Below are 70,731 nucleotides of genomic sequence, written 5' to 3'. Positions count from 1 at the left end.
AGCTGAGCTATAACGTACAGTGATTCCCAAATGAGGTCATGGGGTTGCTAAAAGGACAGGAAAAGGTTCTTCACATCTTTTGTCGCATTTAAAAAACACCTCTGTGGTTTGCTTTATTGCAAAGCTGTATAAATGTAAAAAGTGTCCAGTCCTTTTAAGAGACAAACACCAGCAGGGTTTTCCTCAGCCAAAGTATAAAGCAAAGGTCTAGAGCAGGGTTTGGCAACCTTTCAGAAGCAGTGTGCCGAGTCTTCATTTATTCACTTTAATTTAAGGTTTCACGTGCCAGTAATACATTTTAACGTTTATTAGAAGGTCTCTCTCTATGTCTATATATTATATAACTAAACTATTGTCGTATGTAAAGTAAACAAGGTTTTCAAAATGTTTAAGAATCTTCATTTAAAATTAAATTAAAATGCTGATCTTACGCCACCGGCCCGCTCAGCCCGCTGCCAGCCTGGGGTTCCGTTCACCTAGGCCGGCAGCAGGCTGAGCAGGGCCTGTGGCCGGGACCCTGGCTGGCAAGGGGCCGGCAGTGGGCTGAGCGGAGCCAGCAGCCGGGACCCCAGACCGGCAGTGGGCTGAGCGTCTCAGCCCGCTGCCACTCAGCCTGCTGCCGGTCTGGGGTTCCGTCCGCCGGCTCCTGACAGCCAGGGCCCCACTCAGCCCACTGCCGGTCTCGGATCCTGGCCCTGCCCACATAGAGTGGGTACCTACCTTCTTCCTGGTTCTAGCCCATTCTCTTCCTCTCTCTCTCTCTGCACTGAGCTGAGGCTGGGAATGCACTAAGCACAGGGCTGGGGGTGAAGGAATAGGTTGGAGGTTGTGGTGTAGGGTCTGGCCAGGAGCTAGAATGAGGGAGGGGGCTCAGGGTTGGGGCAGGAGGTTTGGGTGTGGAGTGCTTACCTGGGCAGCTCCCATTTGGTGCGAGGGGTGCAGGTGGGAATGTGGGGTGGGGGTAGGGGGGTGCAGGAGCTCCTATTTGGTGCTCAGGGTGGGAGTGGGAATGTGGGGGATGCAAGAGTCAAGACATCGGGTGTGAGGGGGCTGGGTATGTGAGGGGGGTGCAGGAGTCAGGGCATTGGGCGTGGGGGAGCTTGGTATGTGTGGGGGTACTGGAGTCAGGGCTGGGGTCATGGGGGGTGCAGGGGTCAGGGCAGGAGGCTGGGTGTGTGGGAGGGGGGTGCAGGGATCAGGACAGAGAGCTAAGGTGTGGGGGGGTGCAGGGATCAGGGCAGAGGGCTGGGTGTGTGTGAGGGGGTGAGGGGGGAGGAGAAGAGCGGGCCGGGGCGGGCAGGACTTTTAATGGCACGCTGCTGCTGCCTGCCGGGGTCCCGGCCTGGGTTCGGCAACAGGCTGAGCGGGGCCGGTGGCTGGGACTCGGCAGGCAGCAGCGTGCCATTAAAAATCGGCTTGTGTGCCGTCTTTGGCACGCGTGCCATAGATTGCCAACCCCTGGTCTAGAGCATGGCTAGGCAAGTTCCAGAGAGGGAAACCCCCCAGTTCTTCTCTCAGATCCTGTCCTCAACCTAGAGACCTTTCTTCCTGACCCTCCCTTGCATACTCGACTTCCAGCTGTACACTGCACATCCTTCTCTCAGGGCCCATCGACACTAGCAAAACTGTTGTCAGGCCTCCCATCCCCCAACCAGAGCTGGTTAACCCCTTTCCTTGCCAATGTCTGGATGGGGTTTATATATTCCCTCCCAGTAACGGGGCCATTGAATGTTTCATTGAACTCCCCTAAAGTCTCCTCCATTTCCAAATCACCAGTGTCAGCAGTTGATATGTAATCTATAATCAGTGCATGATGAGTAGAGCTGGTCAAAGAATGGAATTTCTGTTCTGTGGGAAATAACAAGATTTCCTTTCATTCTACTTTGGAACAATCCTGAGGCCTTTTGAAATTTTTTTATAACCACTCCCAGGAGGTGAAAGCAAGCAAGCACACCCTCTGCAAAAAGACAATGGCCTGGTGACTAGAGCACACCTGTGGAAGACCTAGGTTCAAGTCCCCACTCAGCATTAGACAGAGTAGGGACTTGGACCTCAGTCCGCTATATCCCAGGTGAATGCCCAAACCACCAGGCTATTGGCTATTCTAGAAGGGCATCCTCTCTCTGTCTTTCCCTCTTTAAATGACATTCTGGCCTTGAGAAAACCTTCCTGGCAAAAGCTTAATCATAATTGATATATTTCTCCAACACATTTTGGTTTTGATGAATCTGCATGTTCTGATGAAAAATGTTTAGTTGGAAAACTCCCAACCAGTACTAATGACTCCCTGTGACCATTAAGCGTGCCATGGAACTCCTTTCAACTCACCCTGGTTCTGAATGAGATTTGAAGCATGGTGATTGCATTTACAGTGAGTTCCTGCCATGTCCATTAAATCCCAGAGTGAGTCTAGAGTGCAAATGTTAAACTGCCAACCTCCCGAAAAGAAATTAACTTCAGCTCCCATTTTTCTCACCAGGACATTCCCTCTTGCTTAACAATTTCATCAGGTAGGAACCAGTCTCCAGTTTTCAGCCTACATGTAAATAAGAAACAGAAAAGAGCACTCGCATCAGCCAATCCCTATTAGCCGCCAGTATCCTGGCCTGGGCAGCCAGCCAGTCTCTGGAAGCCGTGAGTGTCTTGAACCAGCCATCAGCTGCTAAGCAACAGAAACCAGTTGACAGGAAACATCACCCACATTAAAACTCCAGAACTGGGGGAGGGGAAGAGGATGCAGCGAGGATGGGTGCAAGAGAGTGACTGTTTTGCGATCACAGCATGTTTTCTCAGTTGGTGGGTTGCTCTTGCATGAGCTGAAAGCCCATTAGAATGTTTAATCATTTCAATTTGATTTAGTTACTCGTAGCCATTTCCTTGCCATTGCTTCAGCTTGTAGCCTTTTGAAAAGTGAATCCTGTTTAAATGTGTAATGCTGTACAGGTTTCAGAGCGATAGCCGTGTTAGTCTGTATCCGCAAAAAGAACGAGAAGTAAATTTGTTAGTCTCTAAAGTGCCACCAGTACTCCTCGTTCCTAATTCTGCACAGTGACTGAGTCGTGTTAGCACCTTTGTACGTGTTTATTCCATCACAGCTAACACAAGAGTATCTTGCTTATTCTGCAGCCGATGCTGTTTCACCAAGGGAACATAAAACTATAAGATTTGCTTTGTGTAAGCAGTTTATAAGGAACTAACTCGTTATGCAATAACATATATAGAGATCTTAGAGAGGATTTATTTTCTGTGGTTATTTCTTTGAATTATGTTTCTCTTGTAGATTTCTAGATATTACTTTGTGTCATTTGTCAACATAACATTTGAATAAAATATCTATAAGGAAGCACTGCCTTTGTTTGTTTGTTTTTTTTACATTTTCAAAATGTAAATCATATGGTACTCCTTAATAATCTCTGGTCAGTGCTAACATAAGAATGGTCCAATGTATGGCATCACAGATTGTTCTAAGAGTTGATTAAGTGGTGGGGGCAGTTCTTTAAATGAATTGACATTCCAGAAATTGGCTTTACCAGTGTTTAAATTTTCCTCTAGGCTTTCCCGTGGTCCTCACACTCCATATATTGTGTTCCTTTGTGAGATCATGGAAGGCTGACCGCATCCTACAAATAAGAACTTCATATATATGCAGACATTAACATGTATTTACATAAAGAAGATATGGCAGTGTACAAGGACAGCAAATTGTTGCAGAGAATCTCTGCAGCTATTGTAATTGTAGCATCTCCCAGCAGACTGATGCTGGGGTTAGGGAGCTCCCAGTTATTCCATTCTTGGCCTCTCCCAGCGGAAGGTGATGTGGAGAAAAGAGCAGGAGACTCAGAGCAACTCTATTTCCTGCTCTTGCAGCTACAGGTGCTGTAGGGCCCAGTGTTTTGAAGTGGATTTGCCATGGAAGCTATGGCTGAAAAAACAAGCTACAAGTTTCAAGTGAAATTTTCCCCCTCTATATGTCTGTCTGTGTCTTTCTCCCCTCTCTGTCTCCTTTATCCGTCCTCCCTCTCTTTTCATTCCCTACAATATCTCTGTCTCTCACTCAGTTACACACCCATGAGAATTTTGGGAGATTCCCACATCCCTAACGAGAGATCATCAAGACTCTACAGTGTCCTCTGTGTGCCTAAGTTACCTCCGCAGGAGTCCCTATATAGAACTCTGATATATTTCTCATTTCACCTCCCTTACATTCCAGATGACACACTGGGCAGATATGAGGCAGTTCCCTTTGATCCCTGAAGTTTTAGTGACCAGGAATAGAAACAGAAAGAATAACATTTAATAAAATCATCCCACAGTTCCAAAGCCTGGCAAGATAGTGAGAGGAACTCATGACAACAGTGTCTGTGTGTGTGTGTTTGTGTGTGAGAGAGAGAGAGAGAGAGAGAGAATCACTCCCTTGGGAGTCAGCTAAATTGAAAAGCATTTGTAGTGGCTTTTACTGACCAAGTGATGTTTAATTTTTAAGAGTTAATTTTCTAGTGCTAAATTTATCAGTGAACATGAATTAATATTCAGTGTGCCCATAACTGAGAATTTCCATACTGTTTCACATTTCAATATAATGCTATTTTATAGTGTTTCTATAAGTGGGGAATAACATGTATTAAATAGTAATGATATCTGAATTTTTTTCTGGTCATAACTAGGGCTGTCGATTAATCGCAGTTCACTCAAACGATTAACTCAAAAAATTAATTGCAATTAAAAAAATCAATCACGATTAATCGCAGTTTTAATTGCACTGTTAACCATAGAATACCTATTGAAACGTATTAAATATTTTGGCTGTTTTTCTACATTTTTATATACATTGTATTCTGTGTTGTAATTGAAATCAAAGTGTATATTATTTTTGATTACAAATATTTGCACTGTAAAAATGATAAACAGAAGAAATAGTATTTTTCAATTCACCTCATAAAAGTACTGAAGTGCAATCTCTTTGTCATGAAAGTGCAGAACAGGCATTTGCACGGCACTTTTGTAGCTGGCATTGCAAGGTATTTACGTGCCAGATATGCTAAACAATTGTATGGCCCTTCATGCTTTGGCCACCATTCCAGAGGACATGCCTCCGGGCTGATGACACTCGTTAAAAAAATGCCTTAATTAAATTTGTGACTGAACTCCTTGGCGGAGAATTGTATGTCCCCCTACTCCGTTTTACCCACATTTTGCCATATATTTCATGTTATAGCAGTCTCAGATGATGACCCAGCACATGTTCAGTTTAAGAGCACTTTCAGTGTAGATTTCACAAAATGCAATGTGGGATTTTTAACCAACCCAAGGTTTAAGAATCTGAAGTACCTTCCAAAATCTGAGAAGTCTTAAAAGAGCAACAACTCCAATGCGGAAACTACAGAACCCAAAACCACCACAAAGAAAATCAACCTTCTGCTGGTGGCATCTGACTTAGATGATGGAAATGAACATACATTGGTCTGCACTGCTTTGGATTGTTATCGAGCAGAACCCATCATCAGCATGGATGCATGTCCACTGGAATGGTGGTTGAAGCATGAAGGGACATATGAATCTTTAGTGCATCTAGCACGTAAATATCTTGTGATGCCGGCTACACCAGGGCCATGCGAACACCTGTTCTCACTTTCAAATGACATTGTAAACAAGAAGCGGGCAGCATTATCTCCTGCACATGTAAAGAAACTTGTTTGTCTTAGCGATTGGCTGAATAAGAAGTACCACTGAGTAGACTGGCAAGCTCTAAAATTTTATATTGTTTTATTTTTGAATGCAGTTTTTTTGTACATAATTCTACATTTGTAAGTTCAACTTTCATGATAAAAAAATTGCACTACAGTACTTGTATAAGGTGAATTGAAAAATACATAAATACAAAGTGAGCACTGTACACTTTTTATTCTGTGTTGTAATTGAAATCAGTATATTTGAAAACATCCAAAAATATTTAAATAAATGATATTCTATTTTTGCTGAACAGTGCGATTAATCATACGATTAATTGTGATTTTTTTAATTGCTTGACAGCGCTAGTCATAACCAGCGGAACAGAGTTAAGTGTAGAGAGGTAACCTGTAAAATGTAAAAATAACATATATAAATTCAGTGTCAGCACAACGTAGGTACTATAAACCACATGCTACTGACATAAATGGGCCTTACATTTGGTATCTTCAAGAAACAGAATCATATGATAAGTGCATGTATTATTCACTGTAACAAATGTACAGTGTAATTAGGGCAGCGGATTTTATGGTAGGTGTATGTATTGTGATACAGCATGGCCAGAGGGCAAAAGGAGAATGTTAGAAGGGAACCTTATTCCCTGTAGAGGGAAGAAAGTTTGCTATAGATTAATTAAAGCACCTGAAGCCAATTGGAGCACCTGAAGCCAGTCACATGATAAACCCCCCGGCTTCAACTGGACAGGAGGAGGAGTTGAAGCAGAGTGGATTGGTGTTGGAGCAGAGAGGAGTTTGGAGGGAAGCAGAGGAGAGTTTGGAGAAGTGCTGTGGTGGGCTAAGAAGACCAAGACCCTAGGTAAAGGGACACCTGGTTTGTGCAGAAGGAGGGCAGGAAGCCCCACAAGCTGAAGGACAGGAGAGGGAAGTAGCCCATGGGAAGGAACTGCTAGTTTAAGCTGTTTACCGCTATCCCTAGGGCCCCTGGGCTGCGACCTGGAGTAGAGAGCGGGCCCCAGTCCCTCCCTCTCCACTCCCCTCTTCTAGGACACTAGTGGGGCAGTTAATACCCCAGTGCCCTGAACCCCCCCAAGAAGAGAAAGCGTGAGACTAATCAAAGTAGTGCCGGCAATTTGCCACATGTGGTGTTAGCAGTGGGATCTACGTGCTTGGGATTTAAACTAGGATTAGCCAAAACCCTCCTGTCCCTAAGATGGACGACGTGGTCAAGGCCCTAATACAAGCCACCACAGCCCAGCAGGAGGCTACCTGGGTCCAAGCAACCGCCCAACAGGAGGCGACTCGGATGCAGCAGGAGACTAATCATCTGTTGATGAGTCAGGCTGCCCAGGACCGAGCCCTGCTGCAAGAGCTGGTGAACCAGATGAAGACCTTTATGGAGCTGAACCACAACTGCGACAGGACCCGGACTATACGAGCCAGCCACTGCCTACAGAAAATGACATGGGAGGATGATGTGGAGGCATACCTCCTGGCTTTTGAAAGAACAGCCCTTCAGGAGGCCTGGTCTCGAGATCAGTGGCCTGGTATCCTCGCCCATTCCTGTGTGGGGAGGCCCAGAAGGTTTACTACGATGTGGCCGCGGAGACTGCAGCAGATTACCCGCAGCTGGAGTCAGAGATCCTGGCCAGAGCCGGAGTAACGACGGCGTTGCGAGCCAAGAGGTTCCATGAGTGGCAGTATACAGAGGACAAAACACCCCGATCACAATTGTTTGACCTGGTCCACCTGACCCGGAAATGGCTACGCCCTGAGACCCTAAGCTCTGAGAACATGATGGAGCTCCTGGTACTGGGCCAGTACATGAGGGGGCTACCACCAGGCCTCCGGGCTTGGGTTGGCCAGAATGATCCCTCCACCTCTGATGACAGCCCACAAATTGTTCCAGACCCCATGGGGTGAGACATGGCAAATCAGGAAGCCAGTCCCAAACCCAAGGCCCTGGACTATCTAGAACTCCAGGAGAAGCATAACTTGGAGGAAAGACACCGAGGAATGGCCCGAGGCCGAGAAGGGACCTGGGGGTTTGGGTAGAGAGGGCTGGGGGGCCAGCCAAATAGCCCCAGGCAGAGGGCGGCAACCAGAATAAGGGGGCAGTGTTACGAGGGTGGGGAATTGGGGCATATAGCAGCCCAATACCGCAACAGGGAAGAGCCTATGCAATGTAATCTGGGGGATCATGGGGAGTAATGTGGCCTAATCAGCCTGGTAGGGGTCACAATGACCTCGCATGGGTATACAAGATCAGTAAAAATGAATGGAATTGAAACTGTAGCATTAGTAGGTTCTGGGAGTGCTGTCACGCTGGTCTCGGGGAAGTTGGTGGGGCAAGAACAACTAACCCGGACCAAAAACACAGGGGTAACATGCGTTCATGGCACCGTAAATTTCTACCCCACAATCCCGGTATGGATTGAGATCCAGGGGAATACTACCGTGGTGACTGCAGGGGTGGTCCCCAGGCTCCCCTACCCTGTCTTAATTGGTAGGGACTTCTACGAGTTTGAGAGCTTACTCCCCCCAGTAGAGCCAGGGGAAGGTAGCAACCCCTGGGCTGAGACGGAGGCACCTACAGATAGCCTCACCCCAATGTTTGCCAAATTTGCCCCACAGTTATTCTCATCCCCCGGAAAACCCTGAAAGTCTAGGCTGGAAAGGAGGGCAGATAAAAGATTAGGGACCAAGATTCTAGCAGAGAACTAGAAAACCTCCCTTGTTGGTAAGTGAACCCATTCAGGAGGCCAGGAGATAATTCAGACCAGTGAGGACTCGGAGGTGGTTCCTAGCCCCAGTAGGGGCAACCAAGGGGGCGGAGTAGAAACAGGCCCCCTGGAATTAGGTCAGATGGGTACCGCATGTGAGAATTTTGGGCAGGACCAAGCCAATGACCCGCTATATGCGAATGTGAGGGAGGACGTAGTGAAAGTAAATGGTGTACCCGTGGAAGGAAAGACCAAAGGCCCAAGGCTATATTACATGCTCAAACGTGATCTGTTGTACAGGATAGCACAAATACGAGGGGAAGAAGGAGAGCAACTCTTAGTCCCACGGCAACACACAAGGGCAGTACTCGCGTTAGCTCACAGTTATCTATTTGGGGGACATCTAGGAGTAGACAAGACACTGGATAGAGTCCTAAGAAGGTTTTATTGGCCAGGAATACATGCAGAGGTCCAACGCTATTGTGCCTCCTGCCCTGAATGCCAGTTGCATAGCCCCCGACCTCACTTGCGGGCCCCATTAGTACCTTTGCCTATTATTGAGGTCCCTTTCGAGAGGATAGCCATGGACATAATGGGCCCACTGGAAAGATCGGCACGGGGCCACCAAAACGTACTAGTCATCCTTGATTATGCCACACGGTATCCAGAAGCCATTCCTTTAAGAAACCCCACATCCAAGGCAACAGCAAAAGAACTACTCCAGGTTTTTGCCAGAGTGGGTATCCCTAAGGAGATCCTGACAGACCAAGGAACACCTTTTATGTCAAAATTAATGAAAGACTTATGTACCCTACTCCACATCCAGGCCATACGGACCTCAGTCTACCATCCACAAACAGATGGACTGGTCGAGCGGTTTAACCATACCCTTAAAAGTATGATCCAGAAGGTGGTAGCACAGGATGGAAAAGACTGGGATACCCTTCTACCGTATCTAATGTTTGCTATACGGGAAGACCCCCAGGCATCCACTGGTTTCTCTCCCTTTGAACTACTATACGGATGCCACCCACGTGGAATATTAGATATTGCCAAGGAAGATTGGGAAGAACAACCCAACCCAGGAAAGAATGTCATTGAGCACGTGACACAGATGAGAGAGCGAATAACTTGAGTAACCCCTATAGTACAAGAACATTTGGAAAAAGCACAAGAGGCCCAGCGGACATATTACAATCGTCAGGCGAAAGTACGGAGATTTCAGTCAGGGGTGATGGTACTAGTGCCGACAGCAGAAAGCAAACTCCTAGCCAGCTGGCATGGACCAGATGAGATAGTGGAAGCCATTGGGGAGATGGACTATAAGGTCAGACAACCAGACCACCGAAGGCCAGAGCAAATCTACTACATCAACTTACTGAAGCCCTGGCATGACTGAGAGACGTGCCTGGTCATTCGGGGAGCTCCACCCAAGACAGATGACTCACAGGGGCAGGTGAAGATATCTCCTGAGTTAACTCCAGAACAACAAACAGAGGTCATTGATATGATCCAATGGAACCAGGACGTGTTCTGTACACAGCCGAGCCATACAACACTGGTCCAACATCATATTGTCACCAGTCCTGGAGTATGGGTGACGATAAGACCGTACCAAATACCGGAAGCTAAAAGGGAAGAAATTAGGACAGAAGTGAAGAAGATGCTGGAACTCAGGGTTATTGAAGAATCCGACAGCCAGTGGTCCAGCCCTATCGTCCTAGTCCCCAAGCCTGATGGCACCCTAAGATTTTGCAACGACTTCCAGAAGTTGAATGAACTATCCCAATTCGATGCCTATCCAATACCACACATTGACAAGCTAGTTGATCAGTTAGGCAAGGCCCAATACCTAACCACTCTGGACCTGGGGTCGGGAAGGAATTTTCCTCCAGGGCAAATTGGAAGAGGTCCTGGAGGTTTTTCACCTTCCTCTGTAGCATGGGGCATGGGTCACTTGCTGGAGGATTCTCTGCTCCTTGAAGTCTTTAAACCATGATTTGAGGACTTCAATAGCTCAGACATAGGTGAGAGGTTTATCGCAGGAGTGGCTGGGTGAGATTCTGTGGCCTGCATTGTGCAGGAGGTCAGACTAGATGATCATAATGGTCCCTTCTGACCTTAATATCTATGATATTGGCAAATTCCCCTGGCTGAGAATGCCAAGAAAAAGACTGCCTTCTCTACACCCGATGGCCTGTTCCAATACACTGTCCTCCCTTTCGGACTCCATGGGCCCCCTGCAACATTCCTACGACTTATGGACAAATTGCTGCGACCCCATGCCAGGTATGCCGCCGCCTATCTAGACAACATAGTCATCCATAGCCCTGACTGGGAAATGCACCTAGGAAAAGTATCGTTCCCCTCTATTCGACATTGGTGAGGCCTCATCTGGAGTACTGTGTCCAGTTTTGGGCCCCACACTTCAAGAAGGATGTGGATAAATTGGAGAGAGTCCAGCGAAGGGCAACAAAAATGATTAGGGGACTGGAACACATGAGTTATGAGGAGAGGCTGAGGGAGCTGGGATTGTTTAGCCTGCAGAAGAGAAGAATGAGGGGGGATTTGATAGCTGCTTTCAACCACCTGAAAGGGGGTTCCAAAGAGGATGGCTCTAGACTGTTCTCAATGGTAGCAGATGACAGAACGAGGAGTAATGGTCTCAAGTTGCAGTGGGGGAGGTTTAGATTGGATATTAGGAAAAACTTTTTCACTAAGAGGGTGGTGAAACACTGGAATGCGTTACCTAGGGAGGTGGTAGAATCTTAGAGGTTTTTAAGGTCAGGCTTGACAAAGCCCTGGCTGGGATGATTTAACTGGGAATTGGTCCTGCTTTGAGCAGGGGGTTGGACTAGATGACCTTCTGGGGTCCCTTCCAACCCTGATATTCTATGATTCTATGATTCTATGATAAGCGGTACTAGGCGCCCTGCAGAAGGCCGGCCTCACTGCCAACCCACTCAAGTGTGTGATAGCACTAGCTGAGGCCAGATACCTCAGGTATGTAGTAGGGAGAGGTTTGGTGAAACCCCAATGGAACAAAGTGGAGGCAATACAAGGTTGGCCTTGACCAGTCCGCAAAAGGCAGGTCAGAGCTTTTCTAGGGATAGTAGGATACTATCGGAGATTCATTCCTCATTTCGCCACAAGAGCAGGGCCATTGACGGATTTGGTAAAGGCTCGGGGCCCCGAGATAGTAAAGTGGACTGATGTGACAGAAGGAGCATTTGCAGATTTAAGGACAGCCCATTGCTGCCATCCAGTACTCATCGCCCCAGACTTCGAGAAGGAATTCATCCTACAAACAGATGCCTTGGAGGTAGGACTAGGAGTCGTCCTTTCGCAGATGGTAGGAGAAAAGGAACACCTGATCTTGTACCTCAGCCGGAAACTACTCCCCAGGGAACAAAAGTACGCCGTCGTTGAAAAGGAATGTCTGGCGGTAAAATGGCTATGGCAACTCTCCGCTACTACCTACTGGGGCGGCGGTTTACCCTTGTGACAGACCACACCCCACTCCAGTGGATGCACAGAAACAAGGAGAAGAATGCAAGAGTGACTAGGTGGCTCCTATCCCTGCAGCCCTTCCATTTCTGGGTACAGCATAGGGCTGGAAGCCAACAAGGCAATGCTGATGGCCTATCACGACAGCACTGCCTCTAGTCCCAAGTAGCCCAACCCCATGGTGTTGAGCAGTGGGGGGATATGTGATACAGCATGGCCAGAGGGCAGTAGGAGAGTGTTAGAAGGGAGCCTTATTATGATGGCCAGAAAAGTCTTAAACTGAACATGTGCTGGGTCATCATCTGAGACTGCTATAACATGAAATATATGGCAAAATGTGAGTAAAACGGAGTAGGGGGACATACAATTCTCCGCCAAGGAGTTCAGTCACAAATTTAATTAAGGCATTTTTTTAACGAGTGTCATCAGCCCGGAGGCATGTCCTCTGGAATGGTGGCCAAAGCATGAAGGGCCATACAATTGTTTAGAGGGGAGCCTTATTCCCTGTAGAGGCAAGAAAGTTTGCTATAGATTAAGTGAAGCACCTGAAGCCAATTAGAACACCTGAAGCCAGTCACATGATAACCCCCCTCCCTCCCCCCAGCTTCAATCAGACAGGAGGCGGAGCTGAAGCAGAGTAGATTGGTGTTGGAGCAGAGAGCAGTTTGCAGGAGTTAAAGCAGAGTGGATTGGCATTGGTATAGACACACACACAAACACATATGATAAAAAAAAAAATCCAAACAGGACACTCGTCTGGACACTCCATTTTCTGCTCAGGAGAGGATGAGAGAACAAACACATGACCGATGTTAGCTAAATTGCTTAATCATCCAAGGAGACCAGAGCTGTCTCTGTGCCAAGAGCCAGCCTGAAAGTGGTTCAGAAAAACAGAGGATTCCCGATAATCCTACAGTTATTTTCCCACATATTAAAGTGAAGAACTGGGAGTCAGTAGATATGAGTTGTATCCCTGGCTTTGCTACAGACTCACTGTGTGGCCTTGGGCAAGTCATTAAAGCTCTTTATGCCTTGTTTTCCATATCTGTAAAACAGGGATAATACTCCCCTACATTCTCTTTTATACAGTTTCTCCTACCATGCTCATCACTGCAATATCTAAGTGTCTCCCAGTAGTGCATTAAGCAATTTAACTAACATCGGTCATGTGTTTGTTCTCTCATCCTCTCTCCAGCAGAAAATGGAGTGTCCAGAGGAGTGTCTTATTTGGAATTTTTTTTATGATATGTGTGTGTGTGTGTGTCTATATATATATATATGTGTGTGTGTGTTCAACCATATTGTTATTTCTCTCTCTCTCTCATATACACACACACACTCACATACACACATTGCTATATGTTTATCTTAAGGCCAAAGAATTGCACCTTCCACTTAAAGTGGAAGGTGATGAGGTGTGAGACGGTCCGTAGTTCCTGGGATCCTTCATTCCACAGTCACAGACCAGCCCCTGAGAAAGTTCTGTCTCCTGCAGCTCCTCCAGGGGTTTCTGAGGATAGCTATATTCTTGTAAGGGAGGCACTCAGGTACTACGGTGATGGGGGGGGGGGGCATAGAAATGCCTATGAATACAGCACCCAGCACAATCAGGTTGTGGTCCATAACTGGAGCGCCTAGGCACTATGATATTATAAATAAGAAAGAACGATCAAAATGAATTCTCATTAATCTCCCAAAAATGGGCTGTTAGAAAGAGGGTGATAACTGAGGTGCAGATCAGCTACACAACCAAGGACCAAGAACTGATTTTTTAAGAGACACACAAAACTATAAAAGGAGTACTTGTGGCACCTTAGAGACTAACCAATTTATTTGAGCATAAGCTTTCATGAGCTACAGCTCACTTCATCGGATGCATACTATGGAAAGTGTAGAAGATCTTTTTATATACACACAAAGCATGAAAAAATACCTCCTCCCACTCCACTCTCCTGCTGGTAATAGCTTATCTAAAGTGATCATTCTTCTTACAATGTGTCTGATAATCAAGTTGGGCCATTTCCAGCACAAATCCAGGTTTTCTCACCCCCCACCCAACTTGATTATCATACACATTGTAAGAAGAATGATCACTTTAGATAAGCTATTACCAACAGGAGAGTGGAGTGGAAGGAGGTATTTTTTCATATGTACAACTTGCCCAATCCATGTCTCTCAGCTTGTCAGGGAGTCTCAAAATGTTCTTAGGTTTCTGTTCTGAGGAATAGAAACTGAAAGGGAGAAAATGCACCAGTAAAACAAACAGTCTCAGAGGCTGTAGTGAGAGAAAGCCATGGCTGCCGGTTGGAACAGAGGTAAAGGTGCAGGATTAGTGTATATGTGTGTGTATGTGTTTGCAAGTATACGTGTGTGTGTATACAGTATTTTAGTGCATTTACGTGTGCAAATGTCTATATCAATTTATGGGTGAATATATGTATGTGCAGCTCTATGGGCATCTATATGTATGCCTATCTGTGTGGCTATTATGGCTCTATGTATATGAGATATACATAGATGGTAAACAAGTTGGAGCTGTCTATCTCTGTGTTTTACATCTAAAATGTGTTTTTAGTTTCTAACTTAGCAAAGATAAACAAAATCACTGACAGTAAAATGATTTTCTTACATAAGTACTAAAAGAATACTTCTTACAAAGACAAATGGTGAGCTAAAGCTGTGGTAGATTGTACTGTGTTGTAGTGGAAACATATCCTGGTTTTATCAAAGTTATAACAAAGATTTGGTTTTTATTAGTACATCCCATTGGCCCCCTCTTTCTATAAACAGTTCAGATTTTTCTGTGTGTCTATGAATATGTGTTTGTGTGTGTCTGTATAGGCTTGTCTGTATTTGAAAACTTACCTCAGTGTAACTACGTAGTATACGTATGTGTATAATATATGCATATGTGTTCTTTATGGGACTGAACCAGTGCCTAATTTGTACTGGGGCTTGGCCCTGGCACCTCTAGACATGGCAGTTCATAGCCCTGGCACCTCTGGACTCCTGGTCATCAACCGCTGCTCTCTGGCCACCCAGCCAGTGCTTAATTTGTGCTGGGGCTTGCCGGTGTAATGATAGGGAGAAAATTGTGGATGTTTTCGACCACAAAACCCCATCCCTCCTAATTCGCAACCCCTGGACCAGGCGGTAGCAAGTCCTGAGAAGTAGCCAAGAAGGTCATGTTTGCCTGATGGAAACTGCAACTAGCAGCAAAACAGGAGGGTTTCTTTGTGTGACGCTACACCTGGCTGAGCCCCAGCATCTCATTCATTACAAATTAAACACTGGATTGAACCACATTCCATGGAAGTCAAGGGGAGTCTTTTCACTGATTTCAATAGACTTTGGTCCAGGCTGTAGTTGAGTATGTGTTTGTGCATGTCTTGAACTTCCCTGCGTGCCACTATCTTAGCTTTCAGGTTTGAGCTGAAAATGATTGTGGCATGAAAATGGTGGCAGAAAAAAGCGCTGATCTAGGAATTTCAAAGACATGGGGATTTGTTATTAAGTCCTGGCACATAGGTTGTAATGAAAATTTTAAATGTGTCCTACATTTTAAAAAGTTTGTTCTCAATGGTCTTGAGCCATATTTCTCTAGTTTTGTTTTCCAAGGTTCCTAAAGAAAATAACAAGGGACTGTTATTTTTTACCAAAACAGAAATAACATAACTATATCTCCTGGGAAATATCAAATTAAAAATTTAAATTAATAATGATTATTAAGTTTATTTTAAAATATTAATCAGAAAATCCACATTTAAAGTAAAATAAAATAAAAATAAATGAAAGAACAGTTCTTTGGACATTGGTAGGCTCTTACAGTTATACATAGAATTGAGAGCCTGAGTCTGATTGATTTTAATGAGCTTTTGAAAATGTCCTAGATATTTATTATTACTTATTAATATGATTATTTTTATTTTATTTATTTATTTCACTGTTACTTAACAAGTAATGGGCATTCTCCCTCATGTGCACATGGTAAAATTAATGGCCATATTTGGGACCAGGATGATCACTTATCACCTTCACTATCCTCAGGATACTGCACATTAGCAAGGAACTTCTTCAATATTCAGCAGTACTGAATAGGAATTGTCCATTGAGAAGGAACAATTGTAGGCCACATGGTCCCAGGGAGGATGCATTGAGAGGCCTCCCTTTCTCTGTCTTCCCCTATGTTTCTCTCAGTGCACCAGGTGACTCTATTCTCTTTCCCACAGATCATGTATGCAGAGGCATCACAGATGGGTGAGAATGAAAACTCCATACCCACATCCTCCACAAGATTTACAGAGAACGTGGGAGCTGGGAAGGTTCAGATCTCATTCCCCTCTCTTCAGTGTGATACTAGATTTAACTCTCCATCTTCCCCACTCTCTTTCTTTTCTCCCATCACTATCTCTAAGTCTCCCTCTATCCTTCTGGGAGTTCCCTTTCCATTTATCTGTGCCTCCTTCCCATCCCTCTCATTTTTAACTTTCGGTGACTGGCAAGCTCTTAGCGATAAAGCTGCAGTCAATTACTCTTTGGAATCTCTCTCATGTTTCAGGGGGAAGATACTCCAGGAGACATTTATAGACAGTTATGACCCAAGTGTCCTTCGAAGGGTGCAATACATGCTCTACGAAATCAAGTGGAGCACTAGCAAAAGGCTCTGGCAGAGATGTTGCCATAGCACTCGCACGGAGCATGCTGAAATCCACTTTATAGAAGATGTCTTTCAGGAGCAAAGATCTCATCCTTCTGTCCACTACTCCATCACCTGGTACATGTCCTGGAGTCCCTGTGGGGATTGCTGCAAGCAAATCAGGGATTTCCTGAAGGAACAGCCTAATGTGAATCTAGTTATTTATGTAGCACGGATCTATTGGCACAAAGAGGAAAACAATCGTCAGGGTCTACGGAGCCTGATGAACATTGGCGTATCCATCCAAGTCATGGACCTCCCAGGTAATGACTCATGGAGTTATGTGGACTAGATGGGATAGAAATGGGACATGGGGCATTTTTCTTCTAGGTCTCTGGTTCCAATTCAGCCCTGGTCAGTGGCCATGGATGACTCCATGGAAGTTGTAGAATGGATTATGGAATCTTTTCCCTTCTAGGTCTGTGGTTCCAGCCTGGCCCCAAGTCTTGGGGGATAGTGCAGTGGGATACAGAGCTTTTGTCCTTTAGGTCTCTGGTTTCAAACCTTCCCCTGAGTGTCAGTGACTGAAATGCAGTAGCTGACAGCCATTTTTTGACCTATGTGAAATGTGCTGGTGTTTGCAGTCCAGTTCCTAGCAGTACAGATAAAAATCACTAAAATCTCCATCCCTGCTGGCACTTGCTGATCCCTTTGTCCCAGCAGAGAGGCTGAGGCATAAATGAGCCATGAAGAATCAAGGCCCCTTTTCCTGCTAGGGGTGGAAACTCAGAGCTGAGGCACACTGGTGAGCCGTGTGTGTGGGTGAAGCTGGTATGATACTGCCACTGTCTCTAGGGTTCTAGTCAGGGAATAAACAGAGAACACCAGCCTCCTTCCCGGCGCAGTCCATCTCCCATCTTTCACTTTCATTTGAGAACACAGTATTGTATTTAAATGTAAAGGGGATGCCTTTGCAGCTTTTTTCTAATCTACCCCCAGAGTAAAATCAGCTCACGCACGGAGAGTGTCCTCCTGCTGCTACTAATCAAGAAGAAATAGATGATATTTTACTCTCCCCTCAATACATAAATGATTTGTCCCAGGTGAATAAGTGAATGAAATGTTGCAAGGCTGGTTTAATGCGACCTTCCCTGGACAGAAAGATGGACAAGGCCAGGAGAACATGAGGCCCAAATGCTGTAGTCTCCTCAGCTGGTCCTGTCTAGCAGAAGCATTCTGCATGGCTCAGATTAGTCTTGCTCCCTTGAGATTGACTGACCTTTGTGTATACTGAGTCCACTGATACCTCCTTCAGCACATGACTGATTTGCTCCATTTTCTCAGTTTATAGCTACTGTTGGAGAACATTTGTCAATGATGAGGACAAGGATGAATATGATTATTGGCCCAGGCACTTCGCTCCATGGATAATGCTATATTCTCTCGAACTCCAGTCCATCCTTCAGGTCAGTAGAACTTTAGGGATTAGGAAATTGCATGCAGAAATGATCCATAGTCACATGCAGAACCAGAGGAGGATTAAGATTTATTGGGGCCCTCCCCGACACCATAGGGCCCCATGCCCTGCTCCTCCCCTTCCCTCAAGGCCCTGCCCCGTGGCCTGGCCAGAAGTTGGGCCCTGGTAAGAGCTGCCATGGGAACCTGGACTGCTGTGGGGAGCCCCAGACCCTCCACCTGTCCTGGGTGGTGTACCTTGAGGAGCGCAGGGACATGGGCTGGGGGCTGCTCTCAGGCACACCCCCACCTGCCCAGGACAGGTGGCAGGCCCAGGACTCCACACAGCTGCCCAGGCTCCCTGGGAGGCTCTTACCACAGCTTAAGGCAGTGGTCCCGTAAGGGGGACACACAGGAACACTTGGGGAGATGTGGTGGGGCCTAGGGTCAGCCCCAAAGGGGGTGGGCAGGGAGCACCACCCAGCCCTGCTGTGCCCCCAGGTCCACTCTAGCCCTCCGCAGCCCTGCCTCCGGCCCCAGCTATTGCTCTGCTCCCAGCCATGGCTCTGCTCCTAGCTGTGGCCCCAGCTGTGCCTTCAGCCCCGATCCCAACTGCAGCCCCTGGTTCTACCTCGACCCAGGCTCCTGCACGCTTCTCTGGCTCTGTTCCTGGCCCCAGCTCCCAGGGGGACACAGACTGGGTAAAGGGGGGGTGACTGAAAAAGTTTGGGAACCCCTGGCCTAGGGTGACCATACATCCCCTTTTGGCCCTGGACATCATGACTTTTTTGGCAAAACTGGGCATTTGTCCCATTTGCTCTTGTCAATTGATCATCAGCTGGCAAGAGCAAACAGGACAAATGCCCAGTTTTGCCAAAGGAGGGGTCGGGGTGTGTGGCAGGGCTCAGGCCAGCCATGCACAGGGGAGGAGGGGGCTTAGATGAGTGGCTTGGGCCAGCTCCGTATGGGGTGAGGGAGAGGTTTGAGCCAGCTCCATGAGGGGCAGAGGACAGGAGCTTCAGCCAGCTCTGCGCAGGGACGCAGCAGGGGGAAGGGAGAGGGACTCTGGTGAGCAGCTTGCCTACCTCCGCATGGGGGACTCCCTACCTCATGCTCCGTCTTCTGGCCTGGCCAAGGGCAGGGGCTCAGGGAGAAGAAAAGCAGGGAGGGAAGGAGCATCAGGGGGTGGAACCAGAGTTCCAGTGTGCCTGTGGGGTCCCCCAAATTGGCCGGGGCTTCTGGGCACAGGCCCCATTGGCTTGTGCGGTAATCCGCCACTGTGCAGAACCCAGTGTCTGAGCGGGACAGTTCCTTGACCTCCTTGGAAAGCTCAGTGATTCCAAGAGCTGAGCTGTAACACACGGTGACTACCACATGAGCTCATGGGGACACTAAAAATGTGTTGGAAAACTCTCAGCACCTGAGGAGATCAAAGAGCTGGTTGGTTGGAGGAGAAAAATGGGTCTTCACACCTTGGTGGAGTTTAAACACCTCTGTGGTTTGCTTTACTGCAAAACAGCATACATGTAAACAGTGTCCTGTCCCTTTCAGGGACAAAAACAACAGGGTTTTTCCTCAGCCCAAGTACAAAGCGAGTTCTAGAGCATGGCTAGACAAGTTCCAGACAGAGAACCCCCCCAGTTCTTCTCTCCCCTTTCATCCCGTCCTCGATCTAGAGACCCTTCTTCCTGACCCTCCCTTGCAGACACAGCTTCCAACTCTACACTGCACATCCTTCTCTCAGAGCCCATTGACACTTGCAAAACTGTTGTCAGGCCTTCCATCCCCCCAACCAGAGCTGGTTAACCCCTTTCCTTGCCAACATCTGGATGGGGTTTATATATTCCCTCCCAGTAATGGGGCCATTGAATGTTTCATTGAACTCCCCTGAAATCTCCCCCATTTCCAAATCACCCGTGTCGCAGGGTGATCTGTAACACGCAGTCAGGGCGTGAAGGGAAGAGCTGGCCAGTAAATGATATTTCCGTCCCATGGGAAATTCCAAGATGTGTTTTCAGTCTGCATTGGAACAAACCCGAGACCTTTTCAGTTTTTGTGTGAAAACCACAAGGAGGTGGAAGAGAGTGAGTGAGAGCACCCTCCCGAGAGTAGCCACCAGCCCGGTGTGTAGGGCACTCACACACTCCTCTGGGACACCCAGGCTATGTCTACACTACAAGCGATGCAGCGGCGGTACTGCAAATACGTCGCTGTAGCTCTGTAGCATAGACACTATGGTGACGGAAGAAGGGTTTCTGTTGCTGTGGTAAATCCACTCCCTCAAGAGGCAGTAGCTATGGCAACAAGAGAGTTGGTTAACCCACTGCGCTGCATCTACAGTGGGGGATAGGTTGACCTGAGTACATCACGCATGTTATGACATTTTTCACAGTTTTCGATGTAGTCTAGGCCCCAGGTTCAAATCTCTGGTCCTGATTGAGACATAGCAGAAACTTGAACCTGAGTCTCACATATCCCAGGGGAATGGCTATTTTGAGGTGGGGTCGCTCGCTCTCTCTCTTTCCCTCTCCTTTTCTCCCCTCCCCTCCCCCCCCCTCCGCCATAGTGGACCTGAGAGATGTTCCCAGCAAAAGTTTCTTCACAACCGATATATTTCCACAAGACATTTTGGATCTGACGAATCAGCATTTTCTGATGAATAACCGTTTAGTTGGAATACTCCCAACCAGATCTAATGATGAGTCCCTGTGACCATTAAGCATGCTTGGGAACCCGTTTGTAATTTGCCCTGGTTCTGAATGAGATTTGAAGCAATGAATATTATAGGTGATTGCAGTTATAGGGAGTTCCTCCCCTGTCCATTAAATCCCAGAGTGAGTCTAGAGTGCAAATGTTAAGCTGCCAACCTCCCAAAAAGAAATTAACTTCAGCTGTTGCTTTTCTCACCAGAACATTCCCTCTTGCTTAGAGATTTCAACAGATGAGAACCAGACTCCAATTTTCAGCCTATGTGTAGAAGATGAGGAACAGAAAAGAGCACTCACATCAGCCAATCCCTGATAGCCGCCAGTATCCTAGCCTGGGCAGCCAACCAGTCTCTGGAAGCCATGAGTTTATTGAACCAGGCCATCATTGGGGAGGGATGTTGATAGGACACTAGAATGTTTAATCATTTCCATTTGATTTAGTTACTCATAGCCATTTCCTTCCCATTGGTTCAGCTTGTAGCCTTTTGAAAAGTGAATCATGTTTACATGTTTAATGCTGTACAGGGACTGGGTCATGTTAACACCTGTGACTCAGTGTACAGGTTTATTCCATCACAGTTAACACAAGAGTATCTTGCTTATTCTGCAGCCAATGCTGTTTCACCAAATAAACATAACGCTATACGGTTTGCTTTGTGTAAGCAGTTTATAAGGAATGAATTCATTATTCAATAACATATATAAAGACCTTAGAGAGGATTTATTCTCCAGGATTATTTTTCTGAATAGTTTTTTTCTTAATAGATTTCTAGGTTTTACTTTCTCTGTCTTTTGTCAACATAACATTTGAATAAAATATATATAATCTAAGGAAGCACTGCTTTTGTTTGTTTGTCTGTTCATTTTCAAAACATAATTCATGTGGCACTGCTTAATAAACCCTTGTCGGTGCTAATATAAGAATGGTCTAATGTATGACATCACAAACTGTTCTAAGAGTTCATTAAGTGGGAGGAGGAAGAGTCTGGTGATCACTCTTAAAATGAACTGACATTCCAAACTTTAGCTTTTCAAGCCCATAATTTTCCTCTAGGCCCTCACCTGGTCCTCATACTCCCTATATTGCCTTTCTTTGCAAGATCATAGAAGGCTGCTCTCATCCCACACACATCACATAAATGCAGACTTTAACATGCATTTATACAGAGAAGACACAGCACTGGGCAAGGACAGCAAATCTTTGCAGAGAATTTTCCCTGCTATTGTAAACCTAGGCTGTGGCGGTTCAATACAAGACAGGACACGGCTTTAGGCAAGCAAGCAGGCTGGTCTGCTGACAGGATTGCCCCTGTCAGCTTTTCCACCTCTCTTTTATTTCTCTCCTCCCTGCGCATTACATACTCCGACCACAAAAGGCATCAACAAAGGAAATAATATGACTTTGATTAATATTCTTATTTACCAGCCTCTATCTACTATAATCTTTGTTCTCAGGCCTTGAGCCCAGGCCAAGGAAGCTTCCCACGGTTGATGTCCTTTAATTGACTTCCCAATGGTCCATGTTCCCAAGGTCCATGTCCTTGGATAGAGCAATGTGTGCATCGCTCCTACACAACAGTCAGGGTGTGCCCTGACTGTTCCTAGGTGCATGAACGCTACATGAACCCTTCATCCCCCCTTTTTTTGTTATTTGTGCTCGGCCATCTCATGGTAGCCATCAATTTGCTTTTGCAAGCTATTTAACTCCCGGACAGACAAGGACATAACTCAGGGAGCCTGCCAGGGCGGGTCTCTACAAAGCCTTAGCAAAGAGGGAATACATTGTATACAGCAGCAGCAAAATATAAGCCCAACAATTACAAACACAGCATAACCAAAAAATTGTCGCAGCCATCCTAGAGAGGGCAGCCAACCTGTAAGCCAATTCCAAAAGCCCTCAAATCCCAAATCTTGGCGTATGTGTGCCGTAAGATTGGCCAATTCAGCCAGTCTAGTTTCTATGGAGCGACTATTATCAGTTAAATTAAAACAACACATATGCCGAAACGTGGAACAGCCTAGATGGTGTTTCAAGAGTAGAAAATCAATGGCTGCTCTGTTATCTAAAATTGCATCCCTTAATTCGTGTTGCTCTGTGTTAAGTAGGGCAATCGCCTGGGATGTTGTATTAATTGCCTTTGCCGCAAAACACGCCAGGGTATTCAAAGTTCTGGCTGTATAAGTGGCAAGCCCGGGACTCCAATAATAGAGGCCGCTAAGGCGCTATACTCAGTGCGGCTGAAAAGATCGACATCTGCAACACAGTCTTCTGAAAGGGGTACACCTCTTTTACTGCGCTTTTGGCCGGCAAAAGGTAGAATGAGTGTCATTCTACTGAGGCAGCAAAGGGTGCCATCGCTTAAATTTGCGGGAATATAACTAAAGGTGTGTGAGCCGCAGGTAAAAAACCACCCTGATGGTAGGATGATATGGCCATAATTGTACGAAACATTCACGACGTGGGAACAATTTAAAAAGGGTTGAGATATTTGCCGACAGCCCAAGGGCACCTTTGTACGAGTGCAGTTAACCACATGTGCACAGGTGACATTGTTGGCCCCGGCCGGATACAGTGTGTGGAGGGATATGGCCGTGTGAGGCAAAGTATAGTTGGCCGGGCCCCAATTAGCCATGCCAGAGTACTGGGAAGATAGATTCGCGTAAGCAGCGAGCATCGTCTCATTCCCTATTTCCTCAGGGTATGTCTACACTACGGAATAAGGTCGAATTTATAGAAGTCGGTTTTTTAGAAATCGGTTTTATATATTCGAGTGTGTGTGTCCCCACAGAAAATGCTCTAAGTGCATTAAGTGCATTAACTTGGCGGAGCGCTTCCACAGTACCGAGGCTAGAGTCGACTTCCGGAGCGTTGCACTGTGGGTAGCTATCCCACAGTTCCAGCAGTCTCCGCTGCCCATTGGAATTCTGGGTTGAGATCCCAATGCCTGATGGGGCTAAAACATTGTCGCGGGTGGTTCTGGGTACATATCGTCAGGCCCCCGTTCCCTCCCTCCCTCCGTGAAAGCAAGGGCAGACAATCATTTCGCGCCTTTTTTCCTGAGTTACCTGTGCAGACGCCATACCACTGCAAGCATGGAGCCCGCTCAGGTAACCGTCACCCTATGTCTCCTGGGTGCTGGCAGATGCGGTACGGCATTGCTACACAGTAGCAGCAACCCCTTGCCTTGTGGCAGCAGATGGTACAGTACGACTGGTAGCCTTCATTGTCATGTCCGAGGTGCTCCTGGCCTCGTCGGCTGGGAGCGCCTGGGCAGACATGGGCGCAGGGACTAAATTTGGAGTGACTTGACCAGGTCATTCTCTTTAGTCCTGCAGTCAGTCCTATTGAACCGTCTTATGGTGAGCGGGCAGGAGATACGGACTGCTAGCAGTTGTACTGTACCATCTTCTGCCAGGCAGGCAAGAGATGAGGATTGCTAGCAGTCGTATTGTACCATCTTCTGCCAGGCAGGCAAGAGATGAGGATGGCTAGCAGTCGTACTGTACCATCTTCTGCCGAGCAGCCATGAGATGTGGATGGCATGCAGTCCTTCTGCACCATCTGCTGCCAGCCAAAGATGTAAAAGATAGATGGAGTGGGTCAAAACAAGAAATAGACCAGATTTGTTTTGTACTCATTTGCCTCCTCCCCTGTCTAGGGGACTCATTCCTCTAGGTCACACTGCAGTCACTCACAGAGAAGGTGCAGCGAGGTAAATCTAGCCATGTATCAATCAGAGGCCAGGCTAACCTCCTTGTTCCAATAAGAACGATAACTTAGGTGCACCATTTCTTATTGGAACCCTCCGTGAAGTCCTGCCTGAAATACTCCTTGATGTACAGGCACACCCTTTGTTGATTTTAGCTCCCTGAAGCCAACCCTGTAAGCCATGTCGTCAGTCGCCCCTCCCTCCGTCAGAGCAACGGCAGACAATCGTTCCGCGCCTTTTTTCTGTGCGGACGCCATACCAAGGCAAGCATGGAGGCCGCTCAGCTCACTTTGGCAATTAGGAGCACATTAAACACCACACGCATTATCCAGCAGTATATGCAGCACCAGAACCTGGCAAAGCGATACCGGGCGAGGAGGCGACGTCAGCGCAGTCACGTGAGTGATCAGGACATGGACACAGATTTCTCTGAAAGCATGGGCCCTGACAATGCATGCATCATGGTGCTAATGGGGCAGGTTCATGCTGTGGAATGCCGATTCTGGGCTCGGGAAACAAGCACAGACTGGTGGGACCGCATAGTGTTGCAGGTCTGGGATGATTCCCAGTGGCTGCGAAACTTTCGCATGCGTAAGGGCACTTTCATGGAACTTTGTGACTTGCTTTCCCCTGCCCTGAGGCGCATGAATACCAAGATGAGAGCAGCCCTCACAGTTGAGAAGCGAGTGGCGATAGCCCTGTGGAAGCTTGCAACGCCAGACAGCTACCGGTCAGTTGGGAATCAATTTGGAGTGGGCAAATCTACTGTGGGGGCTGCTGTGATGCAAGTAGCCCACGCAATCAAAGATCTGCTGATATCAAAGGTAGTGACCCTGGGAAATGTGCAGGTCATAGTGGATGGCTTTGCTGCAATGGGATTCCCTAACTGTGGTGGGGCCATAGACGGAACCCATATCCCTATCTTGGCACCGGAGCACCAAGCCGCCGAGTACATAAACCGCAAGGGGTACTTTTCGATAGTGCTGCAAGCTCTGGTGGATCACAAGGGACGTTTCACCAACATCAACGTGGGATGGCCGGGAAAGGTGCATGATGCTCGCATCTTCAGGAACTCTGGTCTGTTTCAAAAGCTGCAGGAAGGGACTTTATTCCCAGACCAGAAAATAACTGTTGGGGATGTTGAAATGCCTATATGTATCCTTGGGGACCCAGCCTACCCCTTAATGCCATGGCTCATGAAGCCGTACACAGGCAGCCTGGACAGTAGTCAGGAGCTGTTCAACTACAGGCTGAGCAAGTGCAGAATGGTGGTAGAATGTGCATTTGGACGTTTAAAGGCGCGCTGGCGCAGTTTACTGACTCGCTTAGACCTCAGCGAAACCAATATTCCCACTGTTATTACTGCTTGCTGTGTGCTCCACAATACCTGTGAGAGTAAGGGGGAGACGTTTATGGCGGGGTGGGAGGTTGAGGCAAATCGCCTGGCTGCTGGTTATGCGCAGCCAGACACCAGGGCGGTTAGAAGAGCACAGGAGGGCGCGGTACGCATCAGAGAAGCTTTGAAAACCAGTTTCATGACTGGCCAGGCTACGGTGTGAAAGTTCTGTTTGTTTCTCCTTGATGAAACCCCCCGCCCCTTGGTTCACTCTACTTCCCTGTAAGCTAACCACCCGCCCCTCCTCCCTTCAATCACCGCTTGCAGAGGCAATAAAGTCATTGTTGCTTCACATTCATGCATTCTTTATTCAGTCATCACACAAATAGGGGGATGACTACCAAGGTAGCCCAGGAGGGGTGGTGGAGGAGGGAAGGAAAATGCCACACAGCACTTTAAGCACAGCACTTTAAAAGTTTACAACTTTAACATTTATTGAATGCCAGCCTTCTTTTTTTTGGGCAATCCTCTGTGGTGGAGTGGCTGGTTGGCCGGAGGCCCCCCCACCGCGTTCTTGGGCGTCTGGGTGTGGAGGCTATGGAACTTGGGGAGGAGGGCGGTTGGTTACAGAGGGGCTGCAGTGGCAGTCTGTGCTCCAGCTGCCTTTGCTGCAGCTCAACCATACACTGGAGCATACTGGTTTGGTCCTGCAGCAGCCTCAGCATTGAATCCTGCCTCCTCTCATCACGCTGCCACCACATTTGAGCTTCAGCCCTGTCTTCAGCCCGCCACTTACTCTCTTCAGCCCGCCACTTACTCTCTTCAGCCCGCCACCTCTCCTCCCGGTCATTTTGTGCTTTCCTGCACTCTGACATTATTTGCCTCCACGCATTCGTCTGTGCTCTGTCAGTGTGGGAGGACAGCATGAGCTCGGAGAACATTTCATCGCGAGTGCGTTTTTTTTTCTTTCTAAGCTTCACTAGCCTCTGGGAAGGAGAAGATCCTGTGATCATTGAAACACATGCAGCTGGTGGAGAAAAAAAAGGGACAGCGGTATTTAAAAAGACACATTTTATAAAACAGTGGCTACACTCTTTCAGGGTAAACCTTGCTGTTAACATTACATACATAGCACATGTGCTTTCGTTACAAGGTCGCATTTTGCCTCCTCCCACCGCGTGACTACCCCCTCAACCTTCCCCCCTCCCTGTGGCTAACAGCGGGGAACATTTCTGTTTAGCCACAGGCAAACAGCCCAGCAGGAATGGGCTCCTCTGAGTGTCCCCTGAAGAAAAGCACTCTATTTCAACCAGGTGACCATGAATTAGATCTCACTCTCCTGAGGATAACACAGAGAGATAAAGAACGGATGTTGTTTGAATGCCAGCAAACATACACTGCAATGCTTTGTTCTACAATGATTCCCGAGTACGTGTTACTGGCCTGGAGTGGTAAAGTGTCCTACCATGAAGGACGCAATAAGGCTGCCCTCCCCAGAAACCTTTTGCAAAGGCTTTAGGACTACATCTAGGAGAACCGCAAATGCCAGGGCAAAGTAATCCTTTCACATGCTTGCTTTTAAACCATGTATAGTATTTTAAAAGGTACACTCACCAGAGGTCCCTTCTCCGCCTGCTGGGTCCAGGAGTCAGCCTTGGGTGGGTTCGGGGGGTACTGGCTCCAGGTCTAGGGTGAGAAACAGTTCCTGGCTGTCGGGAAAACCGGTTTCTCCGCTTGCTTGCTGTGAGCTATCTACAACCTCCTCCTCCTCCTCATCTTCTTCGTCCCCAAAACCTGCTTCCGTATTGCCTCCATCTCCATTGAAGGAGTCAAACAACACGGCTGGGGTAGTGGTGGCTGAACCCCCTAAAATGGCATGCAGCTCATCATAGAAGCGGCATGTTTGGGGCTCTGACCCAGAGCGGCTGTTCACCTCTCTGGTTTTCTGGTAGGCTTGCCTCAGCTCCTTCAGTTTCACGCGGCACTGCTTCGGGTCCCTGTTATGGCCTCTGTCCTTCATGCCCTGGGAGATTTTCACAAAGGTTTTGGCATTTTGAAAACTGGAACGGAGTTCTGATAGCACGGATTCCTCTCCCCAAACAGCGATCAGATCCCGTACCTCCCGTTCAGTCCATGCTGGAGCTCTTTTGCGATTCTGGGACTCCATCATGGTCACCTGTGCTGATGAGCTCTGCATGGTCACCTGCAGCTTGCCACGCTGGCCAAACAGGAAATGAGATTCAAAAGTTCGAGGTTCTTTTCCTGTCTACCTGGCCAGTGCATCTGAGTTGAGAATGCTGTCCAGAGCGGTCATAATGGAGCACTCTGGGATAGCTCCCGGAGGCCAATACCATCGAATTGTGTCCACAGTACCCCAAATTCGAGCCGGCAACGTCGATTTAAGCGCTAATCCACTTGTCAGGGGTGGAGTAAGGAAATCGATTTTAAGAGCTCTTTAAGTCGAAATAAAGGGCTTCATTGTGTGGACGGGTGCAGGTTTACATCGATTTAACGCTGCTAAATTCGACCTAAAGTCCTAGTGTAGACCAGGGCTCAGGGTGATGACATACTAGAATAAAGCATGTACCTAACAATTCTCCGGCTGCTACAGAATCAGATAAGTAAAAGTGGGTAACATTTGCTATTGAAGCCAATCTTTCCCATAGGTTATACGTCATTCGGGCCCGTAACGGAGAAAGCACTTCCAAGCCAACCCCTACAGAAAATAGCAGGCACAAAAGGCATACAATCAATACAGAATTAGCAGTAATTTGGGCGAGAATTGCCACAAACAAAGTCTCAGGAGTCTCTGGCTGTTGGTTTGCTGCCAGTCGTCGTTGAGCCGCGGCGACCAATGCTTTTACTGCTCCCCATGTCATGGGCTGGCTTGGGACGCTACGCCTCTTCTGTTTCCGTCCCGTCGTTGTCGACCCGGGAGGCACTGCCCTCTCCTCCAGGGTCAGCTGAAACTCCGGTATGGGGTTCGATAGTCCCTGGAGCCACGCCATGCTGCTTCAGTGCCGGTCGCACACACCGGGCCGGAACCCACAACGGTCCTGCAGGGAGAGACACAGCAGCATATCCCCGACCCCAAGTGATTACAGGTACTGGGCCCAGCCATTGCGGATCGGGCAGCTGACGGTAATAGACACGTGGTCTTTCCAGTACCTCGGATTTATGAAAATGCCGATCCATGGGGGTCTGCTGATCTGCGTTCAGTGTTAAATTATTTAAAGTGAACAAAAGGATATGCAATTGTTGCTGAATGTCTCCTAAGGTTCGGAGACACAGCTCCCCTTGTTTTAATTGTTTGTCAAGTAAGGTTTTTAGCGTGCAATTTGCACGTTCAACAATGGCTTGGCCCGTGGAATTATAAGGGATCCCGTGTGTGAGACGGACGTCCCATTGGGCACAAAAGGTGGAAAGGGCTGTGGAGCAATAGCCTGGGGCATTATCTGTTTTTATCTGGCTCGAGCGACCCATAACAGCAAAACAGGCTAGCAAATGGTGAATAACTTTGGGAGTGGCTTCCCCACGCTGTGGGGTCGCCCAGAGGAATCCTGAATAGGTATCAATGGAAACATGTAAAAACGAATAGGGGCGAAATTGTGGCACGTGAGTGACATCCATTTGCCACAGCTGATTCGCTGCGGTAGCTCTGGGGTTAACGGCATAAGAAAAGGTGGGGGCAGCAGGGGCACAGTGGCGGCAGGAACGAACAATAGAACGTGCATGATCAGCAGGAATGTAAAACTGCCGGGCCAAAACAGAGGCAGACTGATGAAAAAAGGCATGGCTTTCAATGGGGTCAGAAAAAAGGGAATTTACCTCACCACGTAACGCGCGATCAGCGCGCGCATTGCCCTCAGTGAGTAGCCCAGACAGAGGGGTATGACTGCGAATATGAGCAACAAAATAAGGGAAATTACGAGTGGTGATGAGAAAAGGAGTACTTGTGGCACCTTAGAGACTAAGCAATTTATTTGAGCATGAGCTTTCGTGAGCTACAGTGGTGATGAGATACTGTAAGGACAAAAACAGGCGAAGGAGGTCTGCATCGACCTGAGGGGTAATGAGGGCTAGGGGTAAATGATCAATTACCTGATAAGCATAATGGGTGTCCACAATCAAATTAAAGGGACAATCAGCAAAAAGTTGAAAGGCCAAAACAACAGCAGCTAGTTCTGAGCGCTGCGTGGAACGCTGAGGCAGCGTAAAACGAGAATGCCAACGAGGGGGGTCACCTAATTGATAGGTGACCACACCTCGACGTGGAGAGCCATCAGTAAAAAGAGTGACAGCTGAAACAATGGGTTGAGAGTGGCTAAAACGATGTACGATTAGGGGCACCTGTTGGGTAATTACCAATCGGGGATCTTTTGAGGGATTATAAGAGATCTCTCCCACATAATCACAAAGTGCAACCTGCCAGACCAAAGAGGTGTGGCACAAGAAATCAAATTCACTACGGGACAAGGGGAACACAGTGGCAACTAAATCAGTGCCCGTGAGTTGTACTGCATGGTGGCGGGCTTTACAAACAAGATCGGATAAGGCTTCTAAATAAGGATAAATGTTCCGAGGAGGAGTGGATGACAAATATATCCACTCTATGATAGAGATGGCTGTGTCCGTACGAGGTACAAACAGAGCTGCAGTGGGCGTATGAGGGGTGGCGAGGAGAACCAACCCCAGGGGACGGACCTAGGTGAGTCTATCCACAAACTGCTGACTCAACACTGCATTGAGCTGTTGAATGCAGGCAATGTGCTCCTCAGTGATGGCAATAACTGCGCCTGGTGCCTGAGCTCCACGTAGGAGCTCGAACAACGGCTGCAGCATTGATGTGGGGAGACGGAAGTAGGGTCGAATCCAATTTAAATGACCCCAAATCTGTTGTAATTTAACAAGGGTTAGGGGTTGAGGTAGAACCAATTCTGGGCGAACAGGGGCAGCATAGGTTTGTAAAACCTTATGCCTGAGGTAGTGGTAGGGATAAGAGCATTGGATTTTTTCTGGTGCCACTAATAGGCCATTTTGGCTGAGAATCTGGGACAAAGATTCAAGCTGTTCTGCCGTGACCTGGGGACCACTAAGCAAAATGTCATCCATATAATGGTAGACCTTTAGTGTGGGGTACCGGGCACGAAAAGGGGCGAGGGCCCGATCCACAAAGAGCTGACACAAGGTCGGACTATTTTGCATTCCCTGGGGCAAGACTTTCCATTGATACCTATGAGAGGGTTGCTCATTATTATATTGTGGCACCGTAAACGCGAATTTTTCGCGATCTTGTGGGCAAAGGGGGATGGTGAAAAAACAATCCTTTAAATCTAACACACAAAGCTGATCGGTTTGAGGAATTAAATTTGGGTTCGGTAAGCCAAATTGTAAGGGGCCCATGGGTTGGATGCGTTTATTTATTTCCCTTAGATCATGTAACAGCCGCCATGCACCCGATTTTTTCTTAATAACGAACACCGGGGTGTTCCAGGGACTAGTGGAGCGTTCCAAGCGCTGTGCTTGCAAATGTTGCTGCACAAGCGACTGAAGCGCTTTCAGCTTCTCTAGAGGGAGGGGCCACTGGTCAATCCATACAGGCTCTAAGGATTGCCACACCAAGGGTAATGCGGAGGGCAAGGTGGGTGCGGGAGGGTTTTGGGCCATTAGATATTAATATCGAGGGTGGTGTCCAGCTTTGTAAGCAAGTCACGGCCCCAAATATTGAGGTGGACAGGGAGCACAAAAGGGCGGATTGTAGCAAGGGCACGGCCTCCTGGCTTGGAGACCGTGACCCAAGACAAAACTTTGGCACCCGGGTTTACTACCCCCGATCCCCCACAACTCTTTAGAAGGAACAGTTGGCCAACTGACCGGCCACTCCAGATAGCAAATCACCATAACGTCAGCTCCAGTGTCCACCAGCCCTGTAAAAGGAACATTATTTAAGAGAAGCGTTAACTGAGGTTTCGAGGGGCGGACCGACATTGTTAGAGCAACAAGTGGAGAGGACGTGTTGAGAGGCGGCGACTGAGCCAGCGTCGATCCAAAGCCGCCTCCGCCCCGGGCTCGAGCCTCTGCAGCTGGTACCTGATAGGGGACTAAAATCAATTGCGCAATTGACCGTCCACGTGGGAGCGACTGTGGAAGATGGGTCCATACCTGAACCTTAATAAGTAGTCGGCATCAATGACCCCTGGGATGACAAAAAAAACCTGTTTCCCAGCGTGTGAGCGAGGGAGAACCAGACCCACAAATCCGGCAGGGAGAGATCCCGTCACCTGGGTAGGTATGGCACAAACCTCCCCCGGCAACCGAAAGTCAGCGTCCTCCTGCATAATCAAATCAAGCCCTGCACTTCCGGCAGGCGCCGCCTTCATGGAGTCTATGGGTTTTAAAGCAGAGGAACAGTTGTCTGAGTGGGAAACACCCCCGTTTGGCCCTGGGTTCAGGGGGGACCCGTCGTGCGGTTTCCCGACCCGCTACGACACGGATTAGCCCAGTGATAGCCCTTCTGACACTTGGGGCACTTCTTTGAGGGGCGAGCTGGCGCCGCCGAGGAGCAGCACTCCCACTGAAAGTGACCCTCCTTACCATAGTGGTAACAACGCTTCCCCTCCTTCCTGCTTCTCCGCAGGGCGGCAGCCAGAACTCCAGCCTTATGGGCTTGGGTGCCGATGTTTTGGCATGCCCGCAGCATGTCTGACAGCTCTAGAATTCCAGAGGCTTGTGCCGCCTGGAGGGCACGGCGGCAATCCTCGTTCGCATTTTCAACTGCCATTTTTAACAGGATCTCCTGAGCTGCTGCAGGGCTATCCACCTGTCGCAGGATAGCCTCCTGCAATCTGTTGGTAAAATCCATAAAGGACTCTGATGCACCCTGACGGATACTGGCAAAGCTTTTGGTAGGCTTGCCTGAATCCGGGACCTTCCGGAAAGCATGCTGGGTACAGGCGGAAATAATGGGGAAGACGGCCTGAGGGAGTTGAGACTGCAGCTGGACAGTAGCAAACTGGCCCTCCCCTGCCAAGTGCTCATAAATGACACCTTGCTCTCTATACACCTGGGCTTGGCGTTCCGCCATCTGCTGAAATTCACTAAGCCAAATAACATACTGACTAGGTGTCAGCATCATGCGCAGCAGCGCCTTCCAGTCTTCAGGGACCAGGGAGTACCCAGAACCTAGCCCTTCAATGAGACCACGCACATACGTGCTAGTCAGGCCGAACTCGCGAATCGCTTTCTTTACCTCTCTGATCACCGAGTACGGCAAACTGACCCAGTTTGCAACCTGGTTGCCCTGGCCATCATCCTGCCAGGTCACCGGACAGACTGAGACCAGCTCAGCCAGCTCCTCTGCTGTAAGATCTGAGCGAGTCTTCGCTGTGTGAACCATTTGTTGCACCAGCGAAAGCCCCTGAGCAGACGCGGACGACCCCCCGGGGGGCCCCGGAGCATGGGGCCCCACGAGAGGACGGTAATCACACACTGGTTCCGGTGGGGAAGGCAAGGGAGGTGGTGGTAATAGAGGCACTGGGGGCGAAGCCGGGGGAGGGATGGTTGCAGGAGCGGACGGGGGTGGCGAGATCGGCAGCCCCTCTGTTGGTGCGGGAGAGGGCCTTTCCGAGGTGACACACTGTGTCACATCGCTAGGAGGGGGGACGGCTGCAGGAGCGGACGGGAGTGGCGAGAGCATCAGCTCCACGAGGGAGGGCCTGTCTGAAGCGACACGCTGTATCGCGTCGCGGCAGAGGTGCCGGGCATGTAAAGCCTGCACGGGCGCCCGAGGCTCCTTGTGCAATGTCTGGCCCAACCGCTCCCAGTCCGCCAGCTTAAGGGTTCCAGCTTCAGGGTACCACGGGCATTGGGCACTCACCTCCTGTAGTAGGAGAGTGAGTTCTCAAGTGGGGCAGTCATGCTGAGCCTTACGCAGCAAATACTGTAGCTCACAGCGGTGTTGCACTTGCAAAGCAGAGAGGGAGCTTCCCATAGCTCAGTGGTTTGAGCATTGGCCTGCTAAACCCAGGGTTGTGAGTTCAATCCTTGAAGGGGCCATTTAGGGATCTGGGGCAAAAATTGGGGATTGGTCCTGCTTCAAGCAGGGGGTTGGACTAGATGACCTCCTGCGGTCCCTTCCAACCCTAACCTTCTATGACTGAATTTCCATACTTACCACAATGAAAAATACTCACCGGGATCCACGAAGCGGATGAGTGACGCGTCTGAAACCCTTGCCGGGCGAGGTGAGTGCTGAGGGCCCCAAGTTTGGGTGCCAGCTGTGGCGGTTCAATACAAGACAGGACACGGCTTTAGGCAAGCAAGCAGGCTGGTCTGCTGACGGGATTGCCCCTGTCAGCTTTTCCACCTCTCTTTTATTTCTCTCCTCCCTGTGCATTACATAGTCCGACCGCAAAAGGCATCAACAAAGGAAATAATATGACTTTGATTAATATTCTTATTTACCAGCCTCTATCTACTACAATCTTTGTTCTCAGGCCTTGAGCCCAGGCCAAGGAAGCTTCCCACGGTCGATGTCCTTTAATTGACTTCCCAATGGTCCATGTTCCCAAGGTCCATGTCCTTGGACAGAGCAGTGTGTGCATCGCTCCTACACAACAGTCAGGGTGTGCCCTGACTGTTTCCAGGTGCATGAACGCTACATGAACCCTTCACTAGGCTCTTCGACCAGACAGATGCTGTGTTTAGGGAGCTCCCAGTTATTCCATTCCTGCCCCCACTCAGCAGAAGGTAAAGTGGAGAAAAGAGCAGGAGGCTCAGATCAACTCCATTTCCAGCTCTTGCAGCTACCGACACTATAGGGCGGGGTGGCCAACCTGAGCCTGAGAAGGAGCCAGAATTTACCAATGTACATTGCCAAAGAGCCACAGTAATACGTCAGCAGCCCCCCCCATCAGCTCCCGCCCCCGCTCCCAGTGCCTCCTGCCCACCAGGAGCCCTGCCGATCAGCGCCTCCCCGCACCTCCCCGCACCTCCTGATCAGCTGTTTCGTGATATGCAGGAGGCTTTGGTGGGAAGGGGGAGGAGCGAGGGCACGGCAGGCTCAGGGGAGGGGGCGGGAAGGGGTGGAGTGGGGGCAGGGCCTGTGGCAGAGCCAGGGGTTGAGCAGTGAGCACCCCCGGCCCATTGGAAAGTTAGCATCTATAGCTTCAGCCCCAGAGTCGGTGCCTCTACAAGGAGCCGCCTACTAAGTTCTGAAGAGCCGCATGCGGCTCTGGAGCCACCGGTTGGCCACCCCTGCTGTAGGCCCCAGTGTTTTGAAGTGGATTTGCCAAGGAAGCTATGGCTGAAAAACAAACTACAAGATCCAAGTGAAACTTTTCCTTTCTCTATATGTCTATGTGTTCCTTTCCTCCTATCCCCCGTCTCCCTTACCACTACACACACACACTTTTCTCTCTTTGGCTATCCCTCAATGTGAGGATGATGTCTGCCAAGGGGGTTCATTGGTGGGTTTTTAAGTAGCTGAGAAGCCCAATTTGTGCCTTGGAGATTTTCCCACAGAAGTGACAGGTGTAAACTTGGAGAAGACATAGTTAGTTGTTGGCTGGAGTGTTGTGCCCTTTCTTTCCTCCGTTGTCGCTTCTCTGTCTCAGGAGCACGTCTGTTCTCCTCAAAGTGAGCGGTGGCTTGGTGTATGGTGTGGTGCCACTGTGTTCTGTTCTGTGTCAAGTCCTCCCAGTTTGTTACGTTGATACCTCCCTTTTTAAGATGTTCTTTCAGTATGTCTTTGAAATGCTTCCGCTGCCATCCACAAGCCCTTCTTCGCTGACTTAACTGAGAGAAGAGTACTTGCTTTGGGAGGCGAGTGTCAGACGTACATACACAATGGCCAGGCCAGCGGAGTTGGTGTTTCATGACCTGCACTTCTATACTGCTGATTTTGGCTGTAGAGAGAACGCTGATGTTAGTGTGTCGGTCTTCCCAGCTGATCCTGAGAATCCTCCTGAGGCAGCGCTTTTGAGATGTTGTCTGTAGGTTACCCAGGTCTCACACCCATAGAAAAGGGTGGGGATGACAACTGCCTTGTAAACCAAGATCTTGGTGCCTGTTTGTAGATCCCTATAATTGAAGACTCGTTTGAGTAGTCTTTCAAAGGATGTGCTGGCATAGTGGATCCTGTATTCAATTTCTGAGTCAATGCTGGCTATTTGGGAGAGGTGGCTACCAAGATATGAAAAACGGTCCACATTTTCCAGGGGTTCTCCACTGATGGTGATTTGTGGTGAAGAATAGTTTGTGCAGATGAGGGTTGGTAGAATACCTTGCTTTTCCCGATGTTGAGAGAGAGACCCAGGTTGTGATAGGCATCTGCAAAAAGTTTTAGAGTACTTTACAGGTCGGCTTCTGTGTGTGCTATAATGACGCAGTCATCTGCATACTGAAGGTCAGAGTGATACCAATTCTTATGATCTTAGATTTTGTTTGGAGATGTCGGAGATTGAGGAGTTGACAATCCATACGATACTCAATCACGATTCCATCAGGAAGGTGGTCACAGATGAGAATCAGGATCAAGGCAAGGTAAATGGAGAAGAGTGCTGGAGCAAAGACACAGCCCTGCTTGACACCGGTGTGAATGGTGAATGGTTTGGTCTCTGAGCCGTTGCACAGAATGGTGGCAGTCATCCCATCATGGAGTAGTCAGATGATGGAAATGAATTTCTGTGGACAGCCAAACGTACACAGCACCTTCCACAGGGCATCATGATTGATAGAGTCAAAGGCCTTGGTTAGATAGATGAATGCTATGAACAGTTCTTGGTGTTGCTCTCTGCACTTCTTCTGAAACTGTCATGCCACAAAGATCACGTAAGTTGTGCCTCGGGATGGCCTGAAGACACACTGTGATTCGGGGAGGAGTTCCTCGACAAGGGGAGAAGATGGTTTAGTCGGATCCGGGCAAGGATCTTCCCCGCCATGGAGAGGAGAGCAGTACCTCCGTAGTTCCTGCACAAAGATTTGTCCCCTTTCTTGAATATTGTAACAATGTTGGTGTTGTTAAAGTCAGGTGGAATTTCTTCGCAGGTCCAGATTTTGTTGAGAAGTTGGCAAAGTTTGTGCTGGAGCATTGTTCCACCAGCTTTAAAAACCTTAGCTGGGATGCCATCTGGGCCTGGTGCCTTGTGATTTTTTGTCTGGGTGATGGCATGCCGGACTTCCTCAGAAGATGGGGGATCAGCAAGGTGTTCCATTGCTGAGTGTTGAGGAATAGACTCGATGGTGTCTTCAGAGACTGTGGATTCACGATTTAGTAGGCTCTCAAAGTGCTCCTTCCAGCATTGTTTAATTGCCCCATTGTCCATGAAGAGGGTGGAGCCATCCTGGGAACGTAAGGGGGTTGGACCTTTGGAGCTTGGCCCATATATAGCTTTTGTTGCTTGAAAGAAGCTTCTCATGTCATCCTGGTCTACGAAACCCTGGATCTCAGAGGACTTCTCTTGCCACCACTTATTTTTGATGTCACGTAGCCTCCTTCGGACTTCATCTCTGAGCAGGTGATAAGCCTCATGTTTTCATTGGTGAGAGGAATCATTTTGCCAGTTACAGAATGCAGTTCTTTTCTGTTGAAGATTTCCTTGTTGTTTTTGTCAAACCAGTCTTGGTGCCAATGAGTGGAATATCCTATAGTTTCAGCACATACACTGTTGTTGGATCATATTAAAGAAGTTCTGTATTAAAATCACAAATGAGTTTGATTCCCCATAGTTTAAATTCCAGGGTATTACTAATTAAGAGGTCTCTTGGTTTTTGGTACTGTTTCTCTCCCTCTATGTGTGAAACTTGCAAGTTGCTAATTGCGTTAGTACATTCTAAGACAGAGTCTGTTCTCAAAGCAATTCACACAGAAAGAGACTCAAAGCAATGCTCTGTAACAACAGAAACAGCACCCAGCATCCCCACCCTTTTGTTGTATTAACAATTGTGATTAAAATAGAGAGAGAGGATGTATGTGGATGGATGCTTGGTGTGGATAATAACTGAATGATCTGGGAGGTGCCAGCCTAAGAATCCAGTGTCCTTCGGCCGAAGAAGGCATCAAGTGGAAATAACCAGAGGACCCCCGGAGGACAGACTGGAATCCACCCAACAGCCTCAAGAATGGGAGAACCAAAGAACAAGATAACATCTAGCAGCACGGAGCAGTCAGGAATGTGCTCTCTGCTGATTGATTCAGCAACAACATGATGAAGCAATTCCCACAGACTGGCCTAGGAATAACTTCCTATAAAAACAGATTCTAGAAAGTGAGAACTTTGGGGGGGATCTGATTCTGCAAACCAACTTCCAGGAGCATCAGATGAGCATCTGACAAGGCCCTGCTCCCTCCTCATGTCCAGGCCACCTGGCCAGTGGCTTGGTATGAGCAACTCTAAGGCTGGTAACTATGATAACAACCTTGCAGAACCTCTGTGTGTGTGTGTGTGTGTGTAAGAATGAATGAATGTGTGAATAAATATGAGATTGAATGGAATGTTCTAACTATAACTAACCGCTTACTATGATTCTTTCTGTATTCACAATAAATGTGGTATTTTGCCTTTTCCCCTTTAATAAGATCCTGCTGGTTTTTATTTTATTGGTACAACATTTTGGTGGAGAATTGCAAAAGGGGGAATATTGGTAAAAAACTTCAGTTATTGTAAATATTGGTGTGCACACCGCCAGCTCTATTGAGCTAGGCATTTCTATTAGATTAAACCAGACCTCCTGGCCTCCAGGAAGGTAGCAGGGGACCTGCTGGCCTCTGAGAAGGTAGCAGGGAAAACAGATTAAACTAGACCTGCTGGCCTCCGAGAAGGTAGCAGGGAAGAACAGGTTAACCAGACCTGCTGGCCTCTGAGAAGGTAGCAGGGAGAAACAGGTTAACTGGACCTGCTGACCTCCGGGAAGGTAGCAGGGGACCTGCTGGCTCCAAGAAGGTAGCAGGGAAAACAGATTGAACCAGACCTGCTGGCCTCCAGGAAGGTAGCAGGGGATCTGCTGGCCTCCGAGAAGATAGTAGGGAAAACAGATTAAACCGGACCTGCTGGCCTCCAAGAAGGTAGCAGGGAGAAATAGGTTAATCGAACCTGCTGACCTCCGGGAAGGTAGCAGGGGAAAAATGCATAGATTAAGCTATGATTTCAGAACCTAGGCTGTGTCACTTGCTAAGTAATACCAGCAGTGACAAAGAGATTGAAATATCCATGTTAAGATGTTTAAAAGAAAACAGGGTAAGCCAGTACCAGAGGGAGGAATGGAGTCAGAAGGAACTCCAACCTCACATTTTGTTAAAGAAATTACACCTCTTAAACAAATCCTTCAAAAATTTGGGCACAGTCCTTGGACTAAACAAGCCCTAGCTGATGTCTGCACTATTTCGGACCTAGAGGATAGATTGGCTCAGTATATCCTCATATACAAACCTTCTAGTGCTGCCAAAAGAGATGCAGCAGCAATTTGGTTGTTGTGGGAGGCATGTAAGGATTCTTCCCTCCGCTTGTCCTCATGTAAAGAGGAAAAGGCACAAATGGAAAAGGGAGCAGACAATTGGAAGGTGCTGTCTACAAATACCAGAAGCCAGCTGAAAATAGTGAAAGAGGCACTCCAGGAATACAAAAAGAGTGAAAAAGTTAACTCTGCAGAGGCTGGAGGGAGGCAGGTAAAGGGGGAGAAGGTCCTATGTACGGCACCCCCAGGCATAATTACAAAGAGAAAAGAGAGTAAAAAAAAGGTAACTCTGCAGAGGCTGGAGGGAATTAAGCAGCTAACTTTGTGAAAATGTTAAAAAGGAAAAGTGTTAGAGGAAGAGCATTCTTGGTTTCTTTGCAGCCATTCTGAAGGAAGAATGAGCCCTTTTCCAAAGGAATGTCTGTAAATTAGCCAGGCAAAAATAAACTATCTGATTAAAATAATTTGACTGGACAATTTAGTCAAATTTGCTAAAAGAACATAAGGGAGTTCTATTGGAACTTAACTGCCTCAGATGTATAGAGGGAATGTAAGATGTAAAAAACAGAGCAGTTTGGAAGGGATGTTAAGGAAAAGAAAATGTGTATGTATCTATCTGTGTGTGTGTAAATATGTAAAGTTCTAAGGACCAGTTGGTTTTGTTTTTGTTTTAAATAATGCCACTAAAAATCCATTTGACTCTTTAATTCAAAGTTGCAAAACTGACAGACCTTTTTGCTAGACACAGGTAATTAGTGTTGTTTGGCTTTGGGATTTGGCATTTAACCCTTAAAAGGTAACTCAATGCTTTACAAAATTTAAAATGTTTTTAAGTTGTGGCTGCAGCAGGGCAGTCAAAATCAGGAGAATAGAAAAAAAAATTCTGGATTCTTTTTGTTTGTTTGTTTTTTGTTCGTTTTTGTAACAAAATAGCAGATGAGAGTTGTAGTAAAAAAAAAAAATTAAAAAAAGACAGTGCCCTTCTGAAGCAACAGCAGGGCTGAGGTGCACAAAACAAAAAGAAGCAATGTTAGAAACACTGAGTCTTAAAATGGCTCTGAGTAATCAGACTGTCACTTTGATAAAGGTACATGAAAACTCTGTAAGCAAAAAAAGAAATAGTGACACCTTATGTAAAAATTGATATGGATAATGTTATAGAAGTTAAACCTATGGAAGGAATGTGCATTTGCCCCAGAACATGTGCAGGGTATATTGTAGAAGGGGAAAAGAAATGCAAACATACCATGCTACTTAATTAAAGTGCTATTAGGGCTCCAAAGGGAGCCACAGTAGGTTGGGTTTTCTTTTTCAGATTGCTGTGTGTTTTGGAAGCAGAAGTTAAAAGTAATCAAAACTCTGGTGAAAGTTGATTGTGTCCCTTTTAAGATAGAGTCTCCGAGCTGCTGATGGCTTTAAATCCAAAAGCAGGAAGTGTCTGTGAAAATGCAAATGACCTAAATGATAAAGGAAGGAAAGAACTAGCAGCACAAAGGAGCTACAGATAAAGGACACACCTGGTCAGCAAACAAATTGTCTAAATAAAAGGCATGATATAACAAGATAATTTTAATAAATTTAATGTTAATAAGTACCCCTGTAGCAATGTATAGTGTGTATGATTTTTGGAAAAATCTTTTAAGGTCATATGGTAATGATGCTTCTCAGCTATTACCTGTAAATAAACTTAAAGCTTAACACAGCAGGAAAAACATTATAAACTTGGTCTGCTGTATAAGAAGGAAAACTGAGGTACCCCACCTCAGGGATTTAACGACTAAACAGTGGGATAATTTCCCCATAACCCTTGCATTTAGCCGTATGGAGTGGAAATCTATCTGCAGTTTCCACGATATGCATCTGAGGAAGTGAGCTGTAGCTCACGAAAGCTTATGCTCTAATAAATTGGTTAGTCTCTAAGGTGCCACAAGTCCTCCTTTTCTTTTTGCGAATACAGACTAACACGGCTGCTACTCTGAAACCTGTCATTATGCAAGGCACTGCATTTAGCCGTATGGAGTGGAAATCTATCTGCAGTTTCCACGATATGCATCTGAGGAAGTGAGCTGTAGCTCACGAAAGCTTATGCTCTAATAAATTGGTTAGTCTCTAAGGTGCCACAAGTCCTCCTTTTCTTTTTGCGAATACAGACTAACACGGCTGCTACTCTGAAACCTGTCATTATGCAAGGCACTGCATTTAGCCGTATGGAGTGGAAATCTATCTGCAGTTTCCACGATATGCATCTGAGGAAGTGAGCTGTAGCTCACGAAAGCTTATGCTCTAATAAATTGGTTAGTCTCTAAGGTGCCACAAGTCCTCCTTTTCTTTTTGCGAATACAGACTAACACGGCTGCTACTCTGAAACCTGTCATTATGCAAGGCACTGCATTTAGCCGTATGGAGTGGAAATCTATCTGCAGTTTCCACGATATGCATCTGAGGAAGTGAGCTGTAGCTCACGAAAGCTTATGCTCTAATAAATTGGTTAGTCTCTAAGGTGCCACAAGTCCTCCTTTTCTTTTTGCGAATACAGACTAACACGGCTGCTACTCTGAAACCTGTCATTATGCAAGGCACTGCATTTAGCCGTATGGAGTGGAAATCTATCTGCAGTTTCCACGATATGCATCTGAGGAAGTGAGCTGTAGCTCACGAAAGCTTATGCTCTAATAAATTGGTTAGTCTCTAAGGTGCCACAAGTCCTCCTTTTCTTTTTGCGAATACAGACTAACACGGCTGCTACTCTGAAACCTGTCATTATGCAAGGCACTGCATTTAGCCGTATGGAGTGGAAATCTATCTGCAGTTTCCACGATATGCATCTGAGGAAGTGAGCTGTAGCTCACGAAAGCTTATGCTCTAATAAATTGGTTAGTCTCTAAGGTGCCACAAGTCCTCCTTTTCTTTTTGCGAATACAGACTAACACGGCTGCTACTCTGAAACCTGTCATTATGCAAGGCACTGCATTTAGCCGTATGGAGTGGAAATCTATCTGCAGTTTCCACGATATGCATCTGAGGAAGTGAGCTGTAGCTCACGAAAGCTTATGCTCTAATAAATTGGTTAGTCTCTAAGGTGCCACAAGTCCTCCTTTTCTTTTTGCGAATACAGACTAACACGGCTGCTACTCTGAAACCTTAAAAGATAGAAACCATTGAAACCTGGCCTGCCTATAGAACAAAAACAGGAAAATGTGAGGGCAATTCCTCCGTTTTGCCTGCAATCAGCAAGGGTATTTGTAAAAGAAATATTTTAAGCAATAATCTGCCACCCCAAAGGGTTAGAAACATGTTCCTTTTGTCTTTAAGAAAATCAGGAAAAGCTGATGTCAGCTGAAGAGCAACCCAATACCATGAATCTACTGTCACAACAGAAATTGTGTTTTGTGTTCTATGTTTTGTCTTGTGTTTTGTCTTGTTGCTAGCACTGTTGTGTGTTTAAAAAAAAATACTGAAAACCTGCAGGTACTTAAAAATAAATTAAGCTCTCTGTCCCAGCTACAGGACGGCCTGATACAAAAACAAGTACATGCCAATGTAGACTTGGTCCAAATTGGTCTGGGTAACCTAAAAGGCCGATGGAATCTTTGGTAATGGCTTAATACGACCACATGGCTTATCCATAAGAAAAAAAAAATTAGAAATAGGAAACTACACAGCCATAGCTATGGGATGCACTGAAATGCAGATACTTGCACTAGCTACTTTGGAACACAAAATGTTCTGGGTCATATTGGGAAATATTAGGGGTTTGATGCATTTGTTAAAACAAAGAAACAGATCATTGTTTGACATTTATCAATATGAATGGATGCAATATGTTTCCAGTATTGTAAAACCAGACTTGTTAATCGGAGAAACTGTTGTCAAAATTGCACACCAACAGTCCCTGGAGGCAAAGGTATTAAAGGTTAGCCCACTCCCCATATTACACCTGGGATCCTTCTGGCTACCCTGGACCTCAAGCCAGCGGGCTGGGGAGGGAGGGAAGCTATTGGACACTAGAGGTTGTACTGAATGGACTCCTCAAAAGTAGGTGTGCCTCACCTTGCCTGTTGCCCCAGAACCTTGTAGTAAAGACACATCACTAGGATCATGTATGTGGGATAAATTGGAATCACAAACTCAAATTGCCTCACAGTACCTTCTCTTGAATAGGCTACATAGAAAGTGACACTGACGATTATAAATCTTAGTGTCAAAAGGGGGATTATGTTGGATCATATTAAAGAAGTTCTGTATTAAAATCACAAATGAGTTTGATTCCCCATAGTTTAAATTCCAGAGTATTACTAATTAAGAAGTCTCTTGGTTTTTGGTACTGTTTCTCTCCCTCTATGTGTGAAACTTGCAAGTTGCTAATTGCGTTAGTACATTCTAAGACAGAGTCTGTTCTCAAAGCAATTCACACAGAAAGAGACTCAAAGCAATGCTCTGTAACAACAGAAACAGCACCCAGCATCCCCACCCTTTTGTTGTATTAACAATTGTGATTAAAATAGAGAGAGAGGATGTATGTGGATGGATCCTTGGTGTGGATAATAACTGAATGATCAGGGAGGTGCCAGCCTAAGAATCCAGTGTCCATCGGCTGAAGAAGGCGTCAAGTGGAAATAACCAGAGGACGCCCGGCGGGCAGACTGGAATCCACCCAACAGCCTCAAGAATGGGAGAACCAAAGAACAAGATAACATCTAGCAGCACGGAGCCGTCAGGAATGTGCTATCTGCTGATTGATTCAGCAACAGCATGATGAAGCAATTCCCACAGACTGGCCTAGGAATAACTTCCTATAAAAATAGACTCTAGAAAGTGAGAACTTTGGGGGGGGGGGTCTGATTCTGCAAACCAACTTCCAGGAGCATCAGATGAGCATCTGACAAGGCCCTGCTCCCTCCTCATGTCCAGGCCACCTGCCCAGTGGCTTGGCATGAGCAACTCTAAGGCTGGTAACTATGATAACAACCTTGCAGAACCTGTGTGTGTGTGTGTGTGTGTGTGTGTATGAATGAATGTGTGAATAAATATGAGATTGAATGGAATGTTCTAACTATAACTAACTGCTTACTATGATTCTTTCTGTATTCACAATAAATGTGGTATTTTGCCTTTTCCCCTTTAATAAGATCCTGCTGGTTTTTATTTTATTGGTACAACACTGTGAATGGTATTTTCTCTCTCTTTCACACACACACACACACACGCACACACACACAAAACCTGCCTAGAGATTTCTGGAAGAGTCGTTCATCCCTAACTACAGATTATTAAAGCTCCATGCAGTTTGTAGAGCAGCTGACCAGTGCCCTTTGTGCATCCAAGGTGCCTCCTAAGGCTTCCCTGTATCGAAGTCTGATGTATTTCTCATTTCTCCTCCCTTACATCCCAGATAACACCCTGGGCAGAAAGGAAGCAGTGTCCTTTGAGCCCTGACATTTCAGTGACCAGGAATAGGAACTCAAAAAACAGCATTTAATAAACAGTCCAAGTTAGCCAAAGGAATTCATGGCTTCTGACACAGAGACAGATAACAATGCACTCATGCGCGTGCATGTATGTGAGAGAGAAAGAGAGAGAGAGAGACGTGTGTTACTGTGTTGGTGTGCTTTTGTGTGTGTCACCAGTCCTTGATGTGGTCTTTCAAAGGTTCCCTACTGCCCCCGACTGGCTTTTTCTGTTTGGCCCCTGGCCTTTCTTTAGGCCAGTTGGTCTGCTTCAGCCTCTTTGGGCTGTGTGTCTAGAGACAGCCTGGTACAGCGCTATTACCCCTTCACTCTCTCAGACCTTTCTGCCTCACATCCCTCGCTGAGCTCTCTCCTTTCATAGCAGGCCTTGTTTCCCCTATTGGTCGCAGCTGGAAAGAGTTTATTTCTAGCATAGGACAGATTGAGCATTTAAACTGAGATGAAGGATTTGCATATTCAAGGAAATAAGACTGAGTGGCAAGCCCTCTGCAATGCTTTGCTCTCCATTCCCTGCAAATCAAGTTACCAAGAAAATTATGATTAGTGGAGAGTAATCCTGCACTGCTCCAAGGAGATGAAATGGATAATCTATTAGGGCTTTCCCCTTTCTATTAGATGTGATCATATGATACATTTCATTATGACAGTATTGGGGAGATGCTTTCATTGGTGTTTCTGTGTGATGAGGTTAAAATGTCAACTGCAAAAACTGATATAATTTGTAAAGCAGAAAAAGAAATATTAAGCCATCAAAAAGCAGAATGCGGTAACATCAAATGATACAAGTCATGTCTGACAGAGTGCCCAGTCATGGGAGGTCCTCATTTTCCTCCATAAGATGGAAGGCACCAGCTCTGCCCCTTCTTTCAATTGTGTTTCCTCAGTGTTACAGTGGATAGAGCTTTGGCAACCACCTGGATGAGGATCATAGCCCATGGCAGTCAGAGCTAATCATTAATTACACAATTAGTATTCAGGTATATCTTTAACAGAATCCACTCTCCGGGGATTAAAGTAAAAATAAAAACAGATAGTTCCTTGGACAACAAGGCCCAAATTCTCAAAGGTATTTAGACAGCTAACTCCCACTGATTTCCATCAGAGTGAAGTGCCCAAATATCTTTGAGAAATTGAGCCTAACTGCATCCCTGGTTATAAAGAGGATTAGATACTTCACTAGAGGCTTAACATACAGGATTAAACTGATTACCAGAACTGGAGATAAGAATTATTTCCCCTTCCCTAAGGAGTATATCAGATTGTATGTCAGAGGTACATTCTATTTAGCAGCATTGAACATAGGTCATCCGTTAGAACCATGCAACTGATTTATCTGATCACAAAAAGGCAAAGTTGTGGGACCTTTGTTCTTCCTCTCTGTTTCTGCCATCACGCAATAGATGACTTTCTAAAGATCTTTTCTAATAGGTCACTTGGCTGAAGATGCCATGTAGAGGTAAGAATGACAATTCTATATCCCTAAATCTGACCAATCCCATTAAGGGTTCCAGAAAGAGTGGAGGATGGAATACTCCAGATAGCCTTCCTCATTCACTTTTATTCCAAATCTGTCTCTCTCTCTCTCAGTGTCTCTCTCTCTCTCTCTCTCTCTGTGGGTCTCCGTCTCTCTGTTTAGTCCCTGGATTTAGCTATGTGGGAAAGGGCTAGTGAAAATGCCATTGGTGGACAGAACATTTTCTCAGTGACTCACTAGACTATTTTTCATGTTTCAGGTGGAAGATATAACCAAAGGTGTATCAAGAAGGTTTATGACCTGAGTGCACGTTCCAGGGTGACTTATCTGCTCCATGAAAACAGCTGGGGCAGCAGCAGCAAGATACAGAGAAACTGTTGCCAAAACACCTGCATCCAGCATGCTGAAATCAACTTCCTGGAACCAGCCTTCAAGGGAAGATCTCTCAGTCCTTGCCCCACTGCTCCATCACCTGGCTCCTCTCCTGGAGGCCTTGCTGGGAATGCTCCCGATCTGTGGTAGAGTTCCTAAAGACATATTCTGAACTTAGAAATGCATGTTGTACGGCTCTTTAGGCATGAAGACAGAAACAACCGTCATGGTCTTTGTGACCTGGTGATGAATGGAACCACCATTAGAGTCATGGTCTTCTCAGGTAACTGTTCATTTAGTTTCCAAGGAGACTGAAAGAATGAAGTGGTTTGGGGGACTGCACTATGGAGCCTTTCACTTCTATGTCATTGGTTATAACAAGGACATGTCTTTGTAATGAGCAAACGCCATTTTCCTCAGAGAAACCAGCACTGCACTGGCATTAAGGGTCCCCTGTGTCAGCCTAGATTCACAGAGGTACTCTGAGCATCACAACAACTAACTTTTAGGTTCCTAGAAAATCACAGGAACACACTGTGATTCACCAAGCCTGAGTTAGGCACCTAGGTTTCCTATACAATGAAGAGAGACAGGCACCTTAGTCTGTGATTCCCAAAACCAGCATGTTATGGGGAGAGATGTCTAAGCTAGCCAATGGGGGATGCCAAAGAGGGGGGTCAAGGTGCTATGCCCTGCCCCTCTCTCGGAGATAGGTGCCTAAGTCTGGGCTGCAGGGAAGTGCCTCTCTCTGCTAGTGACTATCAGCTGTGAGCCCTCTCTCGGTGTCTGCGAGAGCTGGGGGAGGGAAGTGAGGAGGCGGAAGCCCACTCAGAACTTTGAGCCCAGTGGTAATACATTATACAATACATTAACTTCCTCCAGAGGGCCTAGCTCTGACCCAGGTATCTCGTGGTGCCAACTGGCAGAGGGCACAGGGGGGCATAAGGGTGCAAGGAATCCCCTGGGTCTGGTATTTACATCTCAGTTCACCAAAGAATGTCATGTAAGGGTCTCTACTGAGTCACACCGCTCATCATAATCCTTGTGAAATGTATGTGCGACTAATATGGAAGGAGCTGTGTACCGATATAGGAAGTTATGTTCTTAAAGTTATGTTCTTGAAGTTAAAGGCAGGTCACCCAGAAGAAGGGAAGTCCTTTGGCTTGGCTGTATCTTACTAGACAAGAGGGCATCTTGTTAGTTTGCTTTAGGCTCTTGAATGTGTGTTATGATTTTATTTGATCTGTAACCCTTTTGTTCCAATATTTCTGCTTCCTATCACTGCAATCTCTGGGCTTTGTTAAATACACGTACGCTTGCTTTCTCTATAACCAAAGTGAAGTGCTGTGTCTACGAGGAGCTGTAGTGGCCTATGGGGTAGCTGGTAAGCTGTGCAGCACTGTTCCTTTGGGAATGGCAGATCTGGGAATTCTGTGAGTGTCCAGTGGATCAGGGACTGGGCACTCCAGGGAGATGCTCGGAGGATTCAGCGGTTGGTGTGTACCAATTGCTGACCTGCAGAGGGACAGTGGAGCCTGTCTGAGCTGAGCTGGGAGCTGACCCCTGGCAGCCACAGAGTGGGCTTCCTCATGCTAAGGGACGGAGGTGGTGAGGTGCCTCACAAACCTGGGTACCTCTGGGCAGCATCACACTAGCTCATGTCACCTGCAGATCTCTCGGTGCTTTACAAAGGTAAGGGTCATTACTCTTATTTTACAGATGGGTAAACTGAGTCACAGAGTCATTCAGGACCCACAGTGTCACTCAGTTATAGTGGCACAACAGGGATTTCTGATTCCCAGAGTCATATCTTAACCACAACGCAGACTTCCCTTATAGGCTTCCCATCAGCCTTGAAAGAGTTATGCTCCACTGTATACTATGGAGACAAGTGACCTCTGCTGGTGTATAGAGCCATCTGAAGGGTTCCTATATGTACATTACACAGGTTACGATCTTTTTGGATGAAAGAGTCAAGAGAAATGTACAGTAGTTGTCTCACTGTAGTACAGCAGCTCAGTTTTGCAGACCATTTATGGATGTGCTGCCCAGCATTGGAGCTCCCTGAAAGCCATCCTCCAAGAAAACTGATAGATTAAATTCCTGGAGATGAAATGTGCTCTTGGTGACCAAAACCAAGTGTCATACAGAACCTGTTCTTCAGCATTGAGATTGGGTGTATTCCTCATTAAATGTCCCTATAAATGTCCCTAACTAGCCAGATGTGAATGAAAAAAAATATTTAGGGCACAACTGCTACTTGATTTTCCAAAATTAGCTGAGTATGCAACAGAACCCACAAATATACACCTTATTTACAGAAAATGGAAGCTAGCCTTCTCCACCAGAGGGGCAGATTCAGACATACTGTTTTCTCTTGATGCTTCCCCCGGCATCACTTCTGTCTTCTCGGGGCTGAGCTTTAGCCAGCTGGGCCTCATCCAGACCCCCGTCTCCACTAGATGCTGAAAGAAAGAAGAGACCTCACTGGTCTGATTAAAAAGAAATGTCATGATGAGTTCCAGACACATACTGATGGTGTCATCATCCAAACTGTTTCACGGTCTCTTTTCACAGCCTCACGCTGGACAGAAGGAGTGACAGGATGGAGCCTGGTGGCGGCCCACAGATAGCTTCTGCAGAGCAAAGGCAACAAACACAAACCTGTGCTGGCTTAGGCTATGTCTACACTAGCACTTTTGTCGTTAAAATTAGGGACAACTACAGTGCTATGATGATGATGATAGTAATGATAATAATAATAATAATCGTAACAACAACCATAATTAATAATGTAATAAAATTAATATGTAATAATTAATTAATATTCACAATAATTTCTCATTGATCATCTCCAAAAATAGGATGGTGAGAGAGGTGGTGATAACTGATGCAATGATCAGCTTAAAGAGCAAGGGCCTAAATATTGCTTTTAAAGACACCTACAAATACAATGGTGATGATAGATCGATAGATAGATACTGTCATCTTGCCCTCCACCAGAGGGGCATTGACAGTTTCTATCAGTAAGGCACACAGCATCTCCCTGTTTCATTTTCAGAAACTGCACATGAAAACTATGGTACAGTAGGTGCTGGTTACATGTTTTCAGCACTTAACTGCACTATTCAAGTATATCTCCAATGGACACTACCTGTTTCTTCTAGCTCAGCCAGGACCTGAGTCACTCAGAACACAGGGACAATTTAGAGGAGAGACTCCAAGAAATGTTCAACAGTGTCATGAAGTCACCAGGCACAGACTGTATTGTAGATCAGCCCTGGAAAGAGATCACTCAGACCCACATGGGGATGTTGGGAAAGGTTTTCTAATATTTCCCTCTGATAGCCTAGTGACCAGGAATCAGTGACCAGTGACTGTGTTGATGTCAGGGACAAGGAACTGGGTTTTTTCCTGGCTATTGCTCCCATACCCATTGCCATCCTCCATGATCCTCAGAGAAGAGTGTCAAAGGAAACAAGGCTGTTCCTGAAATAACAAACCACAGGTTTCAAGTAAATTCTTTCGCTTCTCCCACCCATGAGTATCCTTCTGTCACACAAAGAAACCTCCCTAGAGGCTGCTGGAGGATCCCTGTCCCAATTATAGATGACAGAGTCTCTGCCCAGTTGCCTAGGCCAACTGACAAGTGCCCTCTGCAGGTTGCTCTCTACACAAATGCCCTCCATGGTGCCTCCTTTCTGTGTGTTCTGGGGGTGGGGGAGAATTTCAAGGGCAGTTCTGGGCCTACACTGCCTTACTACGCAGGGAGCAATGCCAGTATTGTGGCAAAGGATATATGATTCCCCTGCACTAAATATTGCCCATCTCCCTTCCATTTCTGCCACACCTCTGGGTGCCTGTGGTAACTCCAAGTTGTCACTGCGAGCTGAAAGGGCTGTTTCAAGTCGTGAGCAACAAGCACATGTATTTCCAAAATTACTACATTTTATAGTCTAGAGAAACGAGAAATGGAGGGGCCACATCTTAATAATTGTCTCTCTTGATGCCCATTGAGGGATGTGACTCTGTATTAGTCACATGGATTCTTAATGACACAAAGACTTCAGAGTGTTTAACGGCGGAATCAGTTTTTGATAGGAATACTGCTGGAATTCCTTGTGTGAGCTTAGAACTGAAGTTTTGCTCTAGAAAGGGAGAAGAAGGGTTAAAAGAAGAGGCTTCTAGCTCAGCCAAGAAAAAGAATTTCTTCACACTCCTTTAGGAGGAGAGACAACCCCTTCCAGCTTTTTGTGCCTGTGTCTTGCTGGGAGAAAGCAGGCATTTCCTAGGAGTTTCTTGGATTAGCCTGAACACTTCATTTAATAAAACAAGCAACTCAAATATCAACAGAGAAGCTATTATTCTCCAAGCCCCATGTAACAGCCAAGTTTGTAACAACCTAACACAACAAGAATACATTAAAATAGTTTCATTAAGCACAATTTTGCATCAGTGCTGAGGTTCATCCCCCACATCACTCAGAGCCTCACCTCCCAGAGCTGAATCACCAATCACTGGCTGGTTTCACTAATCTCTTAGGTTTCTTCTTCTCAGGAATAGAAACTCAAAAGTGCACCAGTAACACAAGATAGCCTCGGAGGCTGTTGTGAGAGAAAGCCATGGCTGCTGGCTGGAATGGAGGTAAAGATGGAGCAGTTGTGCATATGTCTGTGTACAGGTTTGCAAGTGTATACATATATCTGTGCATTTGTGGTTTTATGTCTATACAGTATATGTGTACATTTATGTGTGTTCATGCCCTTATGAATTTAGGGGCATATATATGTATGTGCATCTGTATAGCTGTTGATCTATATATATAAGATATGTATATTTAATAGCTATCTCTGGTTTGTTTAGCTCTCTGAGTGTATTTATAAACATATAGTGTTTTTAGTTTCTAACCTGTCAGTAAAGACAGACAAAATCACTGACAGTAAAATGGTTTTCTTACATCAGTACTAAACAGGTATTTCTTACAAAGACAAAAGGTGAGAGAATACAGTAGAGCAGAGGCACTCTTGGTTCCAAGTTATAGCAGATGGCCATACTGGTTTTATCAGAGTTAAAGCAATGGTTTTTCTTTGTAATTAGTACATCCCATGGGGTCCATCTTTCCTCAGACAGGTCTGATTTTTGTGTGTGTCTACACATATATGTTTGGTTTCAGAGTAGCAGCCGTGTTAGTCTGTATTCGCAAAAAGAAAAGGAGGACTTGTGGCACCTTAGAGACTAACCAATTTGTTAGTACTCCCTTTCTTTTTACATATATGTTTGTGTCTGTCTGTCTGGGTTTACCTATGTTAAAAAAACCTGCACCAGTGTCACTGAATAGTGATATTGGTGCAAAACCCCCACTCCGGTCTCTGCTCATAAATGTACCTTATGGCCCTGATCCAAAGTCCATCGACGTCAAGGGGAGGCTTTTCACAGTTTCAGTGGGCTTTGGATCAGGCCCGAGCTGACTGTGTGTCTGTGCATGGCTGAGCATGTTTCGAAATTCTCTGTGGGCCCCTGTGTGGGCTCTCAGATTTGAGTTGAAAATGTAAAGTGTCCTGAAACCAGCGCACAAAGAAACTGCTGATCAAGGAATTTTAATGACACGGGTTTTGTTTTGTTTTTATTAAATGTTAACTCCCGATGATTAGGAGGAAATGAACATTTTCAGTGTCTCCTAGATTTTTAAATATTTGTTCTCAGTGGTCCTGAGCCCTGTTTATCTAGTTTTGCTTTCCAGGTTCTCAGTGCAAATAACAAGGGACTCTTATTTTTTTTCCAGAATAGAAATAACCTGAATATATATCCTGAAAAATCTCCAGTTAAAAAAAAATTAAATTAATAATGATTATTAATTTTATATTCAAATACCTATATGGGACAATCCACATTTAAAATAAAAAGAAAGGAAATAACAGTTCATTAAATATTGGTAGGGTCTTACACTTATAAATGGGAACAGATGGCCAGAGTCTGATTGATTTTAATGAGCTATGCAGGTGTACTAGATATAATAATAATTAATAATAATTTGGGCAGAGGAATAGCTCAGTGGTTTGAGCATTGGCCTGCTAAACCCAGGGTTTGTGAGTTCAATCCTTGAGGAAGCCATTTAGAGATCTGGGGCAAAAATTGGGGATTGGTCCTGCTTTGAGCCAGGGGGTTGGACTAGATGACCTCCTGAAGTCCCTTCCAACCCTGAGATTCTATGAATATGTAATAATTATTATTTCACTGTTCCATGGCAAGAAATGGGCATTCTCCCCCCCACATACATGGTTAAATTAATGGCCATATATGGGGCCAGGAAGAACCTTTCTCACCCCCACTCTCCTCAGGACACTGCACCTTACCAGGGAGTTTCTTTCCTAAGCAGTATTGTACAGGAATTGTCCATTGAGAATGAACAATTGTAGGCCATGTGGTCTTGGGGAGGAGGCATTGGGGGGACCTCAGTTTGTCTGCCTTCCCTATGTCTCTCTCTGTGCACCAGGTGACTCTATTCTCTTTCCCACAGATCATGTATCCAGAGGCATCAGGCAGGGGTGAGAATGAAAGCATCATACCCACATTTTCCCAAGATTACAGGCAAATAGGGAGCTGGAAAGAGTCAGATCTCCTTCCCCGCTCATCAGTGTGATACCAGATTTAACTCTCCTTTTTCCCTGCCTCTGTCTCTTTTCCCCCACTGCTCTCTCTGAGTCTCCCTCTATCCTTCTGTGAGTTCCCCTTTCCATCTATCTCTCCCTCTACTCCATTGCTCTCACTTTGAACTTTTTTTTGACTGGCAAGCTCTTAGTGATAAAGCTGCAGTCAGTAAATCCTTGGGATCTCTTTCATGTTTCAGGGGGAAGATATCCCAGGAGGCATTTATGGAGAATTATGACCCAAGTGTCCTTCCCAATGAGACTTACCTGCTCTATGAAATAAAATGGAGCAGTAGCAAAAGGTCCTGGCAGAACTGTTGCCATAACACCCTCTCAGAGCATGCTGAAATCTACTTTCTGGAAGATGTCTTTAAAAAGCAAAGATCTGATCCTTCTGACCACTGCTCCATCACCTGGTACATGTCCTGGAGTCCCTGTGGAGACTGCTGCAGGGCAATCAGGGGTTTCCTGATGGAACAGCCTAATATGAACCTAGTTATTTATTTAGCACGGATCTACTTGCACAAAGAGGAAAACAATCGTCAGGGTCTACGGAGCCTGATGAATATCGGAGTGTCCATCCGAATCATGGACCTCCCAGGTAATGACTCATGGAGTTACAGGGGCTGGATGGGATAGAGATGGGACATGGGGCATTTTCCCTCTAGAGCACTAGTTCCAATTCAACCCTGGTCACAGATGGCTCCACTGAGGTTGTTGAATGGATTATGGAATCTTTTCCCTTCTAGGTCAGTGGCTCCAGTCTGGCCCCAAGTCTTGGGGGGATAGTGCAAAGGGATACAGAGCTTTTCCCCTTTAGGTCTCTGGTTTCAGACTTGAGTGTCAGTGACCGAAATGCAGTAGCTGACAGCCATTTTTTGACCTATGTGAAATGTGCTGGTGTTTGCAGTCCAGTTCCTAGCAGTACAGATAAAAATCACTAAAATCTCCATCCCTGCTGGCACTTGCTGATCCCCTTGTCCCAGCAGAGAGGCTGAGACATAAATGAGCCATGAAGAGTCAAGGCCCCTTTTCCTGCTAGGGGCAGGAACTCAGAGCTGAGGCACACTGGTGAGCCGTGTGTGTGGGTGAAGCTGGTATGATACTGCCACTGTCTCTAGTCAGGGAATAAACAGAGAACACCAGCCTCCTTCCCGGCGCAGTCCATCTCCCATCTTTCACTTTCATTTGAGAACACAGTATTGTATTTAAATGTAAAGGGGATGTTGCCGGCACCCAGTGCCGAGAGGCTGAACAACAGCTTGAGTGGTTCGTTACCCGGTGTGCTACACCCAATAATCACAACGGGGTGGAGAAGCAGAAAAGTTTATTTGCAGCTGCAAAAAGGTACAGGGAGAATAAAATCTCAAATCCTGCACACCAGAGCAGGAAGTTACACAGGCTTTTATACATCCTTTTTTCCAGCATACTTATCCAATAGCAAGCTGCTCCAAGTATCCATATAGCCAGCCAATCCAGTTCCCAGCTAGTTCCCTGATTCTCTGTATCATTTGTTAAACTATACATAAAGCTGCTTTATTCAGCATTGTTCTTCCATATCTCCCCTGTTTGGCCTTGCTTAGTTTCAGGCAGTCTGACTCTGCAACATACTGTTGCAGATTCTCAGCATAACTGCTGTGTGTGCCTCCAGGCGGGGGGGCCAAGGACACTTGGGCCTAGCACACAGAGCTGCGGCGAGTGCCTCCAGGCAGGGGAGGGGGGCAAGGACACAGGGGCCTAGTGTGAGGGGACTTCATCGACACTCGTGGTCTTCCATCCCCTCGAGTTACCTAGTGGCCATGCCCCAGTGTTCCCAACAACTCCCACCTTTGAGAACACTCAACAGCCTTGGCTCTGAGTTTTCTCACTTGGGCTTGCTACATTGGAGATATTAACTGGACGGCAAGTTACATTTTCAAACCCCTTTTTTGTGGTAAGATTATTTGTAAGTGTTTCCCTAAAAGGGGAGGAACCATTACACCCACACCGTTGGCCTCCCCTGTTGGTCTTTATTCAATACCCATCAGCCCACTGTGTAATAACACAGGAGCTCTTTCCCACAGGATGCCCATAGGGATCAGATTGGTTTCGGGTAAAACATAACACTCCCTCAGTGAGTACTGCAACTGAATACTCCTGGTCCTGATAGGTGGCTTGCTGTAAAGAGGTCTTGTTTCAGAACGGCGAGTCCGTTCTTTTCTGCTCTTTGGTGGTGGCTAATTCTGCTAGGGTCAAGGGCAGCATGTCAAGGGGCAGTCCCGTTTTGGGGGACAGTGGAGTTGGAGCACACACCCAGCAATCAGTCTGGTTTGTTAAAGTAGCAACATGGTGCGCAAGCAAAACAAAGGAGTTATGCTCCCAATATGCACAATTTGGAAATACCAATACAAAGAATAACAATGTTACCCAATTAATTATTACCAGAGTCTTCCCAACCCAGGGTCTTTAGTCCCTGGGTGGGCCCATTTTAGCATTAAGGTGCCCGCTATTTGTGTCTTTTAAACAGTAGCTTTAGCCCGAGATCGTCACTAGATGAGGAGTCAGCAGGTTGGACGGTCCACTGTTCTGCTGACGAGGGGGCAGGTACTGCCTTCAGACGAGAGTGATGGATCCAGTTCTTGTGTCCCTCGATCTTTGCCGCTGTATGGGAGATCAGCAGGACGGTATAGGGTCCTTTCCACTTTTCCTGGAGAGGCTTGTCTTTCCAGGTGCGAACAAGCACAGAGTCACCGGGCTGTAAGGAGTGAACGGGAGAGTCCAAGGGGAGAGGCTGGGAATCCTTGGTATACCTGTGAAGAGACAAGAGAACAGCAGACAGGGAACACATATACTGTGACAAAAAACTTACCCAACTCCCATTCCCCTTTGCTTCCATAGGCCAGCATGAGCATGCAGCACACCAAAAGCATACTTTGAATCAGTAAAAATGTTGACCCGCTTTCCTTTTGACAGTTCAAGTGCACGGGTCAGGGCTATTAGTTCGGCAAGCTGGGCAGAGGTCCCAGCAGGCAAACCTTCAGCTTCCACAGTGTCATGGAGGGTCACAACAGCATAACCCACCCTCCTTTGCCCATCTATTACAGTACTGCTACCATCAGTGTACCACTCATAATCTGCATTTGGGAGAGGTACATCCTTTAAATCCGGACGGCTGGAGTACTGGACATCTATGATCTCTAAACAGTCATGTTTCTGTTCCTCTGTTTCTGGCAAGAGAGTGGCTGGGTTAAGGGAGGGGCAAGGCTGTAGGGTGACTTTAGAGTTCTCTAACAGCTTAGCCTGGTACCGAGCAATCCGAGCCTGGGTGAGCCAAAGCCCTCCCTTTGCAGCCAATAAGGCTCGGACCATATGGGGAGTATAGATTTGCATAACCCCTCCCAATGTTAGCTTCTCGGCTTCCTCAAGCAATAGGGCAGTAGCTGCGACCGCCCGTAAACATGCCGGCCAACCCTTTGCAACCTGATCCAATTGCTTAGAAAAATAAGCCACAGGACGCTTCCATGCTCCTAACAGCTGTGTGAGCACTCCTAGGGCCACCCCCCTTCGTTCATGTACATACAACTGAAACGGCTTAGAGAGATCTGGCAGGCCCAGAGCCGGGGCTTCCATCAATTTTCTTTTCAGGATTTTAAATGCCCTGTTAGCCTCTGGGGTCCAATAGAAGGGGTCATGATCTGCTCCTTTTACACAGTCGTACAGGGGTTTAGCCCACAGTCCAAACTCTGGGATCCATATCCTGCAAAAGCCTGCCATACCCAGAAATGCCCTGAGCCGCTCACGGTTATTTGGAGAGGAACTTGACAGATAGCTTCCTTTCTTTCTTTTCGCTTGAACGCTGACGCTCCCCTTGCCTTAGCTGTAACCTGATCCCTCTCCACCTCAGACAACAGGGTTCTCAGGAGGATATTACAGTCGTCTCAATCGGCTTGTGACTACTGAGGCACCCCTCAAAGACTGAAATAAACCTGCTTGCGTTCGTTGAGAATTCCCCAGCCTATGTTTTAAAAGCTGCTTAGTCTATTGGATTGAATGGCACATGGGTGTAAACTTGCATAGTGGTAGCCTGACGTCCGTCTGCCCCTGGGCAAGCCACAACAGTCTCAGTAAGCAAAGGATAGAGTCCCACTGAGGGGGCAATCTCTGTAACCCGAGGCATCCTACCCTTATACGGTGGGGGTGTGGGGGCCGAAGGGGACACCGGCTCTGCCATTACAGTGGGGGTGGGGGTCTGGGGACTAACATTAGCTGCTACCAAACCAGTCGGAGTCAGATTACAGTGCTGTAAAATATCTGGTCAAGTACATAAAGTCAGAAACAAATGCGCATACATATGTTCATTCCATTTACCCATTCACTGACAAAACAAAACTAATTGGAGGATCGTGTTGTAATTAATTGACCCTCCAGGTGGCCACCACTCCTGGTCCTCTAGTTGATATTGAGGCCAGTCAACTGTACAGAATCGTTTTAATTGGCTCTTAGTCATCGGATCCGCACCAAATACCTTCCAGTTTGCTAGAATGCACTCTAGGGGCGTACACCGTGCCCTAACCTCTGAGCTCTGTCCCTGTCCCATACCTACAGGGTAACTCTGGGCGTCCCCAGGTTCCAACAGAGCATATAATCCGGATTTTAAAAGGATCCTACCTGATCCAAGGGACCGGTTCTTCACCATGGCCCTGCAGCTGCTCCTCCCCCACGTCTAAGGGACCGGTTCTTCACCGTGGTCCACAACAGCTTCTCCACTATATGAGTGCGTTGCACCGTTGTGCCCTCTGGGGTCGATCAAATTGCGTCTCCTCCGAGGCCCCCGATGAACTCACCGGTGCGCGCTGGGCGTCGGTTCTCGCCGCAATCCTTGACCTTCAGGAGGGGTCCGGGCAAGGCTAAATTGCAGCCTCGTCGCCCACCCAGGGACGCCAAAAGCTGTTGCCGGCACCCAGTGCCGAGAGGCTGAACAACAGCTTGAGTGGTTCGTTACCCGGTGTGCTACACCCAATAATCACAACGGGGTGGAGAAGCAGAAAAGTTTATTTGCAGCTGCAAAAAGGTACAGGGAGAATAAAATCTCAAATCCTGCACACCAGAGCAGGAAGTTACACAGGCTTTTATACATCCTTTTTTCCAGCATACTTATCCAATAGCAAGCTGCTCCAAGTATCCATATAGCCAGCCAATCCAGTTCCCAGCTAGTTCCCTGATTCTCTGTATCATTTGTTAAACTATACATAAAGCTGCTTTATTCAGCATTGTTCTTCCATATCTCCCCTGTTTGGCCTTGCTTAGTTTCAGGCAGTCTGACTCTGCAACATACTGTTGCAGATTCTCAGCATAACTGCTGTGTGTGCCTCCAGGCGGGGGGGCCAAGGACACTTGGGCCTAGTACGCAGAGCTGCGGCGAGTGCCTCCAGGCAGGAGGGGGGGGCAAGGACACAGGGGCCTAGTGCGAGGGGGCTTCATCGACACTCGTGGTCTTCCATCCCCTCGAGTTACCTAGTGGCCATGCCCCAGTGTTCCCAACAGGGATGTCTTTGCAGCTTTTTTCTAATCTACCCCCAGAGTAAAATCAGCTCACCCACGGAGAGTGTCCAGCTGCTGCTACTAATCATGAAGAAATAGGTGATATTTTACTCTCCCTTCGATACATAAATGACTTGTCCCAGGTGAATAAGTGAATGAAACGTTGCAAGGCTGGTTTAATGCGACCTTCCCTGGACAGAAAGATGGAAAAGTCCTGGAGAACATGAGGCCCAAGTGCTGTAGTCTCCTCAGCTGGTCCAGCCTAAGAGTGACCTAGCAGAAGCATTCTGCACAGTACTGGGTTTACCATGGTGCCATGGCGCCAGGCCCAGGCTCCAAAGGGGCCCCAGCCCTCTCTGCTTGGGCTGTGGTAAGGTCCCGCCAGCTCTTCTCCGCCCCCTGCCCACTGCTCTCTCCTGCAGGGGCAGAAGCTAGGTCCTGCTGGCTCCTGGGGCTCCTGCTACAGGGCAGGCTCTGACTGCACCCACCGGCAGCCAAGCTCCTCCCTCCCCCAACTCTTCCCCCAGCGCTTCCCCTGCTGCTGAACAGCTGTTTGCCGGCGCAAGGGAGGGGGAGGAGTGGGGCCGCAGCACACTCGGGGGAGGAGACGGAGAAGAGGCAGGGGCGGGGTGGGGCCCTGGGGAAGGGGGTGGAATCGGGGCAGGGCGGAGCAAAGGCAGGGCCCCAACACTCCCCTACACATACCCCCCCACAGCCTGCTGCCATGAGCCGCTCAGGGCAGGGGACTGGGAGCACCCCCAAGAACCCAGCCCATACCCCCAGCCCTCTGCCCTGACTCCTGCACCACCCTCACACACTTCCAGCCATGACTCCCGCACCCCCTCATACAACCCCAGCCACCTGACCTCCCTGACTCCTGCAACCCCCCCACCCCTGCCCTCCACACACCCCTCAGCCCCCTGCCCTCCCTGACTACTGCACCCCCCCACATCCCCACCTGCACCCCTCGTACCAAATGGGAGCTGCCCCATGTAAGTGCTCCACACCCCAACCTTCTGTTCCAACCCTGAGCCCCCTCCCTCACCCTAACTCCTAGCCAGACCCTGCACCCTAACCCGCAGCCCGCTCCTGCACCCTAACTCCCTCCCAGACCCGGCACCCCCAGCCCTGAGCCCCCTCCCGCACCTTAAGTCCTGGCCAGACCCCGCACCCCAATGTTTTTTTACATTATTTTTTATAAAGCACTCTCATCCAAAGAACTTTACAATAGTTAGCTAATGGTACAAACAATATTTGGAAAGATCATTAAGTGGTCTGCCAAGATCCCCAGCAATTTTCAAGTGGCCTGTGGAAAAATAAGTTAGACTACAAAAACAATCAAGGTACCTCACTTTATTTTCATTAACTTGCTATTACTTATAGGAGGAGGATGAAGAAAAAAGAATGAAAAACAGGGGCAGGGAGGAGATAAGAGAGAATGTCCTTTTTCTTGGCTGGGTCCCAAGGAGGGGCCCCAAAAATGAAGCTGAGCACAGGGCCCCACTAACTCTAAATCCCCCACTGTGGCTGACCCGTCCCCCACAGCTCCCCACACCACAGCCGGGGCTGACCCCCCCACTCCCCGAGCTCTGCATGCTGCTGCCAGGACAGGGCTGACACCCTCCCCACACAGCTGCCAGGGGCTGGGGCTGGCCCCTAACCCCTCCCCCCAGATCCATTCTGCCTGGGGTTGACCCCCCAAGTCCAGCTGCCTGACACCTCGCGTCAGCACCCCCCTCACACACATTCCTCCACGCCCTGCTAGGGACTTTTTTGGGCATTTGTTCAATTGCTCTTGCCAAAGCAAATGGGATAAATGCCCGTTTTTGTCAAAAAAGTCAGGATGGCCAGGACATAACTTAAAAAGGGAACTGCCCCGGCCAAACAGGGACGTATGGTCACCCTATCTCCAGGCAAGTGAGTCCTGAGGGAGCCTGGCCAGGGTGGGGGCAGACCCTGACCTGGCTAATCGCGCCAGTCCCGAAAGGCCGGAGTGATTCCCCGCCCTGGCACTGGACCGGCCCTGGCCGTGCTGCCAGCTCAGCCTGGCAGAGGCTGTCACCTTCCAGCAGGGCCGGTGAGTGTGGCCAGGGGGCAGGGTGTGAGGGAGTGGGTCCCTGGAGGTGTATGGGGGAGGGCTGCTGGCCAGTGGGGGATCTGTTGGGGGGCGGTGGGGGAGCTCTGTGTGTTGGGATACTGGGCAGTGGGAGGTCTGAGTGGGGTGCTGTGTAATTGTGGTGGTGGGCTGTGGGGAAGTGCATTGGGCAGTAGTGGTGTGGCTGTGTGTGGGGGGGTGCTGGGCAGGGGTGGTGTGCAGGCCACTGTGATTTGTGGTGAAGGGTCTGTGTGGGAGGCTGCTGGGCATAGCAGGTCCAAGGGACGCTGGGAATAGGCAGTCAGGGGCTGTGTGGCACAACATGGCCCCACTCCCAAGGGGAAGGGGCACGCTGGCAGCACAGGGCTGGGCAGGCCAGTGTGCGCCTGGCAACTGCCGGTTTGTATACAGTGCCCTTGCACTGGGCTAGGTGGAGCGGGGCTGGCCCCACCATGCTAAGCCCCATTGCTCCTGGCTGGCCCCTTGCTCTGGAGACTGACCTCCCCACTCCATGCTCCTTTGCCTCCATGGGGGGCCAACAGATATGTTTGGCGCCAGGCCCACAAAAGGTTAATCTGGCCCTGATTCTTCCTGCATGGCTCAAATTAGTCTTGCTCCCTTGAGATTGACTGACCTTTGTGTATATTGAGTCCACTGATACCTCCTTCGGCACATGACTGATTTGTTCCATTTTCCTAGTTTATAGCTACTGTTGGAAAACATTTGTTGATGATGAGGACAAGTATAAAGATGATTATTGGCCCAGGCACTTCGCTCCATGGATAATGCTATATTCTCTCGAACTCCAGTCCATCCTTCAGGTCAGTAGAACTGTAGGGAGAGGGATACTGCATGCCGAAATGATCCATAGTCACATGCAGAACCGTGTCTGAGCGGGACAGTTCCTTGACCTCCTTAGAAAGCTCAGTGATCCCAAGAGCTGAGCTGTAACACACGGTGACTCCCACATGAGCTCATGAGGACACTAAAAGTTTCTTGGAAAACTCTCAGTGCCTGAGGAGATCAAAGGGCTGGATGGTTGGAGGAGAAAAAAGGCTCTTCACACCTTGGTGGAGTTTAAACACCTTTGTGGTTTGCTTTACTGCAAAACAGCATACATGTAAAACGTGTCCTGTCCCTTTCAGGGACAAAAACAGCAGGGTTTTTCCTCAGCCCAAGTACAAAGTGAGTTCTAGAGCATGGCTAGACAAGTTCCAGACAGAGAAACGCCCCAGTTCTTCTCTTCCCTTACATCCCGTCCTCGAACTAGAGACCCCTCTTCCTGACCTCCCTTTCAGACACAGCTTCCAACTCTATACCGCACATCCTTCCCTCAGAGCCCATTGACACTTGCAAAACTGTTGTCAGGCCTTCCATCCCCCCAACCAGAGCTTTCCTTGCCACTGTCTGGATGGGATTCATAGGCGCCGACTCCATGGGTGCTCCGCGGTTGGAGCACCCATGGGGAAAAATTCATGGGTGCTCTGCACCCACCGGCAGCCAATCTCCCCACCCTGCCCCACCTCGCCCCACCTCACCTCCTCTGACTCTGCCTCCTCCCCTGAGCGTGCCGCATCCCTGCTCCTCCACCTACCTCCCAGTGCTTGCTGTCGCCAAACAGCTGTAGCAAGCTGAGGGGGGGAGAAGCGGGAACGTGGTGCGCTCAGGGGAGGAGGCAGGGAAGAGTTGGGGCCGGGGCGGGGGATTTGGGGAAGGAGTCGAATAGGGGCAGGCAGGGGGCAGAGACTTTGGGGAAGGGGTTGGAATGGGGTGGGAGGGGGCTGGGTAGGGGTGGAGTCAGGATGGGGCCGGGGGCAGAGGGGGTCAACCACCCACCAGTGCCAGTAGAATTCGGCGCCTATGATGCGGTTTATATATTCCCTCCCAGTAACGGGGCCATTGAATGTTTCATTGAACTCCCCTGAAGTCTCTCCCCTTTCCAAATCACCCGTGTCGCAGGGTGATCTGTAACACGCAGTCAGGGCGTGAAGGGAAGAGCTGGCCAATAAATGATATTTCCGTCCCATGGGAAATTCCAAGATGTGTTTTCAGTCTGCATTAGAACAAACCCGAGACCTTTTCAGTTTTTGTGTGAAAACCACAAGGAGGTGGAAGAGAGTGAGTGAGAGCACCCTCCCGAGAGTAGCCACCAGCCCGGTGTGTAGGGCACTCACACACTCCTCTGGGACACCCAGGCTATGTCTACACTACAAGCGATGCAGCGGCGGTACTGCAAATACGTCGCTGTAGCTCTGTAGCATAGACACTATGGTGACGGAAGAAGGGTTTCTGTTGCTGTGGTAAATTTACCCCCACGAGAGGCAGTAGCTATGTTGTTTCAAGTATAAAGGGGGATAGTTTCACCTGAGCACATCACGCATGTTATGAAATTTATCGCAGTTTTAGGTGTAATCTCGGCCCTAGGTTCAAATCCCCGATCCTGAATGAGACATAGCATGGACTTGAACCTGAGTCTCACATATCCCAGGGGAATGTCTAAACCACCAGGCCATTGGCTATTCTGGGGTGGGGTCGCGGTCTCCCTCTCCAGCCCCATCCCTCCCCCCCTTTTGTTTTCTTTTCCCATGGTGGTCCTGAGAGACTTTCCCAACAAAAGTTTCTTCACAACCGATATGTTTCCACAAAATGTTTTGGATTTCACGAATCAGCATTTTCTAATGAAAAACCGTTTAGCTGGAATACTCCCAACCAGATCTAAAGATGAGTCCCTGTGACCATGAAACATGCCTGAGAACCCCTTTGTAATTTGCCCTGGTTCTGAATGAGATTTGAAGCAATTAATATTATAGGTGATTGCTGTTACAGGGAGTTCCTCCCCTGTCCATTAAATACCAGAATGAGTCTAAGAGTGCAAATGTTAAGCTGCCAACCTCCAGAAAAGAAATTAACTTCAACTGTTGCTTTTCTCACCAGAACATTCCCTCTTGCTTAGAGATTTCACCAGGTGAGAATCAGACTCCAATTTTCAGCCTATGTGTAGAAGACAAGGAACAGAAAAGAGCACTCACATCAGCCAATCCCTGATAGCCGCCAGTATCCTGGCCTGGGCAGCCAACGAGTCTCTGGAAGTGTATTGAACCAGGCCATCATGGGGGAGGAATGTTGATAGGACACTAGGATGTTTAATCATTCCAATTTGATTTAGTTACTCGTAGCCATTTCCTTCCCATTAGTTCAGCTTGTAGCCTTTTGAAAAGTGAATCATGTTTAAATGTTTAACGTTGTACAGTGACTGGGTCATGTTAACACCTGTGACTCAGTGTACAGGTTTATTCCATCACAGTTAACACAAAAGTATCTTGCTTATTCTGCAGCCAATGCTGTTTCACCAAATGAACATAACGCTACATGGTTTGCTTTGTGTAATGCAGTTTATAAAGAACTAATTCATTATTCATTTACATATATAGCGATCTTAGAGAGGATTTATTCTCTTGGGTTATTTGTTTGAATTATTTTTCTCTTGGTAGATTTCTAGGTTTTACTTTCTCTGTCTTTTGTCAACTTAATATTTGAATAAAATATCTATAATCAAAGGAAGCACTGCCTTTGTTTGTCTGTTCATTTTCAAAACGTAATTCATGTGGCACTGCTTAATAAATCCTAATTGGTGCTAACATAAAAATGGTCCAGTGTATGACATCACAAACTGTTCTAAGAGTTCATTAAGTGGGAGGAGGAAGAGTCTGGTGATCACTCTTAAAATGAACTGACATTCCAAACTTTAGCTTTTCAAGCCCATAATTTTCCTCTAGGCCCTCACCTGGTCCTCATACTCCCTATATTGCCTTTCTTTGCAAGGTCATAGAAGGCTGCTCTCATCCCACACACATCACATAAATGCAGACTTTAACATGCATTTATACAGAGAAGACACAGCACTGGGCAAGGACAGCAAATCTTTGCAGAGAATTTTCCCTGCTATTGTAAACCTAGGCTCTTCGACCAGACAGATGCTGTGTTTAGGGAGCTCCCAGTTATTCCATTCCTGGCCTCTCCCAGCAGAAGGTGATGTGGAGAAAAGAGCAGGAGGCCCAGAGCAACTTCATTTCCAGCTGTTGCAGCTACAGGTGCTGTAGGGCCTGGTGTTTTGAAGTGCATTTGCCAAGGAAGCTGTAGCTGAAAAACAAACTACAAGATCCAAGTGAAACGTTTCCCTTCTCTATATGTCTGTGCGTGCCTCTCCTCATCTCTTCAATTCCCCACATGTCTCTCTCTATTATGCACACAAACATACACACAATGAAACCTCCCTCAAGGTTTAGGGGAGATTCTCCCATCCCTTACTAGAGATCATCAAAGCTCCACACACTTTTTAGTGCAGTTGACCAGTTCCCTCTATGTGTCTGAGATGCCTCGTATGGTGTCCCTATATCGAAGTCTGAGATATGTCTCACTTCACCTCCCTTACGTCCCAGGTAACACATGGAGCAGAAAGGAGGAAATGCCCTTTGAGCCTGACGCTTCAGTGACCAGGAATAGGAACTGAAAGAACAATATTTAATAAACAGTCCAAAAGGCTGGAGAGATAGCCAAAAGAACTCAGGGCTTCTGACACAGATAGATAACAATGTGTGTGTGTGAGAGAGAGAGAGAGAGAGAGAGAGAGAGAGAGAGATTATGCATATGTTACTGGGTGAGTGTGCTTCTGTGCATGTGTGTGTTTATATACAATGGTGTTTACAGTTACATGTGTGTTTGTATTTGCTGCATAGGGTTATAGCAGTGAGTGTGTTTCTGGTTGTATAGTTGCGTGCACCTCTCCATGTGCTTTTGTATGAAATACAAATATGCATAGTGTGACGGGTTAGGGATGCCACCTGATGTACTGGGATTTCACTGAGCCCGCCTGCTTCACTAGCCTGGGCTCCCTCTTCCTGTTTTGCTGAATCAGGCTCTCCAGCTTCTGGCAGCACACACACGCAGGTAGGGATGCACCAGCTATAGAATCACACAGAGTCTGTAAACAGCTGTCTATGAGAAGGCTCAGCTAGGAAATTGCCCAGCACCCAAGTGCAGGTTCCCTCTGGAAAGTACACCCAAAATAATATTGTCTTGTGCTGTAGTGAAATCTATACAACGTAAGCTCATAAATTCACCCCTCCCTCAATGTGGAGAAAGGTATCATCAGAAACTTCTTGCACAACTTCTTGCGCCCCCCCCGTTAGAAATTGCACAAACTGGGTTTAATAATAAACAAAACCAAGTTTATTAACTATAAAAGGCAGATTTTAAGTGATTATAAGGGATAGCAAACAGAACAAAGCAGATTACCAAACCAATAAAACAAAACATGCATACTAAGCTTAAGATCTTAAAGAGACTGGTTTCAAGAAGTAAGTTCTCACCCTAAATGTTGTTTTAGGCAAGTGCAGAGTTTCTGTAGCTTAGAGTTCCAGTTATTTCTCTTTACAGACTAGACTCCTGTCTTAGTCTGGACTCAGCCCTTGCCTTTCCCACCACAGAGTTCCTTTGTCTCTTCAGGTACATTCAGCAGACTTTCTTCTTGGGCAGGAAGGCAATGGAGAAGAGTTTGCCTGTTTGCCTTACTCCTCAGCCTTAAATAAAATTTACATAAGGTGGGAATCTTTTGTTTCTAGTCTTGACCTCTCGTTCCTTTTAGTGGAAAATTACTAGAAGTCAAAGATGGGGTTTAGTACCAGGTGAGAGGACCACCTGACCTAGTAGTGTCACAGCTACAACCCAGGACTCTCAGAAAGGAGAGAGATTAGTATCTTCAAAGTCTTATTGTTTCTTCCTAATGGCCCATCAAAGCTGATGGCCTGTTGTCTGGTTGGTTTCTCTCAAATACACACACTGTTGTAATTGTTACATAGTCAATATTCCTAACTTTAGATACAGAAATGATACATGTGTAATGCTGACAAACCCTGGTCATCAGCGGGCAGGATCGAACCTGGGGCCTCTAGAGCTTAAAGCATAAGCCCCTACCGCATGAGCTAAAACTCAACTGCCTCTTAGCTAAGAGCAGACTCATTTTATCTCTCTCTCTCTAAGTGGTCTCGGTGCCACTAGATGGGACAGAACATCATACCCAGGAGGTGTGTGGGTTACCTACTTCCCCAAGCTGAGGTAGAGCGTCCTGAGCTTCAGAGACTTCCCAGTTGAAATCCCAGACAAGCCCCCATTTGTAATACCCACAGACTCCAGTTGTCAGTGAGCAGGATTGAACCTGGGGCCTCTGGAGCTTAGTGCATGAGCCTCTACTGCATGAGCTAAAAGCAAACTGGCTCTTAATTAAGGCTGTGGAGCAGACTCATTTAACTCTCTCTCTAAGTGGTCTCGGTGCCACTAGATGGGACGGAGCACCACATTCAGGAGGTGTGTGGGTTACATAGGCATACAAATTGGATAATCACATTCAGTAAATTATAACCTTTCTGATGATACCTTACAAGACCCATCATGCATAAAGTATATCTCATTTATGCCATATCCATATCATAAGCATATTTCCATAAAGAATATGGGTTGTAACATCACACATAGTATGTACATATATAGTTGGGTGGGTTTGTAGTTGTATGTGTGTATGTCTGCAAATGCACTGGACATCACTGCTCTCATGCTTCTCTCGCTTCCACCAGTGTAAATCAGGAATAACTCCATTGCAGTCCATAGAGATACACTGGTGTAAAACAGGGATAATTAAAAGGAAAATGCGAGTGGGGGCTGGAGGTGTGAAACACTCCCTGAGCAGCCAACTAAGCCTTTTTTTGTGAATACATGGAAAAGTATTTGCAGTGGTTTTTACTGATGAAGTTTCTCGTGTGAAATTTATCAGTAAATATGAATTAATATTCAGAGGGCACTGTGGACAGATCGGGGTGCACCACCTAGTGGTGGCGGTCTCTGGTGGTCACTCCACCTACTGGTCATAATGGGAGAGGTAGGAGATCCCAGGCCCTCCCACGCTACTGGGTTCTGACGCAGGGCCCTATGAGTTCTGTCCAATGTCTTTCATTCTGGAGTGCCCTGGGTCAACCTCCCTGGGTCACTTCCTACCTCCCTCTTTCCTACAGTAGGCTTCAGTTTAACTCAGTAAGCGCTACCCAATAGGGAAAGATGTTCATGGGAAGGATGTTCCTTGCTGTCTGTTTTCATTTGTTTGAGCTTCCTTTGTTTTCCCTTCCTGCTTAATGACTCTGTTTACTACTTAATTGAAAATTAAAGCAAACATACACTCCCTTGTTCAAAACAGGCTGGTTTGACTAGTTTGGTGCTACATGAGTTTTGAACATGCACTCTTAACATCAACCAGGGGAATCATATAACTTCACGTAAAGCTTGCCACACGTGTTTTATCAGGATAATTCTGATCAGCAAGTTATGAGTTTTCAAATGATACCTCACAAGGCATACCTGGTACGTAGATCATTACACTAGTGTGTGGGATGTGAATACAGGGGTATATTACATCACAGCCCCCAAGGAGTTATTTGTGAGAAGCTGGGGGGGGGGAAGTGAGGAGGCGGAAGCCCACTCAGAACTTTGAGCCCAGTGGTAATACATTATACAATACATTAACTTCCTCCAGAGGGCCTAGCTCTGACCCAGGTATCTCGTGGTGCCAACTGGCAGAGGGCACAGGGGGGCATAAGGGTGCAAGGAATCCCCTGGGTCTGGTATTTACATCTCAGTTCACCAAAGAATGTCATGTAAGGGTCTCTACTGAGTCACACCGCTCATCATAATCCTTGTGAAATGTATGTGCGACTAATATGGAAGGAGCTGTGTACCGATATAGGAAGTTATGTTCTTAAAGCCTTGAAGTTAAAGGCAGGTCACCCAGAAGGGCATCTTGTTAGTTTGCTTTAGGCTCTTGAATGTGTGTTATGATTTTATTTGATCTGTAACCCTTTGGTTCCAATATTTCTGCTTCCTATCACTGCAATCTCTGGGCTTTGTTAAATACACGTATGCTTGCTTTCTCTATAACCAAAGTGAAGTGCTGTGTCTACGTGGAGCTGTAGTGGCCTATGGGGTAGCTGGTAAGCTGTGCAGCACTGTTCCTTTGGGAATGGCAGAACTGGGAATTCTGTGAGTGTCCAGTGGATCAGGGACTGGGCACTCCAGGGAGATGCTCGGAGGACTCAGCAGTTGGTGTGTACCAATTGCTGACCTGCAGAGGGACAGTGGAGTCCATGTGAGCAGAGAATGGAGGGCTTGTGTTTCTTATGAATTGGTGGAGCTGGGAGCTGATCCCTGGCAGCAGTGCTTAACTTGTAATGAAAGATGTGCAGGGGTTCAAGCAATGTTTTAAAATTCATAACTGATGCAGCAAGTTCAGAGATGCCAGGCTATGAACTGCTAAGTCCAGAGGTGCCGGTGCTCAGCCCTGGCAAGCCCTGCTGGCACAAATTAAACATTACCTTGCAGGTACAGACCAGGCTTGCTCATGCTAAGGACCAGTGGTGGTGAGGTGACTCACAAACCTGGGTACCTCCAGGCAGCATCACACTAGCTCATAGAATCATAGGACTGGAAGGGATCTCGATAAGTCATCTAGTCCAATTCCCTGCACTCAAGACAGGACTAAGTATTATCTAGACCAGGGATCAGTAACCTTTGGCATGCGGCCCGTCAGGGAAATCTGCTGGCGGGCCAGGGCGGTTTGTTTACTAGCACCGTCCGTAGGTTTGGTCGATCGCAGCTCCCACTGGCCGTGGTTTGCCATTCCAGGCCAATGGGGCCTGCGGGAAGTGGCGGTCAGCACATCTCAAGGCCAGCGCTGCTTCCCGCAGCCCACATTGGCCTGGAAGGGAGAACTGCAGCCAGTGGGAGCTGCGATCAGTGGAACCTGCAGACGCTGCAGGTAAACAAATCGTCCCGGCCCACCAGTGGATTTCCCTGATGGGCCACGTGCCAAAGGGAGCCGATCCCTGATCTAGACCATCCCTGACAGGGGTTTGTCTAAACTGCTCTGAACAATCTACAATAATGGAGATTTCACAACCTCCCTAGGCAATTCATTCCAGTGCTTGAACTACCCTGATAGTTAGGAGGTTTTTCCTAATGTCCAACCTAAACCACCCTTGCTGCAATTTAAACGCATTGCTTCTTGTCCTACTCTCAGAGGTTAACGAGGACAATGTTTCTCCCTTCTCCTTGTAATAACCTTTTATGTACTTGAAAACTGTTATCCTGTCCCCTCTAGTCTTCTCTTCTCCACACTGAACAAACCCAATTTTTTACAATCTTCCCTCATAGGTCATGTTTTCTAGACCTTTAATCATGTTTGTTGCTCTAGTTTGGATTTTCTCCAAGTTGTCCACATCTTTCCTGAAATGTGGCATCCAAAACTGGACACAGTACTCCAGTTGAGACCTAATCAACATTGGAATAGCACGGAAGAATTACTTCTTGTGTCTTGCTTACAATACTCCTGCTAATACATCCCAGAATATTTGCTTGTTTTGCAACAATGTTACCCTGTTGTCTCATATTTAGCTTGCAATGTACTATGATCCCCAGATCCCTTACCGCAGTATTCCTTCCTAGGCAGTCATTTCCCATTTTGTATGTGTGCAACTGATTGTTCCTTCCTAAGTGGAGTATTTTGCATTTGTCCTTATTGAATTTCATCCTGTTTACTTCAAACCATTTCTCCAGTTTGTCCAGATCATTTTGAATTTTAATCCTATCCTCCAAAGCACATGCAACCCATCCCAGCTTGGTATCATCCACAAACTTTATAAGTGTACTCTCTATGCCGTTATCTAAACCATTGATGATGATAAGAAAAGGAGTACTTGTGGCACCTTAGAGACTAACAAATTTATTTGACCATAAGCTTTCATGAGCTACAGCTCACTTCAACCAATGCATCATGTAGCTCATGAAAGCTTATGCTCAAATAAATTTGTTAGTCTCGAAGATGCCACAAGTCCTCCTTTTCTTTT

The 70,731-nt window shown here is 47.2% G+C and overlaps 3 protein-coding genes and 1 long non-coding RNA gene across 8 annotated transcripts in view; 3 read left to right on the top strand and 1 right to left on the bottom strand.

Moving 5' to 3' along the window:
• LOC311524904 (C->U-editing enzyme APOBEC-1-like) overlaps positions 1–3,343 on the top strand; it is a 7,467-nt gene extending 4,124 nt beyond the window's left edge. For all 3 annotated transcript variants that reach the window (XR_014712638.1, XR_014712639.1, XM_084636532.1), the window contains exon 5: positions 2,480–3,343. Coding sequence is in view for 1 of the 3 variants with exons in the window: in XM_084636532.1 (XP_084492658.1) it covers positions 2,480–2,590 (111 nt within the window). In the remaining 2 variants the exon portion in view is untranslated. The remainder of the gene's footprint in view (positions 1–2,479) is intronic.
• A 10,755-nt stretch (positions 3,344–14,098) lies between these two features.
• LOC311512985 (C->U-editing enzyme APOBEC-1-like) lies at positions 14,099–21,457 on the top strand. Its single transcript, XM_084614500.1, has 5 exons — positions 14,099–14,229; positions 16,144–16,171; positions 16,473–16,873; positions 17,895–18,016; positions 20,916–21,457. Exons 1-5 carry the CDS (start codon positions 14,208–14,210, stop codon positions 21,024–21,026), a joined length of 684 nt encoding a protein of 227 aa, XP_084470626.1. The 5' UTR covers positions 14,099–14,207; the 3' UTR covers positions 21,027–21,457.
• Positions 21,458–51,017: 29,560 nt separating this feature from the next.
• Positions 51,018–64,263, top strand: LOC311520399 (C->U-editing enzyme APOBEC-1-like). 3 transcript variants are annotated; one of them, XM_084627807.1, is made up of 5 exons: positions 51,032–51,169; positions 53,043–53,070; positions 53,373–53,773; positions 61,487–61,608; positions 63,722–64,263. In XM_084627807.1, the coding sequence occupies exons 1-5, from the start codon at positions 51,148–51,150 to the stop codon at positions 63,830–63,832; spliced, it is 684 nt and encodes a 227-aa protein (XP_084483933.1). In that variant the 5' UTR covers positions 51,032–51,147; the 3' UTR covers positions 63,833–64,263. The 3 variants fall into 3 exon arrangements, 2 of the variants coding, with proteins under 2 accessions (XP_084483934.1, XP_084483933.1); XM_084627808.1 differs by lacking the exons at positions 61,487–61,608; positions 63,722–64,263 and adding an exon at positions 58,732–59,315 and having other exon boundaries at positions 51,018–51,169; XR_014711580.1 differs by lacking the exon at positions 53,043–53,070 and having other exon boundaries at positions 51,020–51,169; positions 63,722–64,262.
• Positions 54,485–58,722, bottom strand: LOC311520410. Its single transcript, XR_014711590.1, has 2 exons — positions 57,820–58,722; positions 54,485–55,961 (listed from the first exon to the last, which is right to left on the bottom strand). It is a non-coding gene; the product is annotated as an uncharacterized lncRNA (long non-coding RNA).
• Positions 64,264–70,731: the final 6,468 nt, after the last annotated feature.

Source organism: Lepidochelys olivacea (assembly GCF_965140295.1).
Source record: "Lepidochelys olivacea isolate rLepOli2 genome assembly, chromosome: 1".
Classification (NCBI taxonomy): Eukaryota; Metazoa; Chordata; order Testudines; family Cheloniidae; genus Lepidochelys; species Lepidochelys olivacea.
This window is presented reverse-complemented; position numbering and strand designations above follow the sequence as displayed.

Excerpts from the sequence above, each read along its gene's own strand:
- LOC311512985 (XM_084614500.1), top strand. The coding sequence starts at position 14,208 with ATGGCTGCCGGTTGGAACAGAG. Across the intron at positions 14,230-16,143 it reads GGCTGCCGGTTGGAACAGAG|ATCATGTATGCAGAGGCATC; the intron begins GTAAAGGTGCAG and ends TCTTTCCCACAG. Across the intron at positions 18,017-20,915 it reads AACTCCAGTCCATCCTTCAG|AACATTCCCTCTTGCTTAGA; the intron begins GTCAGTAGAACT and ends TTTTCTCACCAG.
- LOC311520399 (XM_084627807.1), top strand. The coding sequence starts at position 51,148 with ATGGCTGCTGGCTGGAATGGAG. Across the intron at positions 53,774-61,486 it reads CCGAATCATGGACCTCCCAG|TTTATAGCTACTGTTGGAAA; the intron begins GTAATGACTCAT and ends CCATTTTCCTAG. Across the intron at positions 61,609-63,721 it reads AACTCCAGTCCATCCTTCAG|AACATTCCCTCTTGCTTAGA; the intron begins GTCAGTAGAACT and ends TTTTCTCACCAG.